Here is a 72,089-nt window from a genome sequence, read left to right as displayed (position 1 = left end):
TGTAACCTCGTACGCCGATTGCTGACAAGGTGAGCGGCGGCACTAAACACTCTTTCGGAGTACACACTTGTGGGAGGGCAACTTAGGTAGAATAAAGCCAGTTTGTGCAAGGGCCTCCAAATTGCCTCTTTTTCCTGCCAGTATAAGTACGGACTGTGTGACGTGCCTACTTGGATGCGGTCACTCATATAATCCTCCACCATTCTATCAATGTTGAGAGAATCATATGCAGTGACAGTAGACGACATGTCCGTAATCGTTGTCAGGTCCTTCAGTCCGGACCAGATGTCAGCATCAGCAGTCGCTCCAGACTGCCCTGCATCACCGCCAGCGGGTGGGCTCGGAATTCTGAGCCTTTTCCTCGCACCCCCAGTTGCGGGAGAATGTGAAGGAGGAGATGTTGACAGGTCGCGTTCCGCTTGACTTGACAATTTTGTCACCAGCAGGTCTTTCAACCCCAGCAGACCTGTGTCTGCCGGAAAGAGAGATCCAAGGTAGGCTTTAAATCTAGGATCGAGCACGGTGGCCAAAATGTAGTGCTCTGATTTCAACAGATTGACCACCCGTGAATCCTTGTTAAGCGAATTAAGGGCTGCATCCACAAGTCCCACATGCCTAGCGGAATCGCTCCGTGTTAGCTCCTTCTTCAATGCCTCCAGCTTCTTCTGCAAAAGCCTGATGAGGGGAATGACCTGACTCAGGCTGGCAGTGTCTGAACTGACTTCACGTGTGGCAAGTTCAAAGGGCATCAGAACCTTGCACAACGTTGAAATCATTCTCCACTGCACTTGAGACAGGTGCATTCCATCTCCTATATCGTGCTCAATTGTATAGGCTTGAATGGCCTTTTGCTGCTCCTCCAACCTCTGAAGCATATAGAGGGTTGAATTCCACCTCGTTACCACTTCTTGCTTCAGATGATGGCAGGGCAGGTTCAGTAGTTTTTGGTGGTGCTCCAGTCTTCTGTACGTGGTGCCTGTACGCCGAAAGTGTCCCGCAATTTTTCTGGCCACCGACAGCATCTCTTGCACGCCCCTGTCATTTTTTAAAAAATTCTGCACCACCAAATTCAAGGTATGTGCAAAACATGGGACGTGCTGGAATTTGCCCATATTTAATGCACACACAATATTGCTGGCGTTGTCCGATGCCACAAATCCACAGGAGAGTCCAATTGGGGTAAGCCATTCCGCGATGATCTTCCTCAGTTGCCGTAAGAGGTTTTCAGCTGTGTGCGTATTCTGGAAAGCGGTGATACAAAGCGTAGCCTGCCTAGGAAAGAGTTGGCGTTTGCGAGATGCTGCTACTAGTGCCGCCGCTGCTGTTCTTGCGGCGGGAGTCCATACATCTACCCAGTGGGCTGTCACAGTCATATAGTCCTGACCCTGCCCTGCTCCACTTGTCCACATGTCCGTGGTTAAGTGGACATTGGGTACAACTGCATTTTTTAGGACACTGGTGAGTCTTTTTCTGACGTCCGTGTACATTCTCGGTATCGCCTGCCTAGAGAAGTGGAACCTAGATGGTATTTGGTAACGGGGGCACACTGCCTCAATAAATTGTCTAGTTCCCTGTGAACTAACGGCGGATACCGGACGCACGTCTAACACCAACATAGTTGTCAAGGACTCAGTTATCCGCTTTGCAGTAGGATGACTGCTGTGATATTTCATCTTCCTCGCAAAGGACTGTTGAACAGTCAATTGCTTACTGGAAGTAGTACAAGTGGGCTTACGACTTCCCCTCTGGGATGACCATCGACTCCCAGCGGCAACAACAGCAGCGCCAGCAGCAGTAGGCGTTACACGCAAGGATGCATCGGAGGAATCCCAGGCAGGAAAGGACTCGTCAGACTTGCCAGTGACATGGCCTGCAGGACTATTGGCATTCCTGGGGAAGGAGGAAATTGACACTGAGGGAGTTGGTGGGGTGGTTTGCGTGAGCTTGGTTACAAGAGGAAGGGATTTACTGGTCAGTGGACTGCTTCCGCTGTCACCCAAAGTTTTTGAACTTGTCACTGACTTATTATGAATGCGCTGCAGGTGACGTATAAGGGAGGATGTTCCGAGGTGGTTAACGTCCTTACCCCTACTTATTACAGCTTGACAAAGGGAACACACGGCTTGACACCTGTTGTCCGCATTTCTGGTGAAATACCTCCACACCGAAGAGCTGATTTTTTTGGTATTTTCACCTGGCATGTCAACGGCCATATTCCTCCCACGGACAACAGGTGTCTCCCCGGGTGCCTGACTTAAACAAACCACCTCACCATCAGAATCCTCCTGGTCAATTTCCTCCCCAGCGCCAGCAACACCCATATCCTCCTCATCCTGGTGTACTTCAACACTGACATCTTCAATCTGACTATCAGGAACTGGACTGCGGGTGCTCCTTCCAGCACTTGCAGGGGGCATGCAAATAGTGGAAGGCGCATGCTCTTCACGTCCAGTGTTGGGAAGGTCAGGCATCGCAAACGACACAATTGGACTCTCCTTGTGGATTTGGGATTTCAAAGAACGCACAGTTCTTTGCGGTGCTTTTGCCAGCTTGAGTCTTTTCAGTTTTCTAGCGAGAGGCTGAGTGCTTCCATCCTCATGTGAAGCTGAACCACTAGCCATGAACATAGGCCAGGGCCTCAGCCGTTCCTTGCCACTCCGTGTGGTAAATGGCATATTGGCAAGTTTACGCTTCTCCTCCGACAATTTTATTTTAGGTTTTGGAGTCCTTTTTTTTCTGATATTTGGTGTTTTGGATTTGACATGCTCTGTACTATGACATTGGGCATCGGCCTTGGCAGACGACGTTGCTGGCATTTCATCGTCTCGGCCATGACTAGTGGCAGCAGCTTCAGCACGAGGTGGAAGTGGATCTTGATCTTTCCCTAATTTTGGAACCTCAACTTTTTTGTTCTCCATATTTTATAGGCAGAACTAAAAGGCACCTCAGGTAAACAATGGAGATGGATGGATTGGATACTAGTATACAATTATGGACGGACTGCCACGGTTAGGTGGTATAAAAAAACCACGGTTAGGTGGTATATATTATAATAATAATACAATTATGGATGGACGGACTGCCTGCCGACTGCCGACACAGAGGTAGCCACAGCCGTGAACTACCGCACTGTACACTGGTTGATAAAGAGATAGTAGTATACTCGTAACAACTAGTATGACACTATGACGACGGTATAAAGAATGAAAAAAAAACCACGGTTAGGTGGTATATATTATAATAATAATACAATTATGGATGGACGGACTGCCTGCCGACTGCCGACACAGAGGTAGCCACAGCCGTGAACTACCGCACTGTACACTGGTTGATAAAGAGATAGTAGTATACTCGTAACAACTAGTATGACACTATGACGACGGTATAAAGAATGCAAAAAAAACCACGGTTAGGTGGTATATATTATAATAATAATACAATTATGGATGGACGGACTGCCTGCCGACTGCCGACACAGAGGTAGCCACAGCCGTGAACTACCGCACTGTACACTGGTTGATAAAGAGATAGTAGTATACTCGTAACAACTAGTATGACACTATGACGGTATAAAGAATGAAAAAAAAACCACGGTTAGGTGGTATATATTATAATAATAATACAATTATGGATGGACGGACTGCCTGCCGACTGCCGACACAGAGGTAGCCACAGCCGTGAACTACCGCACTGTACACTGGTTGATAAAGAGATAGTAGTATACTCGTAACAATTAGGATGACACTATGACGGTATAAAGAATGAAAAAAAAACCACGGTTAGGTGGTAGGTATATAATAATAAATAATACAATTCTGGTCGGACGGACTGCCTGCCGTGTGCCGACACAGAGGTAGCCACAGCCGTGAACTACCGCACTGTACACTGGTTGATAAAGAGATAGTAGTATACTCGTAACAATTAGGATGACACTATGACGGTATAAAGAATGAAAAAAAAACCACGGTTAGGTGGTAGGTATATAATAATAAATAATACAATTCTGGTCGGACGGACTGCCTGCCGTGTGCCGACACAGAGGTAGCCACAGCCGTGAACTACCGCACTGTACACTGGTTGATAAAGAGATAGTAGTATACTCGTAACAATTAGGATGACACTATGACGGTATAAAGAATGAAAAAAAAACCACGGTTAGGTGGTAGGTATATAATAATAAATAATACAATTCTGGTCGGACGGACTGCCTGCCGTGTGCCGACACAGAGGTAGCCACAGCCGTGAACTACCGCACTGTACACTGGTTGATAAAGAGATAGTAGTATACTCGTAACAATTAGGATGACACTATGACGGTATAAAGAATGAAAAAAAAACCACGGTTAGGTGGTAGGTATATAATAATAAATAATACAATTCTGGTCGGACGGACTGCCTGCCGTGTGCCGACACAGAGGTAGCCACAGCCGTGAACTACCGCACTGTACTGTGTCTGCTGCTAATATAGACTGGTTGATATTTAAAGAGATATTAGTAGTATACAACAATACTATACTGGTGGTCAGGCACTGGTCACCACTCCTGCAGCAAAAGTGTGCACTGTTAATTAATATAATTGTACTCCTGGCTCCTGCTAACAACCTGCAGTGCTCCCCAGTCTCCCCCACAATTAATTATAAGCTTTTAATTTATACATTGATGACTGTGCAGCACACTGGGCTGAGCTGAGTGCACACAGACTGAGTCACACTGTGTGACTGACTGTGCTGTGTATCGTTTTTTTTTTCAGGCAGAGAACGGATATAGCAGAGAGAAGTGAACGGATATATTATATTAAATAAAAGTTAACTAGCAACTGCACTGGTCACTGACTGTGGTAAACTAACTCTGTCTGCGACTCTGCACAATCTCTCTCTATCTAATCTATCTATCTCTATTCTAATGGAGAGGACGCCAGACACGTCCTCTCCCTATCAATCTCAATGCACGAGTGAAAATGGCGGCGACGCGCGGCTCCTTATATAGAATCCGAGTCTCGCGATAGAATCCGAGCCTCGCGAGAATCCGACAGCGTCATGATGACGTTCGGGCGCGCTCGGGTTAACCGAGCAAGGCGGGAAGATCCGAGTCGCTCGGACCCGTGGAAAAAAAAGTGAAGTTCGTGCGGGTTCGGATTCAAAGAAACCGAACCCGCTCATCTCTAATATATATATTAGTGATGAGTGGATTCGGTTTTACTCGGTTCTCAAAACGGCATCTTATTGGCTATCCAAAACACGTGACATCCGTGAGCCAATAAGATGCCGTTTTGAGAACCGAGTAAAACCGAGTAAAACCGAATCCGCTCATCACTAATATAATTATATATGTATGTGTATATATAGATATATATGTGTGTGCGTGTATATATATGTATGTTGGGTCGCCATTTCAAATAAGTGCTCCACAGACCTGATGCTCCTGGAAGTAGAGGAATCTACCCGAGAATTGACACTCATTAAGGAGCAACTAACAGTCTTTGAGTCTGCACATAAAGCCACATTAGCAGCAGACAAAACTACCAATTGGGTTGATAAGATACAGGTCCAAATGGAGGAATATAGGAGCAATTTGATTAAATATAAATTAGAAAAACTTTATAAAGTGCAACAGGACTATCAACAACGAAAAGTTTATGCATGGCTCAGCAACACTACTTCCTCCGATGAACGTTCACAGCCGCATAGGAGTTACCGTCAACGGAGACAATGTTTTGATTACTCTGACTCTAGTACCTCTGTGACAGACAGCGAACAAGTCAGCACGCCGTCTACTTCCAATCAAGTGGCCTACCCTTTAGGGGTAGTGACTCGATCAGGCAATCGCCCCACTCCCGGACGAGGACGAGGCGGTCGGGGCAGAACAAGAGGCTACAGCACAAGGCAACCTCCACGCCGCTGACTGAGTTAGTAATAAATCTGTCTTCCACCCCCCTTACACAGGCAGAACTTAAGGTATTATCCAGAGGCTTGTCTTTCGTGCCAACAGTCAAACCGGATGCCTTTTCTTCACAGCTACAAAATTATAAATTTAACAGGACACTGCGCCTGACGGATCACTTTGGGATGAGTGAGGCCCCTAGACATGCATCCACCATCCCGGATAAATTAAAGCGAGTAGCACCATGCTCTTAATTTGATCCTAGTACTAATAATCCATCAATACGCACTTTCTCCAGGATGATGGAACAATCTTATCAACAAGCAACCAGCACCGTCAGTTACCCAAATCTTAGTCAACAAGAGAGGAACGCCTTGAAAGATTTGTCGACCAGGAATGATCTCATAATAAGGAATGCCGACAAAGGCGGAGCTGTCGTCATTCAGGATCTGACTGATTACTTGACAGAAAGTAATCGACAACTTACCGATGCCGCTACATATAAAGTACTGACCTTTGACCCTACAACACAGTACAAGAGGGAACTAGATGCATTTCTGACGCAAGCAACATTGAATGGCTCTTTGAGCCTAGAGCAAGCACAAGCTATGAAAGTTGATTACCCGACAGTGCCTTTATTTTACACTGTTCCTAAAGTGCACAAGTCATTGACCAATCCCCCAGGCCGACCTATTGTGTCAGCCAGAAATTCCTTGTATTACCCAGTGGCGATCTTTCTGGACGCATATTTAAACCCTTGTATTCAAGCGGTACCTTCGTATTTGAAGCATACGACTACTTTGTTGATACATCTACAACATATGGTGTTACCTACAGAGCAATTGATGTTATGCAGTGCAGATGTCACCAGCCTCTACACCTGCATCCCACATGATGCGGGTGTGGAGGCAGTAAGGGATCTCATTACTGACAATCCGCTATATACAGGTCCAGCAATAGAAGTTTTCTTTCAGTTGTTAAAATTAGTGTTGACCCGTAACTACTTTACATTCAATGGGCGCATATATTTACAACTTGCAGGTTGTGCGATGGGGTCCCCAGTGGCCCCATCGTACGCTAATGCATACATGTACTCTATAGAAATTACTCTGTTTTGCTCTCTTGATCAGTCGTCGCTGTACTTCTACAAGAGGTACATTTCGTTTGGAAAGTGAGTTGGGTACGCCTTGCTGACGGATGAATATAGCCCTTCCTGTGTTACATATCTTTGATATTCAAAGAGATTTATCCATTATTGAAACAATACTACACATGTATATATATACCATCTTTTGCATGTTAATATCGAGTTGAGGAGAAAGAATCGCTTCAGAGAAGGGGAATACGCCCGTAGACACGACAACTGGAAATTCCACCTTTCCTGCACATTCCAGGGATGTTTTACTAAGTATATTCCGTTGTTTTATCTGTTAAGCGCCTGTTATTCTGGTGTCCCACACATTTGTATTCACAAATTGTGGTTATTTGAACTTTTTGGTGAGGTTCAGGTGTGGTGAACCGGCCTACGGGCTGCTCTTTTTTTTGCGCCACTTGCCAGGGATTCACAACAACCTTTTCTTACATAGACGACTTATTGATTTTCTGGAGGGGTAGTGCTGAGTCCTTATCAGCATTACTAGATGAGCATAATGCATCAGATGGGGCAGTTAAACTTACTTACCAGATGTCTGAGCATGAGATTCACTTTCTAGATGTAGCGATTAAGGTAACAGCAGGAGTGATACATACCAATTTATATGTTAAACCAACTGACAGGAATTTGGTATTACATCATGCCAGCTTTCATCCGTATTCCACACGCAAGGGTTTAACATATTCCCAAATGCTGAGGACTAGGCGTATTATCTCTGACCCACAGCAATTAGTTGAGACACTAGACCAGATGGTGGATAAATTTCAGGCAAGAGGATACCCACGAGATGAATTGTTAGCCAGTAAGACCAAAGTTATGCGACACGCCAGGGAGTCCTTACTGACTTCCGCAGTAACTCCATTGGCAGCTTTGACACACGAGGCTCCTAGGATCCCGTGGGTCAACAGGTATACCACAGCCACCACCTCTATAGTTAGTCAGGCTAAGAGATTGTGGCCATTAGTCAATACAGACCACACATTACCAGCCCTACAAGGTACTAGGCTACTCCCCAGTTATACCAAAGGGCAAAGTATTGCTGATAAAGTGGTTAAATTGGATGTTTTCCCACTGACCAAACAAATACAATCTCACTTTTTGCGCCCTAAAGTAGGCTGTTTTTGCTGCCTTGGTTGCTCTACGTGTAACACACTTATGACAGGGTCCTCATTCAGTCACCCCATAACGGGGAAACAATATAAGATCCGCCACCGAGTCACTTGTACCACTACACATGTAATTTATATGTTAAAATGACCCTGTGGGCTAGCCTATGTTGGCAAGACACAGAGGCAATTCCGAGAAAGGATGGCACTGCATTGCAGCGCCATCAAGCAAGCAATAGAAAAGGGTGCTAGTGAACAGCCGATTGCTCGGCACTGCATGCAGGCGAGGCATACGGTAGCCAGCATGCGAGCTATCATTATTGACCATGTTCCTCTTTCCCATCGGGGCGGGGATCGGAACAAAGTCCTCATACAACGGGAAAGAAGGTGGATTTATGTCCTTGGCACCCTGTCACCGAGGGGGCTGAATGAGACATTAGGTCTACAGTGTTTTCTATAAATAGTAAACACAGTATAGTGCTCCATCTGACTGGTTCATTCACTAACTGTCAAGTATAACTTTAAGTTCCTTAAATTACTTTATAGTGCATAAACATACAATAGGACAGTGAAATGTATTAGTAACATCAATTAATTACTAGGTTATTAAGTCACCAATGCTCAGACTTAGGTACTAGTTGTGATGCCGGGAATTGCTTTGTTTTACTGGTCGCCCGTGTTTTTTAACTGATGTATTCATTCATTGTCTGGTGATGTGATGTCAGTGTTACATTTTTGTTTTGTTATGTTTTTATGACAGCACGCAAGACCAACCCTCGGGTCGGTTTGGTTACAGTGGTTACCTAGTAACGCAGACCTCACGCTTCCGGATTGGCTCCTTGCCCGGCGCTGTCTCCTGACGTCATCGCTCCGGGACGAGTACACACGCTCTGACGGACGGGACGCCGGCGACGGCGTGGGAAAGGTGAGTATAATCCTGGTACTGAGTACCTGTTTGGGAGGGTATATAAGTGTATTCTTTGTGGGTTGTATTTGTGTATGATTTGTCCCTGAAGACGGGGCGCAGTCCCCGAAACGGCGTAGGACCGGATTAAAGACTTTTTTACTCTATCACAAGTCTGCTGAGTGCCGCTGATTCTTTTGCTTCTATGTGTATATATATATATATATATATATATATATATATATCTATCTATCTATCTCAGACTGACACCATATCAGAGTCTTTGGTAGGACAGTAGAGAAGTTCATCATCAGCCTTATTAAGTTAGCACCTGGATCTCAAAAGGCCATACATTTGGAGGCAATTTGGGATTCATATCTGTCTTGTGACAGAGTTTGTGGGTATAACAGAAAGAGTTAGATGCCAGGGGTGTAGTTTATGTCCACAACTGCCTGATAAGAAAAACAGCACTCCTTTGTTTGATTAGAGAGTGACAAAAAAAAGAACACGAGAATCATGTGGCTACATTTTAAAACACAATGTTTTATTAGTGAAGCCCAGAAGTCATTATCAAACTTAATTTAGAGAGAATCCTGCCTAAGGATATACAGTAGCTATCATGATTTGACTCAGTATAGCCTGAAACAACGCTTATGATACTGTATGCATATTCCTTCATAGACTAATTACACATTAAGAGAGTGGCAGTGGTGGAAACTTAATTATACATTTTCCTTGTGCAGAAGTGGTCTCAGCAGAACATGTGTGCAGTTTATAAAATTCAAAACATTTGGAAATCTTGCAAGCCTATAGTTCATTATATTGATTGAATGCCACTGTAACACCTGACTGGGGAAGCAGTTATATGTAGGCACTAGTGATGTGCACCGTAAATTTTTCGGGATTTGTGTTTTGGTTTTGGGTTCGGTTCCGCGGCCGTGTTTTGGATTCGGACGCGTTTTGGCAAAACCTCACCGAAATTTTTTTGTCGGATTCGGGTGTGTTTTGGATTCGGGTGTTTTTTTCAAAAAACCCTAAAAAACAGCTTAAATCATAGAAGTTGGGGGTCATTTTGATCCCATAGTATTATTAACGTCAATAACCATAATTTCCACTCATTTCCAGTCTATTCTGAACACCTCACACCTCACAATATTATTTTTAGTCCTAAAATTTGCACCGAGGTCGCTGGATGGCTAAGCTAAGCGACACAAGTGGCCGACACAAACACCTGGCCCATCTAGGAGTGGCACTGCAGTGTCACGCAGGATGGCCCTTCAAAAAAATACTCCCCAAACAGCACATGACGCAAAGAAAAAAAGAGGCGCAATGAGGTAGCTGTGTGACTAAGATAAGCGACCCAAGTGGCCGACACAAACACCTGGCCCATCTAGGAGTGGCACTGCAGTGTCAGACAGGATGGCACTTCAAAAACATTGTCCCCAAACAGCACATGATGCAAAGAAAAATGAAAGAAAAAAGAGGTGCAAGATGGAATTGTCCCTGGGCCCTCCCACCCACCCTTATGTTGTATAAACAGGACATGCACACTTTAACGAACCCATCATTTTAGCGACAGGGTCTGCCACACGACTGTGACTGAAATGACTGGTTGGTTTGGGCCCCCACCAAAAAAGAAGCAATCAATCTCTCCTTGCACAAACTGGCTCTACAGAGGCAAGATGTCCACCTCATCATCATCGTCCGATTCATCACCCCTTTCACTGTGTACATCCCCCTCCTCACAGATTATTAATTCATCCCCACTGAAATCCACCATCTCAGGTCCCCATGCAATCTCTGGAGGCAATTGCTGCTGGTGAATGTCTCCACGGTGGAATTGATTATAATTCATTTTAATGAACATCATCTTCTCCACATTTTCTGGAAGTAACCTCGTACGCCGATTGCTGACAAGGTGAGCGGCGGCACTAAACACTCTTTCGGAGTACACACTGGAGGGAGGGCAACTTAGGTAGAATAAAGCCAGTTTCTGCAAGGGCCTCCAAATTGCCTCTTTTTCCTGCCAGTATACATACGGACTGTCTGACGTGCCTACTTAGATGCGGTCACTCATATAATCCTCCACCATTCTTTCAATGGTGAGAGAATCATATGCAGTGACAGTAGACGACATGTCAGTAATCGTTGGCAGGTCCTTCAGTCCGGACCAAATGTCAGCACTCGCTCCAGACTGCCCTGCATCACCGCCAGCGGGTGGGCTCGGAATTCTTAGCCTTTTCCTCGCACCCCCAGTTGCGGGAGAATGTGAAGGAGGAGCTGTTGACGGGTCACGTTCCGTTTGACTTGACAATTTTCTCACCAGCAGGTCTTTGAACCCCTGCAGACTTGTGTCTGCCGGAAAGAGAGATACAACGTAGGTTTTAAATCTAGGATCGAGCACGGTGGCCAAACTGTAGTGCTCTGATTTCAAAAGATTGACCACCCGTGAATCCTGGTTAAGCGAATGAAGGGCTCCATCCACAAGTCCCACATGCCTAGCGGAATCGCTCTGTTTTAGCTCCTCCTTCAATGTCTCCAGCTTCTTCTGCAAAAGCCTGATGAGGGGAATGACCTGACTCAGGCTGGCAGTGTCTGAACTGACTTCACGTGTGGCAAGTTCAAAGGGTTGCAGAACCTTGTACAACGTTGACATCATTCTCCACTGCGCTTGAGACAGGTGCATTCCACCTCCTTTGCCTATATCGTGGCCAGATGTATAGGCTTGAATGGCCTTTTGCTGTTCCTCCATCCTCTGAAGCATATAGAGGGTTGAATTCCACCTCGTTACCACCTCCTACTTCAGATGATGGCAGGGCAGGTTCAGGTGTGTTTGGTGGTGCTCCAGTCTTCTGTACGCGGTGCCTGAATGCCGAAAGTGGCCCACAATTCTTCGGGCCACCGACAGCATCTCTTGCACGCCCCTGTCGTTTTTTAAATAATTCTGCACCACCAAATTCAATGTATGTGCAAAACATGGGACGTGCTGGAATTTGCCCAGATGTAATGCACGCACAATATTGCTGGTGTTGTCCGATGTCACAAATCCCCAGGAGAATCCAATTGGGGTAAGCCATTCTGCGATGATCTTCCTCAGTTGCCGTAAGAGGTTTTCAGCTGTGTGCGTATTCTGGAAAGCGGTGATACAAAGCGTAGCCTGCCTAGGAACGAGTTGGCGTTTGCAAGATGCTGCTACTGGTGCCGCCGCTGCTGTTCTTGCAGCGGGAGGCAATACATCTACCCAGTGGGCTGTCACAGTCATATAGTCCTGAGTCTGCCCTGCTCCACTTGTCCACATGTCCGTGGTTAAGTGGACATTGGGTACAACTGCATTTTTTAGGACACTGGTGACTCTTTTTCTGAGGTCTGTGTACATTTTCGGTATCGCCTGCCTAGAGAAATGGAACCTAGATGGTATTTGGTACCGGGGACACAGTACCTCAATCAAGTCTATAGTTGGCTCTGAAGTAAAGATGGATACCGGAACCACGTTTCTCACCGCCCAGGCTGCCAAGGCCTCAGTTATCCGCTTTGCAGCAGGATGACTGCTGTGATATTTCATCTTCCTCGCAAAGGACTGTTGGACAGTCAATTGCTTACTGGAAGTAGTACAAGTGGTCTTCCGACTTCCCCTCTGGGATGCCGATCGACTCCCAGCAGCAACAACAGCAGCGCCAGCACCAGTAGGCGTTACACTCAAGGATGCATCGGAGGAATCCCAGGCAGGAGAGGACTCGTCAGACTTGCCAGTGACATGGCCTGCAGGACTATTGGCTTTCCTGGGTAAGGAGGAAATTGACACTGAGGGAGTTGGTGGTGTGGTTTGAGGGAGCTTGGTTACAAGAGGAAGGGATTTAGTTGTCAGTGGACTGCTTCCGCCCAAAGTTTTTGAACTTGTCACTGACTTATTATGAATGCGCTGCAGGTGACGTATAAGTGAGGATGTTCCGAGGTGGTTAACGTCCTTACCCCTACTTATTACAGCTTGACAAAGGCAACACACGGCTTGACACCTGTTGTCCGCATTTGTGTTGAAATAATTCGCCACCGAAGAGCTGATTTTTTGGTATTTTGACCAGGCATGTCAATGGCCATATTCGTCCCACGGACAACAGGTGTCTCCCCGGGTGCCTGACTTAAACAAACCACCTCACCATCAGAATCCTCCTTGTCAATTTCCTCCCCAGCGCCAGCAACACCCATATCCTCATCCTGGTGTACTTCAACACTGACATCTTCAATTTGACTATCAGGAACTGGACTGCGGGTGCTCCTTCCAGCACTTGCAGGGGGCGTGCAAATAGTGGAAGGCGCAAGCTCTTCCCGTCCAGTGTTGGGAAGGTCAGGCATCGCAACTGACACAATTGGACTCTCCTTGGGGATTTGTGATTTCGAAGAACGCACAGTTCTTTGCTGTGCTTTTGCCAGCTTAAGTCTTTTCTTTTTTCTAGCGAGAGGATGAGTGCTTCCATCCTCATGTGAAGCTGAACCACTAGCCATGAACATAGGCCAGGGCCTCAGCCGTTCCTTGCCACTCCGTGTCGTAAATGGCATATTGGCAAGTTTACGCTTCTCCTCAGACGCTTTTAATTTTGATTTTTGGGTCATTTTACTGATCTTTTGTGTTTTGGATTTTACATGCTCTGTACTATGACATTGGGCATCGGCCTTGGCAGACGACGTTGATGGCATTTCATCATCTCGGCCATGACTAGTGGCAGCAGCTTCAGCACAAGGTGGAAGTGGATCTTGATCTTTCCCTATTTTTTTAAACTCCACATTTTTGTTCTCCATATTTTAATGCGCACAACTAAAAGGCACCACAGGTATACAATGTAGATGGATGGATAGTATACTTTATGGACGACGAGTGACGACACAGAGGTAGGTAGAGCAGTGGCCTACCGTACTGCTATACACAGTATAATGGACCTGGTGGACACTGTCAGCAGACTGCGTTTATAGTATAAAAAAAAAAGACACCACAGGTATACAATGTTGATGGATGGATAGTATACTTATGGACGACGAGTGACGACACAGAGGTAGGTACAGCAGTGGCCTACCGTACTGCTATATACAGTATATTGGACCTGGTGAACACTGTCAGCAGACTGCGTTTATAGTATAAAAAAAAAAGACACCACAGGTATACAATGTAGATGGATGGATGGATAGTATACTTATGGACAACGAGTGATGACACAGAGGTAGGTACAGCATTGGCCTACCGTACTGCTATATACAGTATAATGGACCTGGTGGACACTGTCAGCAGACTGCATTTATAGTAAAAAGAAAAAAAGACACCACAGGTATACAATGTAGATGGATGGATAGTATACTTATGGACGACGAGTGACGACACAGAGGTAGGTACAGCAGTGGCCTACCGTACTGCTATATACAGTATAATGGACCTGGTGGACACTGTCAGCAGACTGCGTTTATAGTATAAAAAAAAAAGACACCACAGGTATACAATGTAGATGGATGGATAGTATACTTATGGACGACGATTGACGACATAGAGGTAGGTACAGCAGTGGCCTACCGTACTGCTATATACAGTATAATGGACCTGGTGGACACTGTCAGCAGACTGCGTTTATAGTATATAAAAAAAAGACACCACAGGTATACAATGTAGATGGATGGATAGTATACTTATGGACGACGAGTGACGACACAGAGGTAGGTACAGCAGTGGCCTACCGTACTGCTATATACAGTATAATGGACCTGGTGGACACTGTCAGCACACTGCGTTTATAGTATAAAAAAAAGACACCACAGGTATACAATGTAGATGGATGGATAGTATACTTATGGACGACGAGTGACGACACAGAGGTAGGTACAGCAGTGGCCTACCGTACTGCTATATACAGTATAATGGACCTGGTGGACACTGTCAGCAGACTGCGTTTATAGTATAAAAAAAAGACACCACAGGTATACAATGTAGATGGATGGATAGTATACTTATGGACGATGAGTGACGACACAGAGGTAGGTACAGCAGTGGCCTACCGTACTGCTATATACAGTATAATGGACCTGGTGGACACTGTCAGCAGACTGCGTTTATAGTATGAAAAAAAAAAAAGACACCACAGGTATACAATGTAGATGGATGGATAGTATACTTATGGATGACGAGTGATGACACAGAGGTAGGTACAGCAGTGGCCTACCGTACTGCTATATACAGTATAATGGACCTGGTGGACACTGTCAGCAGACTGCGTTTATAGTATAAAAAAAAAAAAGACACCACAGGTATACAATGTAGATGGATGGATAGTATACTTATGGATGACGAATGACGACACAGAGGTAGGTATAGCAGTGGCCTACCGTACTGCTATATACAGTATAATGGACCTGGTGGATACTGTCAGCAGACTGCGTTTATAGTATAAAGAAAAAAAGACACCACAGGTATACAATGTAGATGGATGGATAGTATACTTATGGACGACGAGTGACGACACAGAGGTAGGTACAGCAGTGGCCTACCATACTGCTATATACAGTATAATGAACCTGGTGGACACTGTCAGCAGGCTGCGTTTATAGTATAAAAAAAAAAAAGACACCACAGGAGTGTTTTTCAGGCAGACAAACGTATACTGGTGGTCACTGTCAGCAAAACTGTGCACTGTACTCCTGCTATAGCTGCTCCCCAGTCCCCACAATTAAGCAGTGTGAGCACTCAGCACAGATATATCATGCAGCACACTGAGCACAGATATGGTATGGAGCGTTTTTTTCAGGCAGAGAACGGATAAAAAAACTGGTGGTCACTATTAGCAAAACTCTGCACTGTACTCCTCCTAACAGCTGCTCCCCAATCCTCCCCACAATAAGCTAAGCAATCAGATCAACTGTGTAGTATATAACTATATAAACGGAGAGGACGCCAGCCACGTCCTCTTCCTATCAATCTCAATGCACGTGTGAAAATGGCGGCGACACGCGGCTACTTATATAGAATCCGAATCTCGCGAGAATCCGACAGCAGGATGATGACGTTCGGGCGCGCTCGGGTTAACCGAGCCATACGGGAGAATCCGAGTATGGCTCGGACCCGTCTAAAAAGGGTGAAGTTCGGGGGGGTTCGGTTTCTCTGAAACCGAACCCGCTCATCACTAGTAGGCACTAATATTTTAAGGGCAGTTATTTAAAAAGTCTGGAAAATATGGGCTTTATGATGCCAATTTACCTAAATAAGACAGATTGGAACGATCTAGTGGCCATGAAGTGTCAATTTGTGCAGATCAGATTAACTGCAGAAGTATTTAGGTCCAAAAGATCTTGTACTTTTTTATAAAATGCAAGGAGGTTGGTACATACAGTATGTGCTGGAATATCTTGTCAGGTTTAAATGTGTTTTAAACACACATGGCCACTGACAGCCCCTTGAGCTTTCTGGCTCCTCACTACTTTCCCTCTGGTGCATGCATACAGCTGCATACAGTTTGTAATCATAATTTGGTCAATTCACATTAAATGTTATCTTCCTACAGCCACATTCTGAAACTTGCTTTCAGTCCCTTTATATAGGAATCATAGTTAGCCCTACAGTAGTCTGAATCGACAGCAAACTTGCCTCTCAGAGACTCTTCTTTTGTTGTGCAGGTATTCCCAGCATCTTTTCATAACTGTTGCTTGATAAATCTGATGAGCTCTATTTTCTACTAATACAAAATATGTTTTACGATGGGTTCCAAACATTTAGATTTTCTGGCAGGTTAACAGATTATAGACATGGCATCTTGGTCAAACAGACTTTTAGTATATTTTTCTCCTGAGTATGAACAAACAGAGAGTTAAGAAGGCCTACTTGCATGCTTACAATCTATACAATTGATTGCGTAGTTGGCCAAAAATAATTGTAAGTCATAATTAAAAAATCCATGTTATTTTTATGAGAATGACTTTTAAAATCATATGAATTTGTAATAAATGTCAAACTTTTAAATTAAAGCACTATACAGTATGCAAAGAAAGGGATCTATAGCAGCCAATGTCAATCAAACAGCTCATTAAATATCGTACATTTTCATGAGCATATATATATATACATGAATAAATGCTAACAAAGAAAAACTCTACAAAGTGTAGGATGCTGTTTTTTTCATTTTCTGTTTACATGTGAAAATAATGGTCATAGAATTCTACTGCTCAGCATGTATGATAGATCGTTTGCTATTTTGGTGTATTCTGAATTTCAAATGAGTAAACAAAGTACTGAGAAGGTTTTAGATCATGAGCAAGGAGGTAACAGATCTTCAGCATGGAAATTCCTCAGCGTATCATGTTTACAGAACAAAATAATGTCATCAAGTAATGTTTTCAGACCTGAAAGAAATCATTGAAAAAGAAGGCTATGTGAATGGTCTATTGAGCAAAGAATGCTATTGTGAGTAAAGAACATTACTGTATTTAAAGGGACACAACTTAAAATACAGTATAAGACAAATTTATTTGAAAAGACTTTTACTCAATTCAAAAAAATATATGCTTAAACGTTCTCAAGTGTCAGCAAAATTTAAGATGTTTAAAATAGCATGCAAACTAATTTTCTAGCAAGATTAAGATAATAGCCCTGCACACCAAGTATAATGAGTACCTATGTGGTATAGGCAAGCTGCTGCACACTAGGGGGGTCATTCCGAGTTTGATCGTAGCTGTGCTAAATTTAGCACAGCTACAATCATCTTCCCTGACATGCGGGGGGATGCCCAGCACAAGGCTAGTCCACCCCACATGTCAATCCGCCCCCCCCCCCCCCGCACAGATACAAAAGTATCGCACAGCGGCGATGCTTTTGTATTTGTGGAGTAACTCCTGGCCAGCGCAGCTCCTGCGGCTGTCCAGGAGTTGATCACTGCTGCCACTGGCCACAACAGCTAACACTGATATCCAGCCCCCACCCGCCCTGCGACCGCCTCTGCCTGTCAATCAGGCAGAGATGATTGCTACTGAATGACGCCCTTTGTCAAGGTGTCTACACATCTTGACAAAGGCCCTCAAAGGGCAGAAACGCGTTGGTGACTGATTGGAGGTACCTGCAGAAGCCAGAGGGAATTCGCTGATTGTTGCTGCAAATCCTGCGGAGCAATATTCGAAGCGTTTTTGGGTGGACAATTGTGACACCCCATAAACTCTGAGGTGGAGAAATTTGGAGGAGACTTGCCGTGTATATCTGCAAACAGGGGGCCCAGCGGCCAGTGCACATTGACATCACTAGTTTTTCCTCTTAAGCTGCAGCAGAAACAGCAGCCAGAATGTGAGCAGGACAGTATGCAGTGCAGGCAGAGACACAGGAATATCATGTTTCTTGAGCTACCGACTGAGCTTTCTGACCAGAGGATAAATAGGAGGATGGAGAGAGCTGTAAGTGACACATGGATCCCAGCTTCTCCTTCTCCCCACCTGGGTGTCTGAGTCCTGTGTAAACTGTTAAGCAACTAATCCATTTGGGAATAGAGATAGAGAAATACACAGAGAGTCCTCCTGAGTCCTGTCCCAATGTGTACAGTAAGTTGTACAGAGGCTGCTGCTATTCTTGCATGTTACAAGCTAAATTATTTAATTTTTCGATGTGTATTTTAATGTTAAGTTGTCTTTGTTCCACTACAAGAAAAATTTATAAAATAGTTGACTTTCAATCAGGTGGAGCTAAAAACAGTACCCATGCATGAATAAGCTATTAGTTAAAACTAATATACACCATTGGTTTGAATTTAATTAGAGATGAGCGGGTTCGGTTCTCCGAGATCCAAACCCCCCCGAACTTCACCTATTTTACACGGTTCCGAGGCAGCCTTGGATCTTCCCGCCTTGCTCGGTTAACCCGTACATCATCATCCCGCTGTCGGATTCTCGCGAGATTCGTATTCTATATAAAGATCCGCTCGTCGCCTCCATTTTCACTTGTGCATTGAAGATAGAACGGAGAGGACGTGGCTGCATTCTCTCCCTGAAAAGCTCCGTAATCTGTGCTCAGTGTGCTGCAAATATCTGTGCTCAGTGTGCTGCAAATATCTGTGCTCAGTGTGCTGAAAATATCTTTGTTCTCTGACTGAAAACGCCCCATATCTGTGCTCAGTGTGCTGCAAATATCTGTGCTCAGTGTGCTGCATTGTGGGGACTGGGGACCACCAGTATATAATTATAGTAGTACAGTACAGTAGGCCATTGCTCTATCTTGCAGTTCTGTGTCAAGTATACTATCTCTGTGCTGCATTATTGTGATCAGTATATAGTAGGACAATGCAGCATTTTGGTGACCAGCAGTATACATATTGGGGGTGATTCCGAGTTGTTCGCTCGCTAGCTGCTTTTAGCAGCATTGCAAACACTAAGCAGCCGCCTACTGGGAGTGTATCTTAGCATAGCAGAATTGCTAACGAAAGCTTCGCTAATTTTCTCGTAACGATTACCCCGCAGTTTCTGAGTAGCTCCAGACTTACTCAGCCATTGCGACCAGTTCAGTCCTTTTCGCTCCTGGTTTGACGTCACAAACACACCCAGCGTTTGCCCAACCACTCACCCATTTCTCCAGCCACTCCTGCGTTTTGCAACTCGAATGCCTGCGTTATTCCGCACACTCCCATAAAACGGCCAGTTTCCACCCAGAAACACCCACTTCCTGTTAATCACACTACGATCAGCACAGCGATGAAAAAGCTTTGTTATGCCGTGAATAAAATATCTAACTTTTGTGTAAAATAACTAAGTGCATGCGCTCTGCGAACCTTGCGCATGCGCAGTAAGCGACTAATCGCAGTATAGCGAAAATCGGCAATGAGCGAACAACTCGGAATGACCCCCATAGTACAGTACAGTAGGCCATTGCCGTATCTTGCAGCTCTGTGTCAAGTATACTATCTCTGTGCTGCATTATTGTGAGCAGTATATAGTAGGATAGTGCAGCATTTTGGTGATCAGCAGTATACATATAGTAAAGTACATTAGGCCATTGCTGTATCTTGCAGCTCTGTGTCAAGTATACTATCTCTGTGCTGCATTATTGTGAGCAGTATATAGTAGGACAGTGCAGCATTTTGGTGACCAGCAGTATACATATAGTACAGTACAGTAGACCATTGCTGTATCTTGCAGCTCTGTGTCAAGTATACTATCTCTATGCTGCATTATTGTGAGCAGTATATAGTAGGACAGTGCAGCATTTTGGTGACCAGCAGTATACATATAGTACAGTACAGTAGCCATTGCTGTATCTTGCAGCTCTGTGTCACTTCTAGTATCCTGATCAGTGCTCAATATCTGCTGCATTGTTGTGACCAGTATGTATGCTGTACTGTGCGACGTGTGTTATACACCTGGTGATTTTATACATCCTGTAATCTGTACTAGGCAATGTGTGAGATACACCTGGGGATTATACACCCTATATACTGTACTGTGTGATGTGTGAGATACACCTGGGGATTGTACACCCTATATACTGTACTGTGTGATGTGTGAGATACACCTGGGGATTGTACACTTTATATACTGTACTGAGTGATGTGTGAGATACACCTGGGGATTATACACCCTATATACTGTACTGCGCGATGTGTGCTATACACCTGGTGATTATACATCCTGTAATCTGTACTGAGTGATGTGTGAGCTAAACCTGGGGATTATACACCCTATATTATTATTATTATTATTATTATTATTATCCTTTATTTAAATGGGCCACAAGGGTTCCACAGTGCCCAATTACAGAGTACATAAATAATCAAACAGGAAAACAGCAACTTACAGTTGATGACAGTATAGGACAAGTACAGGGTAAATAAACATAGTTACATCAGCAGATGACACTGGAATAAGTATCAGGTGGCAGAAGACTGCTGGATGTGGTACAGTTGAAGATTATTAAAGTAAGACAAAGGATAAGCACATGAGGGAAGAGGGCCCTGCTCGTGAGAGCTTACAATCTAAAGGGGAGGGGTAGACAGACATGGGTGACACAGATGGGGTACATAGAGAACGTGGAACAGATTGTTAGGATGAGATTTGGCTGGGTTTGGTGAAGAAGTGGACCCCCAGAAGGCACAAGTCAGTACTTAACATTGCAACATTTTACTGGGCTATGCAGGAGAAAATTAAAAATACGGGAAAATAAAAAAATAAAAAAAGAATCGATAACTTCTACCGCTTTCAAAAAGGTCAATGGAAGCTGAAATAATTGACAACTACCTCATGGAAGCCAGATAGAGTATACCAAACAGTACTTAGCAGAGTTAGGAATGAGTGCTTATGAAATACAGTAACATTTTGTCAAAATATTTCAGAAACTTCACTCTTTTGCTCTAATACACCACCTGCTTTAAGATTTATGTTCAAAAACATTATGTCTCCATAATCCCAAAAACGTCAGTCTTCTTGGAAAGTGGTATGTTCCTTTGTAAGGGAAAGATAACAAACGTTCTCAAACAACGGTTTCTCAATTTCTTTTTCCTCTGGGAAGGGATTGTGGATTCGCAGGAATATCTGAGCATTTCTGTAATCAGAAAGCAGCGACTTTCTACAAATGTTTACGAATAATTCCAGTGATTTTGTAATTTTCTTCGAGTGATTTGGACTAATAATACCATTGATTAGAATAAATAATTCCAGTGATTTTGTCATTTTCTTCCAGTGATTTGGACCAATAATACCATTGATTAGAGCAAATAATTCCAGTGATTTTGTAATTTTCTTCCAGTGATTTGGACCACTAATACCATTGATTAGAATGAATAATTCCAGTGATTTTGTCATTTTCTTCCAGTGATTTGGACCAATAATACCATTGATTAGAACAAATAATTCCAGTGATTTTGTAATTTTCTTCCAGTGATTTGGACCAATAATACCACTGATTAGAACGAATAATTCCTGTGATTTTGTCATTTTTTTCCAGTGATTTGGACCAATAATACCATTGATTAGAACAAATAATTCCAGTGGTTTTGTCATTTCCTTCCAGGGATTTGGACCAATAATACCATTGATTAGAACAAATAATTCCTGTGATATTGAGGTGTTTGTGTCGCTTATCTTAGCTGTCCAGCGACCACAGTGCACCTCTTTTTCTCTTTTCTTTGCCTCATGTGCTGTTTGGGGCCAATTTTTTTAAGTGCCATCCTGTCTGACACTGCAGTGCCACTCCTAGATGGGCCAGGTGTTTGTGCCGCCCTCTTGGGTCGCTTTGCTTAGTCATCCAGCGACCTCGGTGCAAATTTTAGGACTAAAAATAATATTGTGAGGTGTTCAGAATAGACTGGAAATGAGTGAAAATTGTGGTTATTGAGGTTAATAATACTATAGGAACAAAATTACCCCCAAATTCTATGATTTAAGCTGTTTTTGAAGGTTTTTTGAAAAAAAACACCCGAATCCGACAAAAAAAATTTCAGGGAGGTTTTACCAAAACGCGTCCGAATCCAAAACACGGCCGCGGAACCGATTCCAAAACCAAAACACAAAACCCAAAAAATTTTCGGTGCACATCTCACACCCATTCCAGGAGGGATAAAATGCTCTCTTCCTGAACTTCCTTCATAATTTATGATTGCAATCACCTGTGTTGAAACACCTTTCTTATCAATTATATAGTTCAACACAAGTGAAGTCAGTCATATACAGAATTAAGTGGGAAAACCAGGTAAAGAGCATTTTGTCCCTCCTGGAATGGGACATGTTAGGTGGAATGCACAATCTAATATATATCCCCCACCTTCCATCGGGGCCCCCCTGTCTCAAGTGCCCTGGGCACTCTCAAGGCTTAATCCGGCCCTGCATAGTCATGGCACATTTGCCATGCTACAGCCATCAATATGCACTGAGTTCGATGGCTGCAATCCGGCTGTGGCTACTTCAGTGGTGGCTGTAGCTGCTGTTGCTGCGCATGCCAGATCCTTCAGCACGGCACAATACCATTCCCTGTGAAAACTGGCCAATGTGAAATAGCCCTTAGGCATTGAAGCAACTAAAGGGTGTGATACGTTATCCCGCTAACAGGATGCCGGCTATTAGGATCCTGAAACCAGCATCCCGCCAGCCATAATACTAGCAGCAAGCGCAGCGAGTCCCCTCGCGGGCTCGCTGTGCTCACCGTGCTCGCCATGCATCGGGTCCAGTGGTGAGCTTAGCTTGGCACAGGTTCTATTCTCCCTTGGGTGGTGGTGTGGACCCACCACCTGAGTGGGAAAACCGGAGGGGGAGGCCGGTATTCCGACCAGCAGCATTTTACCGACTGATGGGATTCCGGCGTTGAAATCCTGAATGCCGGGATCCCGGCAGCCGCTATATTAAATACATCCCTTACTCAGCATGAACTAAGTTAGAAAACAATTTATACCTTTCTAATAATAAATATGTGACATTCTTCCCAGCAATGTTTTACTTTTATGACTCGCTATCCTTTTCACAGAATAAAAGAGAAACAATAGGTCTATTTTACTAACATTACATTCACTAAATTGTAATAACCAGACATTGTCTTCATTATCTCATTTGTACTAGATAGATAAAATCTAATTGCTGAATGGTTTCCTTTGTTAATATTTTGTAACGTGATGCAACATTTTCAAAACTATTCCAAAGAATATATTAATTTGGCTGTGAAATGTTAAATCTGTGAAATTTGACTATAAACATTTCCAGGACTGAATATTTATTACCACTTTTAAAAACACTGACTGCCTGTCGTATGTATATGATATTTCATTAAACTATTATATTGTATACAACTGGTATGTATGCTACACTTATAGACAGTGGTTCCGAGAGAGGGGGGAGAGGGTACAAATTACCCAGGACCAGGTCTGATGGAGGGGCCCAGTGGGGGCCCAGGCCCCCTCCCCCTCCCCCTTGCCTGGCAGCAGCAGCTCTTCTTTTCAGCCCAGCAAATGCTGTTATGTGCTGGGTTGCAGTGTGGTGATGGAGTCGCTTATAATACAATTTTTTGAGTATTTTTATCTAAGGGTGCATGACCATACCTCCTTGATAATGCCACGCCCCCTGAAAGTACCTGGGTCCATCCAGGCTCTCTACTGCCCTGCTTATAGAACTAGACTGATTATGAGATGCATTTAAGTCAGCACTCTGTGCAAAATGCATGGTATTATTATGGAATATTATAATCCTTTTTGGCACAAAATACGTCCAACTCTATCATAACACTACAGTGGGATTTCAGAAAAAAATATGACTCAAGAGGATACAGTATATTTACTAAGATGCTGGGGTTTTATGTGTGTTTGCTGCATTTTACCAATGGGAGTGCATCCTAGAGCCAAAATCACTGCAATCATGCCAAGAAACCACACTTTAGAAAACAATTGATAATCAAAGCACAATCAATAATTTTTCGATTAGAGGTAAAGAAACCCCAGATTTTCTAAGCAGTAAAGGGCTCCATACACTAGAACGATAATGCCCGATTTCATCCGATTTCAGGCATTCTGCCTAATATATCAGATGAAATTGGGCATTTTGGAGGTGTTTCCGATCTGATCTGATGCGAGTTCCTGTAAGCATTGGATCGGCTCCTCCAGACTGAATGTGCTGCACATTCAATCACGTCTGACCCCGCAGGCATGGCTGGGATCGCCCAGGATCGCCCAAGATACATCGTATGCAAAAAGACAGCATACAATTATCTTGGGCGATCCTGACCCCCGGGAGGCTGCCGGGGTGATTGCCGATGACATGTCAGGCGGACATGTCGCGTTAGTGTATGGGGCCCTTAGTTTAGAACTCGTAAACAACCCTCCAACAACTCCACTCAAATAAAATGACCTGCCTCTACCTCCTCATGGCAGAATCTTTACCTGAGACTCAAGTCATGTCCAACTATACTAGTAAAAACCTGGAATGTTGTTTTATTCAAATTACACGCTGGAGCAGAGTATTTTTTCATTAAAAATGGCAGCTTAAGGGGGAGATGTACTAAGCAGTGAGAAAAGTGTAGAAGTGAGCCAGTGGAGAAGTTGCCCATGGCAACCAATCAGCTGCTCTGCATACTTTTATAGTATGAAAATTATAAATGTTACGTCAATGCTGATTGGTTGCCATGGGCAACTTCTCCACTGGCTCATTTCTCTACTTTTAAAACAGCTTAGTACATCTCCCCCTTAGACTCTATATTGACAGAGGTTTGAATGCTATAACTATCAACCATGACCTGTCATTCCAGAATTACACTATGTAAACAAAAGTGATTGGACACCCCAGCACAAGTGAAATGGTGTGCTCCTGCAGCAGACATGTGTTCGTGAAGGTATAAAATGATTAGATCATTTGCTAATAAAATGACTTGCTGGACGGAGCTAACCGAGTGTGAAAAGGGGATCATTGTAGGCATCATCGTAGGCTGGTAGATCGGAGGTACAGTATGAGTGTGAAAAGCATTGCAGATGTTAGGAAGGTTCCTAAATCCACTGTGTCTTTTGTCATTAATGTGTGGAAGAATAATAATCATTGCAGGAATGCATCTCACCCTAGAAGGGAAACTACAACCCAGGGACCTGAAAGTGCTAACCAGGGAGCAGGGAATGAATATTGTCCCATGCATACCATTGCACATGAGTTCCAAATGGCCACTAATGTACCGGTTTTGACAACACTTTGTAGGGAGGCCTATGCACTTGTATATTATGTGTGAGCAGTTGCTTATAAACCACTAATCACAAAGAAGAATGCAGCCTAGTGCTTACAATTGTGTAAAGAACGCAAAAACTGGACAATGGAACAATAATAGCAAATGTTACGGAGTGAAGAATCATGATTTAAACTTTACAGATCAGATGGACGTGTTTGTGTTTGCCGATTGCCAGGAGAAAGTCTGATGCCAGAGATGTTCTCAATAACTCTGTGCTCCCTACACTGTGGCAGTTCTACGGCAGCAAAAAATGTTTTTTTTTTTTTTTCTTTATCAGGACAGCAATGCCACCTCTCATGCTACCAGGGCGACTCTGAACTGGTGTACAGAAAATTCGGTAACCTTAATGGACTGGCCAGCTCAGTGTCCCTTTCTCAACCCAATTGCGAACCTCTGGTATGAATTGGAGTGACAGGTGTATTTTAGGCCAACTCAACCTTCTTCAGCATTGCAGTTGGTCACTGTACTTAAGGAGGAATGGCAAAACATATCACCTGTTGTTGTCCAGGAACTCGTGGACAGTCTGCCAAGAAGGGTGTCTGCAGTAATCACTGCATGCTGTGATCTACAAAGTACTAATGTCAATAAAATCTTGTTGATCTATTTGCTCTCAGTGTCCAATCATTATTGTCTACATAGGGTATTTGAAATGTTGAATTATACTCGCCAACTTGAATAATAGGGGAGTATTTAACACTAGAAATAGGTATTATGGATATTTGGTCATGCCCTTTGGCCTCAGCAATGCACTTGTAATATTGTAACATTTGTGAACTTAATTTTACAAGACATGTTACATCAATTTGTAGTAATCTATTTAGATGCCACTTTTATTTTTTTTAAAGACTATTTTTTCTAAAATATGTTGCTGATATGCTCATCAGTTAGTTGGATACCAACCTGTTTTTCAAGTTTGAAAGATGTCTCTTTAAACAAACTCAGTTCCTTTTTTTGTGTAGATTGTATTAGGATCTGATCTTCTAATTGAATCAGAGGAATTGCAAGCGATTGGCCTTAGTTGTCAGTCTCAAAGTCACACAAAGATTTCTTGGATTTTTACAATCAATTCATTAAAAAATATTCCACAATGGTGGCACCCAATACAGCTATGGCCTGAAGATTTTTCTATTCCAGTGTATGGAAAACTAAAGCAGTAGAAGTTTTCAAAAATCAACCAAACTTCTTGTGGCCTTTTATTAAGTGGATGCTTCTACTATACAAATAGGGGGTGTCTCATCACAGAAACATTATTTTAGGAAGTTACATCTACAGTATGTGGTTTATTTTTCAGAAAATTCTTGCCTGTTGAAAAAATGTATGCAATTGGAGATAGAGTTACTGACCATTAAGTTGGTATAAAAAAGTGGATACATTTACTGAATGTAGCGAATCATCCAGTGATGGCCTACACAGATCAAAAATACAGCTTTTATTTTCAAAATGCTCAGGAAAGCAGCACTGATAGTGACTGCAACCACACCTGAAGGACCCCTAGTGTACCAACTCCATCTTGACTGATTATGCTATCTTCCTATACTCAGTATCTTATGAATATACCAAACCCTTGCTATCAAACATGTGGCCAGTGCAGAGGACTGCAACCTTCTCACCAGTTGCAGCAATATCAAACCTCCCTGCAGGGGCTTTTGCAGTTTGTTGTAAAAGGTGACAATATTTAAAAACTAGTGCAATCATTAATATAACTGGACATAACTCTGATGAGGAGAAGTGCGGCAGTTTAACTTAAATGAACACGTTACAAGTTTACTGCGCTCCAACCCGCAAACATTTAATAATGTGAAAAGGGAAAAACAGATACAGATCGCAGTAACAATTTATCAAACAATAAACACAAATATGCAGAGAAATGCAAGTACAGTATAATACACCAATAAGGGCTTACAGGTAACAGACCAAATACATACGGTGGCGCCACTGGATCCAGATCTCAGTCGTCTAACAAGATGACCTCTGAGAAAGGGTGACTCCAACCTGGGCCAGGTGCGTGTCCTTTTATACAATGTTTCAAAAACAGTACAATGGGGAATGTAAGATTTTCTTCCATTAGTCCAGGGGCGAGACATATTCAGTACACCGTGGGTCGTTGGTCAGTTCGAACACTGGGCGATGCCTAATCTTGGGATGTGATTACAGTTATTTACCTCTGAGCTCCCGCCTAAAGACCAGTTCAAACTGAACACAGTATCATACAAGAATATACATGAATCTGGTATCGCTAATAACTTGTTGCTGCAATATGTAATAATATCCTCACAAACACCGGATAATTACTTATGTGACCCTGAACATTTTGATCCCACACACAGTGTCCTTATGCAGTCCCATCTCTGTACCACACATATGGATGGATATCTAATGAAACAATATCTATCTATCTATCTATCTATCTATCTATCTATCTATCTATCTATCTATCTATCTATCTATCTATCTATATACAGTGGGGATTGAAAGTTTGGGCACCCCAGGCAAAAATTCATTTTAATGTGCAAAAAGAAGCCAAGGAAAAATGGAAAAATCTCCAAAAGGCATCAAATTACAGATTAGACATTCTTATAACATGTCAAAAAAAGTTTGATTTTATTTCCATCATTTACACTTTCAAAAGAACAGAAAACAAAAAAGGGCATCTGCAAAATTTGGGCACCATGCAGAGTGAATACCTTGTACTGCCCCCTTTGGCAAGTATCACAGCTTGTAAACGCTTTTTGTAGCCAGCCAAGAGTCTTTCAATTCTTGTTTGAGGTATCTTCGCCCAATCTTCCTTACAAAAGTCTTCCAGTTCTTTGAGATTCCTGGGCTGTCTGTGACGCACTGCTCTTTTAAGGTCTATCCATAGATTTTCAATTTTGTTGAGGTCAGGAGATTGTGAAGGCCATGGCAAAACCTTCAGTTTACGCCTCTTGATGTAATCCACCGTGGATTTTGAAGTGTATTTAGGATCATTATCCATTTGTAGAAGCCAGCCTCTCTTTAACTTCAGCTTTTTCACAGATGGCATCAAGTTAGCGTCCAAAATTTGCTGGGATCTTATTGAATCCATGTTTCCTTCTACTCGTGAAATGTTCCCTGTGCCATTGGCTGCAATACAACCCCAAAGCATGATTGATCCACCCCCATGCTTAACAGTTGGACAGAAGTTCTTTTCATTAAATTCTGTGCCCCTCCTTCTCCAAACGTACCTTTGCTCATTCTGGCCAAAAAGTTCGATTTTAACCTCATCAGTCCACAGAACTTTATTCCAAAATGCATCAGGCTTGTCTATATGTTCATTTGCAAACTTCAAATGCTGATTTTTGTGGTGAGGACGTAGAAGAGGTTTTCTTCTGATGTCTCTTCCATGAAGACCATATTTGTACAAGTATCTCTTTATAGTGGAATAGTATACCACAACTCCAGTGTCTGCCAGATCTTCCTGGAGGGATCGTGCAGTCAAACGTGGATTTTGACTTGCTTTTCTCACAATCCTGCGAGCTGTTCTGTCTGATATTTTTCTTGGTCTTCCAGATCTTGCTTTAACTTCCACTGTTACTGATGACTGCCATTTCTTAATTACATTCCGAACAGAGGATATGGGCATCTGATAACGCTTTGGTATCTTCTTATAGCCTTCTCCTGCTTTGTGAGCGTCAACTATTCTCAGTTTCAGTGTTCTGCACAACTGCTTAGAGGAACCCATGGTGCTGATTGTTGGAGCAAGGTCAGATGAGTCTGGGCTTTTAAAACCTTTGAGATTGACATCAACTGGTCTTTACAGATGATGATTGAGAACAATCCATGACACTGCCAGGTCTCAGCTGTCCAAAGGGGGCAGTACAAGGTATTCACTCTGCAGGGTGCCCAAACTTTTGCAGACGCCATTTTTTGTTTTCTGTTCTTTTGAAAGTATAAATGATGGAAATAAAATGAAACTTTTTTTGACATGTTATAAGAATGTCTAATCTGTAAATTGATGCCTTTTGGAGATTTTTCCATCTTTCCTTGGCTTCTTTTTGCACATTAAAATGAATTTTTGCCTGGGGTGCCCAGACTTTCAATCCCCACTGTATATATATATATATATATACACACACTAGACCAGCTGTGTAAGGACTATGTGTAACTCATTGTGTAGGGGACAGGTCAGTACTGTGTAAACCATAAATCCAGAAAACATAATACATAAAACATATCACTATTAATTCAAATGTCAATGTCTGGTTTATATTGAATATCACTTAAGATACATACAAAAATTCTGGTATGTGCAGGGGTGTGTTTAAGAATGCAAAATTAGGGTACACAATAAGGAATCTGCATATCTTTAGCATTTGTATGGTATCTGGCATCTTGTTCGTTATAATGCAGCTCAGAGATAATGACAGCACGGGATCAATGGGATCATCACCAAGTTCCAATTGTTCATGCTAACAGTTGGGGCAAACAACGGTATTTACACATTCAATCAGTCAAAGGTCTATCTTCCATGGACACAATGCCTGTTTGGACAGAGCAATCTGATATGTTTTAGGACACTATAAGAATTTGTATTTCTGGCTGTAACACATTTGAGTGTATATTTTCTGTAAGTAAGAAATATTTGCTATTGTGTTACAGTATGATATTTATTAACAAATGCATCTTCTACCGTATTACTTATAGCATGCGTATTTGACGCATGCGTCGTAGACGCATCCATTAGTAAATGCCATACTGTATTCTAAATATCAAAATATGCAATTTGACTTTGACAGATCACCCTTTGATAGTAACCAAAACTATCACATAAATTTAATAATTCATATTTCACAACATTTGAGTAAGTACTTTAGAAGAAGAAGATGAAGAAGAAGAAGAAGAAGAAGAAAGATTGTAGATGGGAATATATCTATTATTGTATGACCTAGTGGGATAGGTAAAGTGTGTATGTATGGGTGTGGGTTTGAGGGGAATGTATCATCATGCCATAATAAGTCCTAGTTCTACAAAAAGCTTCAAGGTCTGCAAAGTATTCATTTAGTCCTTCTCATCCCATATTAAGGGTCTGTAAATGTTCAAACACACAGAGCTTTTTTCAAAACTGCTTTTCTAACTGCCCTCATAATAAATGGGGAAACACATTTACCCGATGATACATTTGGGGAGACGTATGTGTATGCCATTATGTGTGGATAATGTTCCTGCATCAGCTATGTATATTATTAACTGGAGATTGCAGAAAGGCGGGTAAGACAACCTATATATCTATATACACTCAGTGGGTATGTAAGGCCCATGGGTAAGACGTGGATGTACATCCAACCTATAAAGAATGTTTAGGATGTCCAAATCCAGGTGTTGTTGAGAAAACAATCAATGGCACAGAGAGGGGGAAGAAAACAGTGCATACAAATAATGGCATTTACATGGTATCCCTTATCTGATCACCGCTTCCACTTAAGGGTTATAGATATTTGTGCTAACATCTTCCGGTATCTCACGCCTACTTTTTCTCTGTTTTATCACCCGAACACATTTTATCACAAAACTAATAATAATGATGACACCACAGAGGCACAGGAGCAGCTTCCCTATGCTGGATGTGAGTAGGTCATTGTCTGATTGTTCCATATTATCTCCCAATTTCCTGGTTTTTGGGAATTGGTGAAATCTAAACATAGCAGGGATTTATCTACATGGTACTGGTGGGGTCTTAGGCTAGGGGATCTAGATATATTATATTTCCTGTCCACTGGTATATCCCATGTAACTCAAGTACCTCATCTAACGTTAATGGGTATGGCACTAAGACTACATTATTTTGTCCTTGAGGTACCTGTGAGCACACCCAACATTCTGTTTGATTTAAGACCTTAGACACTAGTGAGTGTTAATCACTCAAGAGATGTCTGTGAAATTCTGGCTTATTGCTAGACTGACATCTTTGGATGCACTCATCTTCAATTATAGGGTCATAATACTTACAAATACAGTATTCCTCAGACAATAACCCCTCACATTGTCTCCGAACTCCATACTCTCCAGACCAATTACTCACTCCTGCTTTGAGCAAAGTATCAGACTGTGCCTGGGATTCTATCAAGTCATCGCCATATCCTGAAAAGCCTGTCCCAGGCCCCCACTCAATTCTTTCCAAACCTTCACAAAAATAAACAGTCCTGAGAAAAATGAAGGCAAAAAGGGAAAAAAGGAAAAGGAAAAACATTGATTGAAGACGATCTTCCATCTCTCAACCAAAAGTCCTGTGTGACCACTTAATATGTTCGGGGGGGGGGGGGGGGGTGTCCACTGTTATAACCTCTCAGTTCTCCCGGAATAGGTTCTCTAGTGATATCTCCTCCATTTCACTTCTTTCCCAAGCTTCTTCTGGGTATCTGGCTTTCTTGCAATGCAACGAATAGACCCAAGTCTCTATCTCTGCTACCTTCAATGAAGTGGTGCTGGTCAACAAAACTTGGTATGGTCCCACATAATGGTCTATCAAACAACGAGTCATAACATAGTCCCCTGGTTCAATATTATGGCAGTTTGAACTTGTCATATCTGAATCAACAGTTTTAAGTTCTTTTGCTGTTCTCTTAAGTGCTCATTCATTTTTTTATGAGTTATTGAACTGTCACCTCATTGTGGCATTTCAAATCTATACACCACCAGTGGCAGCGCCTCTGGCCACAGTAGTCCAGTTTCAGTCATCACTTTGCTCAATTTTCTCTTTAGAGTATTATTCACTCTCTCCACCTTTACACTGGCTATTAATCCCCAGGCGTTTGCTCATGGCCTGATAGACCTCCCCCGTGGAGTGGGTACCCTTATCATTTTCAATAATCCTAGGGATACCACATCTACATACAACTTCTTGAACTATTTTCTTGGCAGTGAAGACAGCAGTGTTAGAGGCAGCTGGGAATGTCTCTACCTAATTGGAAAACATATCAATACAAACACATATTTCACATTTCTACAGGGTGGTAGCTGTATAAAATCAATATGTATTACCTGAAAATGACCGTCTGTAGGAGGGATATGGGATGGCTCTGTTGGTACTGCCTTACCAATGTTGTTCCTCAGGCAAGTAAGACATGGCATGGCTTTCCTGCTCACTTGAAAAGAGAATCCTGGTGCACTCCAGTAAGCTGTCACTAGTCTCCACATTCCTTCCTTGCCCAGGTGAGTCAGACCATGTGCTGCTTCATCTAGGCTGGAGAGATATGCTTTGGGAGCCACTGGCTTACCTTGTCCATCTCTCCAGAGTCCGGATGACTCTTGACCATATCCCTTCACCTTCCAGACCACCTTTTACTGTGGAGAACACAAATTTTGCATTTCAATTAATTTATAGGTGTTTGAAGGTGGGTCCAGGTATACTGTACACCTCTATAGGAGAAGGCAAACAGATACTGGCTGTCAGGGTGAAGTGGGACAGAAAAGAAAGCAGAACAGAGGTCAATTACAGTAAAGTGGGTAGAATGAGGAGGAATTTGCATTAAGATGACGGATTAGGCACTACGGGGAATTGCAGAACAGAAAGCAGTACAGAGGTCAATTACAGTAAAGTGGGTAGAATGAGGAGGAATTTGCATTAGGATGATGGATTAGGCACTATGGGGAATTGGCTCTCAACTACTTTGTTTGCCCCTCTTAAATCCTGCACTAGCCTGAAGCCCCTCCCCACAGTTTTCTTTACTGGAAAGATGGGACTATAGGTTGTGCTGGAAGTTCTGATTAGAATCCCATGTTGGAGCAGCCTTTCAATTACAGGATACACCCCTAATTCCACTTCTTGCTTCAGGGGGTACTGTGGTATCCTTGGAGCTTTCCTACCATCTTTTAATTGCATTACTATGGGTGCTACATTCACCATTAATCCAGCATCCTGTCCATCTTTGGTCCAAAGGGAACACGGTATTTGCAAGATAGTTTCCTCTACCTGAGATGGATGTGAATCTAGAATAGGAGAATGCAACATTAGTCTTTGGGGAGTGTCCAACATGTACTGTACTTCCTGAGTGAAGTTTCCTGGGGTGCCAAAAAATACACCTTCAGGGGTACAATAAATCACACATCCCATTTTACAAAGCAATTCTCTTCCCAGTAATTGAATTATTGTGAACCAAGCGCTGTGTATGTTGGTGGGTGCAAAAAAAAAAAAAAATAAGGAAAAAATAAAATAAAAATAAAAATAAAAAATAGATAAATAATAAATAGTTAATTAAAATGAAATAGAATTAAATAAAAATAAGATAAAAATGAAAATAAAAATAGTTGAGGGAAAGGGGGTTAAGGGTAATGCAATGTTTACAGCTCCTCTATGGATATGTGGAGCCAGATGACACTTTCCCAGCAGGGAAAAGTATTGAAAAGTACTCAGTTTTTTAAATTCAAACTGTCCCTATCTTACCCTGAATTTAAAAAACTGAGTACTTTTCAATACTTTTCCCTGCTGAGAAAGTGTCATCTGGCTCCACATATCCATAGAGGAGCTGTAAACATTGCATTACCCTTAACCCCCTTTCCCTCAACTATTTTTATTTTCATTTTTATCTTATTTTTATTTTATTCTATTTCATTTTAATTAACTATTTATTATTTATCTATTTTTTATTTTTATTTTTATTTTTATTTTATTTTTTCCTTTTTTTTTTTTTTTTTTTTGCACCCACCAACATACACAGCGCTTGGTTCACAATAATTCAATTTCTAACCTCCAACAACCTGAGCAGCTTTTCATAGCGCAGCAACCTATAGAATTCATTTTCTCTTCCCAGTAAGTTCGTAGGGACCGCTGCAGCCAGGAGAAAAGAGTGTTTGGTGTGCAGCGGACCAATAGTAGCCTCTGCTTGCTTAGCTAAAGGGTAATGTTGCACAGTTCCCTTTACCCCCATTCCCGAAATATTTTCCCAGTCATTTCTTTGTACTTACCTATGTTCCTATCGTGTTATAGTGCAGATTCCCTGAGGGCATATTCAGTTATCCCACGCCAGTTTGGTAAGGATGTCTGCACTCTTACTTTTAAACTTTCCTTTAGGCCATCCATAAGCACTGAGACAGCCACCTCCCTATGGTGTGCGTCGTCTTTGATATCAGTAATTCCTATGTATTTAGACATTGCTAGCAAACTTCTAGCAAAATAATCTGTGGCCGTTTCATTGTCCTTTTGTTTTATGGAAAGAAAAAAAATTCTTTCTCCAGTCCACTACTACTGGAAAGTATATTCCTCATTGGGTAATTATATGGGTCACATTTAATTGGTTGTTGGCATCCGATAAGGTCTTATCTTCCTCCAATTGACAATCTTTAATAAATTTCAAGGTATCAATATAAGGAGGAAAACATGACCTCAATACTACCCGCCAGTATTTATTTGTGAGTTCATTAGCATTGCGCAAGTCCCTAATGAATTTCTGACTAAAACCTTTTTAGGATCTGGAAATTCAGTCATAATGGACCTTAATTCAGCTATGGTCCATGGACAGTGCATGGCAATATTATTAATGGGAATTATTCCTTCTCTGTTTGCTTTCCCACTAGGGACAGCCAGAGCACGTATGGGGTACATTCATGTCACTGCATTACTTACTGATTCGATTACAGGAAGTATTGTTTCAGTGCAATGAACGGCCTCATACTCACCATGTCCACTGATCTCAGCTGTCTTCTCATCCTGAGGAGCAGCCCCTCCTTTTCCTTGTTGGGTCTGCCCATCCTGCTCGCTAATACTAATGGCATGTGAAATAGCCAAAATCAGTGCAGCTTCATCCACCACTTCTGCTCCGTTACCGTGGAACATATTTAAGACAGGATATAAATGGCAAGGGTTAGTCTTATCACTTTTTGTATTAGCTGTTACCTTTTCCCCATCCACATGTGGTGGTGGTGAAGTTGCCCTTATTGGTGTTATACTTGCATTTGCGGCATACCCCATTTCTCTCTGTGTTTCACCTTCATGCTGCCACAAATTTAAACAATCATTATGTCTTATCCTCAGTTTATGGGATTTTATAAGACATATTCTATTTTTTTACAGTATTTAATACCTCAGAGTCAAAACTACCAATAATAGGAAATTATGTTTTACCATTCTCATTCATACGTATTCATTCATTCATGAAAGCATGTATCTACCTACCATATTTCTGCATCATTATATATATCGCTGACCCTTTTGGCCTGATATCTCCAGCAACCTGAACCTGAGTTGCAACAACGTCCATTCCACGTGAACCTTTAGCTCCCATTGCGGCTTTCTGCAATCCTCAAAGGTTTCCCCGAGAAATGCCAGTGAGGGATTTCTGAGCTGCCCTCACACACTCCCTCCAACATTAGAAACAACTAACAAACAAGTAAGAAGTTAGCGCAACCAGCGGAGTCGCCTATGTCGGCCACTTGTTACTAGGACGCTGGAGATAGATTGTGCGTTACAGTGTCTCACACCAGCGGAGCCGTTTGCATGACTCGGCTGATTCTTTTGACCTGTTACAGTGTCTCACACCAGCTGAGCCGTTTGCATGACTGGTCTGATTCTTTTGACCTGTTACAGTGTCTCACACCAGCAGAGCCGTTTGCATGACTGGTCTGATTCTTTTGACCTGTTACAGTGTCTCACACCAGCGGAGCCCGTTTGCACGACTGGTCTGTTTCTTTTGACCTGTTTCAGTGTCTCACACCAGTGGAGCCGTTTGCACGACTGGTCTGGTTCTTTTGACCTGCTTTCTTTACACAAATTATCTCCCCCTTAGTAGAAGCTATAACTTAGAAGAAGTTATGCGGCCTGTACTCTCTGTTGTGAGAGGACAGCAGATTTACTCACAGTATCTCACACCAGCGGAGCCATTTATATGACTGGTCTGGTTCTTTTGACCTGTTTTCTTGACACAAATCATGTTTACGTTTAATACACAATGCAAATGACAATGTCTCACACCAGCGGAGTCGTTTGCACGACTGGTCTGGTTCTTTTGACCTGACACAATGTGGATTGACACACAGACGCATGGTCCGGCTATAAAACACACAGGTACTTGTTATCTGTATGTCTTGTGGCCATGGAGATGTTTGGTGATGGTACGCCTCTCCTATCCCTGCCTATCAGTCCTTCGTATTGTCGCTAATCATACCTTCTACGAATTTACCTCATCCGTAGGCTATGCACAAATCAATTTTAACATACGGTATAAAGCCTGTATGCCGCTGGGTCTCTCTACCCTGGGGTCACCTCGGTATACCCTTTTCCGGGTTCACTCCACACACACTTTACTTTCAACCCACACAAATTCACGATATTTTTCTGTACAGAAAAGAATCACTTCTCAAAACTGGTAATGTCCCAGAGGTCTGACTATACTCTAATAAGGTGTACACTAGTAATGGCCCCTTTCAGGTTGGATTGTTATATTGCACCCTATACACTTCACACTAAAATACTTATTTTCCCACCCGGGTTCTGATTTCCCAAAACAATTTACATAATGCGTTGCTTATACGCTTACTTAACTGTATTACTCAGTACAACTACTTGCGTTCTTTTACTTAAAGCAACTTATATCTGTTATTTGTCATTTAAACCCTGTTTCCTATAGTGTGCATCAGAGGCTTGAGCTGCAAAGGCGCTCCAAATATGGCGTGACCACACAGCATATTTTAGCACTCACCAGAGTGTACTTTAGCCTCGCCAAATAATACTTTAGCACTCACCAAAGCATACCCTAGCACTTGTCAAAGCATATTCTAGTGCTCACCAAAGCATACCTTACACTCACCAAGGGTTACCTTAGTGCTTGCAAAAGCATACCTTAGCACTCACCAAGAATTACTTTAACACTCACCAAGGATTACCTTAGTGCTTGCAAAAGCATACCTTGGCACTCACCAAAGACTACTTTAGCACTCACCAAGGATTACCTTAGCGCTTGCAACAGCATACTATGGCGCTCCTTGCAGTCACTGAGTGTCTTATTGTAAAAACACTCGCTGTTTGCAGATGAATCTCCGCTCAGCCACGTTTTAACTGCGACCAAGTTTTGATTACAGGCTTATGAATTTACTATAGGAGAATATACGCATGGTTTTAAACTTTTAGCAAACAAATAATCCAACTTGAATTAAATCCTAAATGATTTGTGTAAGCCTGTGGCAACTATACAGCAACCCACAAAAGAGAGAAGACAATAGTAGATATTTAACACAGATAATACAGTACAGATTAAGAAATAAATGTTCCTTATCATCCCTGGATTTACTTTAGTACTTTGCAGACTTACATAAAACAGCAGACGTGGTTTGTCAGCATTGGATGAAAAAGAGATTTTTTTTTTAACTATTTTGTTCACCTCAAATGATGCGTCTCCACCCTTTGGTGACAAACCAAAGTCTTACGCTGTTTCTGCGCAAAATCAGCAAAAATATTAAGCCACGGAACAAGCCCCTAAACTATAAAAGTTGACAATATTTAAAAACTAGTGCAATCGTTAATGTAACCGGACATAACTCTGATGAGGAGAAGTACGGCAGTTTACCTTAAATTACCAAGTTACAAGTTTACTGCGCTTCAACCCACAAATATTTAACAATGTGAAAAGGGAAAAACAGATACAGATCGCAGTAACAATTTATCAAACAATAAACACAGATATGCAGAGAAATGCAAGTACAGTATAATACACCAATAAGGGTTTACAGGTAACAGACCAAATACATACGCTTGCCTTGAACACACCTGCAGATCAGCAAAAGATATATTGGACAACCAACTGATTGGCCAATATATCTGCCAGTGTGTACCCAGCATAAGATCTTCTTCCATTAGTCCAGGGGCAAGACATATTCAGTACACCGTGGGTCACTGGTCAGTTTGAACACTGGGCAATGCCTAATCTTGGGATGTGATTACAGTTGTTTACCTCTGAGCTCCTGCCTAAAGACCAGTTCAAACCGAACACAGTATCATACAAGAATATTTATTATTTTATTTATTTATTTGCAGTTTCTTATATAGCGCAGCATATTCCGTTGCACTTTACAATTAGAACAACAATTATAGAACAAAACTGGGCAAAGAAAGACAGACAGAGGTAGGAAGGCCCTGCTCGCAAGCTTACAATCTATAGGGAAATAGGCATTGATACACAAGGATGGATGCTACCTGTTACATAATGGTTCCCCAGGTTGCTAGGTTCTTAATGGGTTGTATGTGATATGATCACCCAGCAAAGTTGGAAGACAACATGTGAGTTTATGTGGACTGTACAGAGGGGATGTAACTTGATAGGGAAGCTGTGAAGGTTATGTGTGTGGGTCTGAAATTTGGTAGGCTTGTCTGAAGAGATGAGTTTTCAGAGAACGTTTAAAGGTTTGGAGACTAGAGGAGAGTCTTATTGTGCGTGGGAGTGCATTCCACAGAGTGGGTGAAGCCCGGGTAAAATCCTGTAATTTTGAGTGGGAACAGGTAATACATGTGGATGAGAGACGCAGATCTTGTGCAGAGCGGAGAGGTCTGGTAGGGAAATATTTTGAGATGAGTGAGGAGATGTATGATGGTGCAGTTTGGTTAATAGCCTTGTATGTAAGTAAAAGTATTTTATATTTGACACGGTAGAAAACCGGTAACCAATGGAGGGACTGACAGAGCGGATTAGCAGATGAAGAACGTCTGGCGAGGAAGATTAGCCTCACAGCTGCATTTAAAATGGATTGAAGTGGTGATAGCCTATGTTTGGGAAGACCAGTAAGAAGACTATTACAATAATCAATGCGGGAGATGATGAGTGCATGGATTAGAGTTTTTGCAGTGTCTTGTGTAAGATAAGGGTGTATTTTGGATATGTTTTTAAGGTGCATGTAACATGATTTAGAGACAGATTGAATGTGTGGAACAAAGGACAGTTCAGAGTCAAGGGTGACACCTAGGCAACGAGCTTGTGGGGTGGGGTGGATAGTTGCATTGTCAACAGTTATAGAGATATCAGGTTGGTAACTACTCTTAGCTGGTGGGAAAATAATTAATTCGGTTTTGGAAATGTTGAGTTTGTGGTGGCGAGATGACATCCAATATGAAATGGCAGACAGGCATCCAGTGACACGAGCCAATACTGGTGGTGACAAATCTGGGGAGGATAGGTAGATTTGAGTATCATCAGCATACAAATGATACTGAAATCCAAAGGAGCTGATTAGTTTACCAAGAGAGGAGGTATAGATTGAGAAAAGCAGAGGACCTAAGACTGAGCCTTGCGGTACTCCAATTGATAGAGGTAGAGAAGAGGAGGTAGAATCAGAGAAGTGAACACTGAAAGAGCGATTAGATAGGTAGGATGAGAACCAAGAAAGGGCTGTGTCCTGAAGACCTAGGGATTGTAGTGTTTGTATGAGAAGAGAGTGGTCAACAGTGTCAAAAGCAGCAGAGAGATCTAGAAGAATAAGTAGTGTGTAATGGCCTTTTGATCTAGCAGTAACTAGATCATTCACTACTTTGGTCAGTGCCGTCTCTGTGGAGTGTTGGGCATGAAAGCCTGACTGAAGTGGATCCAATAAGTTGTGCGAGTTAAGAAAGTGTGTAAGGCGAGTGTAGGCAAGCCTCTCAAGTAGCTTGGAGGGACTGGGTAGCTGAGAAATGGGACGGTAGTTAGAGAGTGTGTTTGGGTCAGAGTTGTGTTTTTTTAGAATGGGAGTAATGACTGCATGTTTAAACAGAGAGGGAAAGATACCAGTAGAGAGAGAGAGATTACAGATTTTAGTTAAGGTTGGGATAAACACAGGAGACAAAGTTTTACTGACCTGTGAGGATATAGGATCAAGAGGAGAGGTAGTGGAGTAGGAGGATGAAAAGAGTGTTGATACTTCATCTTCACTTGTGGGATCAAATGAAGAGAAAGTGCCAGAGGGTTCAGGTAGGGAATTGAGCAGGTCACTGGCTGAGTTAGAGCATACCATTTCATCTCGGATTTTATCAATCTTATCCTTGAAGTAGGAAGCAAGTTCTTGTGCACGGATATTAGCTAGTGGGGGAGGTGAGGGAGGGTAAAGAAGTGATTTAAATGTATTAAAAAGTCGCTTGGGGTTGTTGGCATGATAAGAGATGAGAGATTGGAAATATGTTTGTTTGGCAGTGTCCAGGGCCTGACGATAGGAGTGGTAAGTAGTCTTATATGTGAGAAAGTCACTTGGATTCTGAGATTTCCGCCACTGACGTTCTACTTTACGTGACAGTTTTTGTAGGTGCCTTGTTGATTTAGAGTGCCATGGTTGGCATCTAAGCCTACGTGGAGTGTGATGGGTAGCTGGAGCCACTTCATCAAGGGCACTCTCTAGGGTCTAGTGCAGGTGTGACACAGCAGTGTCAGGTGTAGTAAATGTAGAGATTGGTGAGAGCAGTTGTTGCAGAGAAGTGGAAAGTTGTTGCAAATGTATTTTGTTAGTATTTCTGCGGGTTAGAGGAGGCTTGCTTGGTTTTAGTGTCCTAGAATTTAAAGTAATAGAAGAGATTGTGAAGGTGATCAGGTTGTGATCAGAGAGAGGGAAAGGAGTGTTAGTGAATTCCGAAACTGAGCAGAGCCTGGTGAACACAAGATCAAGGCAGAATATACATAAATCCGGTTTTGCTAATAACTTGTTGCTGCAATATGTAATAATATCCTCACAAACACCGGATTATTACTTATGTGACCCTTAACAATTTGATCCCACACACAGAGTCATTATGCAGTCCCATCTCTGTACTACACATATGGATGGATATCTAATGAAACAATACCTTTATATATATATATATATATATATATATATATATACATACACACCCACACACTTGACCATAAATCCAGAAAACATAATACATAAAACATATCACTATTAATTCAAATGTCAATGTCTGGTTTGTATTGAATATCACTTAAGATGCATACCAAAATTCTGGCATGTGCAAGGGGGTGTCTAAGAGTGCAAAATTAGGGCACACAATCAAGAATCTGCATATATTTAGCATTTGTATGGTATCTGGCCTCTTGTTCGTTATAATGCAGCTCAGAGATAATGACAGCACGGGATCAATGGGATCATCACCAAGTTCCAATTGTTCATACTAACAGTTGGAGCAAACAATGATATTTACACATTCAATCAGTCAAAGGTCTATCTTCCATTGACACAATGCCTGTTTGGACAGAGCAATCTGATATGTTTTAGGACACTATAAGAATTTGTATTTCTGGCTGTAACACATTTGAGTGTATATTTTCTGTAAGTAAGAAATATTTGCTATTGTGTTACAGTATGATATTTATTAATAAATGCATCTTCTACCGTATTACTTATAGCATGCGTATTTGATGCATGTGTCGTAGATGCATCCACTAGTAAATGCCATAGTGTAGTCTAAATATAGAAATATGCAAATTGACTTTGACTTTGTCCAAGACAGACATATCTGCAAAACAGTCAGTTGCAAAATGTGATTCATACGCAGTTTCACTACAGCTTCACTCATTTCTAATTGGAAGTGAGCCCTAGTATATAAAAGCACAATAATACATATACCTATGTTTTGCTATTTAGGTTGCTAAGCCAAATTCTGGCTGAAATTATAAGAGCAATCCATAATAGTCAAGTTCTTGCTGAACTCATATTATTTCATAAAACTGCGATTGGCAATAGTTGATTTCAGTAATTGTTAAAGAGAAAATATTTCAATATTATGTGATAAATGCTAGGGTCAGATACTGTATACTGTAGATATTTTGTAAAATGCTTCTTAATCTGAAAAGAGAAATCTATTTTATGATTTTTTTGCTAGAATTTGTACATGTATCCCTGGAAACAAGTAACCAGATTAAGGATCCAATCAAACATCTCTTACGCACTTGATCACGCAATATGCAGTAGCTTAATGTTTTTACCCATAAATAAGTTTCTTCATATTCTCAAGTACTGTTCTTCTGCCACTTAAAACCTTTATACACCTTCTCTGTAGTGCGTTAGTAAGACTTTACTGTAGTTATCAAATTAGAAAATTCATTATTACTGGTCAAAGAAGAGCTTTAAGTTCTTTGCCACATGATCCCCTGGAGACAAAACATGCTATTTTTTATTTAAATATAAAATAGAAATAGTATTTTAATGATTGTAAAATTAATTTAGAAATGTAAATACAACTTCTTAATGGCCAAGTATTGTAAAATAACTTTCTATATTTTCTCATAGGTTATAACCACTATTTACATAAAGATTGTGTCTTATTATTAACTCTTGCTTTGCTGCATCTAGGGTAAACCAGGCTATAGCTTAAGCTGTGTACACAGGGTGAGATTTATTCTTTTGATTTTGACTATATAGTCAAAATTGCAAGGAAAGTTAGTGCAATTCACACTGTGTTTAACCAGCTGTGATACCGATGCGCACTCCCGCGGGGTCGGTATCTCAAGGAAAAATAGCCTGTGCAGGCAAGTCAATCTTGGCTATATTGTGTACAATGTAGTACAAAGGATAGTCAAAATTGGCAGTTAGTCAAAATCGCACACAGTCAAAATTGAAAGTGCAGATAGTCAGAATCGGTGATTCATGGTTCTGGGGGAGATCAAGGGAAATTGGATAGCCAAAAATGGAGATATGCAATATCTCACCATGTGTATGCACCTTAAGTTTTTCTTTGACATGCAGCTTTAGTAAAAGTTAATCTGGTAAGCAGACATAACAGTTTATAGATGTAAGTGATTAAATGTATGTGTGTCAGGCCATCTTATTTAGACTAAGTAATTACTTAATATGCAGTCACTTATTTGCATCTTACACACTTAGTTACATATAATCAATTGGCATAAGAAAAAAATTGGATAACCTTCAGCACTCAATGAAAATTCAAATCTAATTTTATAATTACCCTAAAGGGGTTTGTATCAATATACAGTATAACTCAGCAGATGCTAATCCATGACTGTTGTAAGAGAAAACTTAATAAAAGTGAAACAAAGCAAAATGCAAGCATCTAAACAACTGCAAATCCATTAGGCAAGTAATTTTGTTTAATGTATATAAAATATACTGCAATTAAAATAAAATTACAATGATAAAACACAGGATGAAGGCATTACTATTGAACAATCTCTAATAGAATGACAACACATAAGTGGCAAATAAACCTTGATAGATAGTAAAGTCAGTTCCTAAATATAGGCAAACAGCCACTTAAATCTGAATATATATACAGTATATATATATATATATATATATATATATATATATATATATATAAAAAAGGAGATTTATGGTAAGAACTTACTGTTGTTAAATTTCTTTCTGCGAGGTACACTGGATTCCACAGGGAATAACATCGGGTGTACAGTTGAATCTTGATCCGGGCGCCAACAGGCTAAAGCTTTGACTGTTCCCAGGATGCCTTGCACTGCCTCCTCTATATCCCTGCCTCCAGACACTGGAGCTCAGTTTTGTTAACCAGTCCAATGCAGTAGCAGGTAAAGGAGACGACAATAGTTAGTAGCCACAGACAACCACATTCTCATGACAGGAGAACGTACCAGCAGCTAATGCCATATAAACCCAAAGAAGCTAAGTGAGTCAGAGTGGGTGCCCTGTGGAATCCAGTGTACCTTGCAGAAAGAGATTTAACAACAGTAAGTTCTTACCATAAATCTCCTTTTCTGCAGCGGGGTACACTGGTTTTCCACAGGCAATAACATCAGGGATGTCCTAAAGCAGTTCGTCATGGGAGGGGACACACTGTAGCAGGCACAAGAACCCAGCATCCAAAGGAAGCATCTCGGGACGTGGAAGTTTCAAAGGCATAGAACCTGATGAACATGTTCACTGAGGACCATGTAGCCACCTTGCACATTCTAATCCATCTGGCCAAGGTCTGCTTATACGCAGGCCAGCCATGTTTGTGAATTCCAAAAAGAAAAAAGAGAGAAACAGATCTCCTAAGAGAGGCGGTTCTCTTCACATATATACGGAGAGCCTGTACCACATCCAAAGACCGTTCTTTGGAGGACAAACCAGGAGAGATAAAGGTCGGAACCACAGTCTCTTGGTTAAGGTGGAAAGATGACACCACCTTAGGCAGATAACCAGGGCAAGTTCTAAGAACCGCACGGTCATGGTGAAAAATCAGAAAGGGTGACCGACAGGATGAGGCAACAAAGTCTGAAACCCTTCTAGCAGGGGCAATAGACATCGAAAATAAGACCTTAAGCGTAAGCTATTTAAGGTCAAAAGACTCAAGAGGTTCAAATGGAGACTCTTGTAGGGCATCCAGAACAACCGACAAATCCCAAGGAGCCACAGGAGGAACATAGGGAGGTTGAATCCATAAAACACCCTGAGTGAAAGTATGAACATCAGGCAGAGTCACAATTTTTCTCTGAAATCATACTGACAAGGCTGAAATATGAACTTTGAGGGAGGCCAATTGGAGGCCTAAGTCCAGGCCCTGTTGCAAAAAACAAACAAAAGTTTCACAGTACTGAACTTGTATGCATCATAATTCTTAGTCACACACCAGGTGAAGTAAGAACTCCAGACCTATAATAAATCCGAGCCGAAGCCGGTTTACGGGCTTTCAACATAGTTTGAATGACCACCCCAGAAAATCCTTTGGCCCTGAGAACTGATGCTTTAAGAGTCACGCCGTCAAAGCCAGTCGGGCCAGATCCTGGTAGACACAGGGGCCCTGAACGAGGAGATCTGGGCATTGCGAAAGTAGAAGAGGATGCTCTATCGAGAGACCCTGCAGGTCTGAGAACCAATGGCGCCTGGGCCATGCTGGAGCAATTAGAAGTAGTAATCCTCCTTCTTAATTGAACTTCCTTATTACCCTGGGCAGGAGTGACACTGGAGGGAAAACATATGGCAGCTGAAAGTTCCATGGTATTGCCAGCATGTCCATGAACGCTGCTAGAGGATCCCTTGTCCTTGCTCCAAAGACCGGAACCTTGAGATTGTGTCGAGACCCCATCAGGTCCACATCTGGTAGGCCCCACTTGTCCACTAGAAGTTGAAAGACTTCTGGATGAAGGCTCCACTCTCTGGCGTGTACATCCTGACAACTGAAGAAGTCCGCTTCCAAGTTGAGGACACCTGGAATGAACACTGCCAATATGGCTGGCAGATGGCATTCCACCCATAGAAGTATCTTTGACACTTCCATCATTGCCATGCAACCTCGAGTGCCGCCTTGATGATTTATGTATGCCACTGTGGTGGCATTGTCCAACTGTTCTGTAATAGAGGCAGGGCCAGATTCAGACCATTGAACACTGCCCGCAGAATGTTTATTGGAAGGAGAGATTCCTCCCTGGTCCACCGACCCTGAAGAGAGTGTTGCTCCAACACCGCGTCCCAACCCCGCAGACTGGCATCTGTCGTTAGGAGTACCCAGTTGGAGATCCAGAAGGGATGACCCCTGCTCAATTGTTGGTCCTGTAGCCACCAGGTCAGTGACAGGCAAACCTCTGGAGTGAAGGAGATCATGTGGGTCCTGATCCGGTAAGGCAGGCCATTCCTCTTGGAAAGGATTAACCTCTGCAGATGGCGGGAATGAATTTGAGCGTACTCTACCATGTCAAAAGCCGACACCATGAGGCCTAGTACTTGCATCACCAAGTATATTAACATACGTGGGTGGTATAGGAAGCATCTTATCTTGTCCTGAAGTTTCAGTACCTTCTCCGGAGACAAGAACAACCATTGGTTGTGTGTGTCCAATTATGCCCCCAGGTGCACCCCTCTGAGCAGGGACCAGTGAGTATTTCTTCCAGTTGATGAGCCACCCGTGGGCTTGCAGGAATTGGACCGTCAGTTCCAGATGACAGAGGAGAACCTCCGGGGAGTTTGCCATGATCAACAAGTAATCCAGATACGTCAGGATCCTGATGGCGGAGCAGGGCTGTCATGACCGCCATGACCTTGGTGAAGATTTGCGGAGCTGTGGTCAGTCCAAAAGGCAAGGCCTGGAATTGTAATGTAGGTTGCCAATAGCAAACAGCAGATATTGCTGGTGCGACATGGCAATAGGTATATGTAGGTAAGCATCCTGTATGTCCAAGGATACCATATAGTCCTTTGGCTCCAAGGCCAGAACAATAGAGTGAAGAGTTTCCATACGAAACTTGTATACCTTCACAAATTTGTTCAAAGACTTGAGGTTGAGAATGGGCCGGGAGGAACCATTCGGTTTCGGAACTAGGAACAACGTTGAATAGTACCCCCTGCCTCTTTAAGCCAGAGGCACCGGCACTTTCACTCCTGTGTCCAGGAGGGATTGTATCACCAAATGGAGAATTTTTGCTTTCAATGGATCCAAAGGGATATTTGTCAAGCAAAACTGGCGAGGGGGACGTTTCTTGAAACAGATGGCGTATCCGTGAGTGACTTCCTCACCCAGGCGTCTGATGTGGTCTGTAACCATAACTGGGTGAACCGTAGAAGTCGGCCTCCCACCCTGTGGTCCCCCAGGGGGAGGCCGCCCCATCATGCAGCAGGCTTGTCTGGTTTGGAAGCAAGCTGACGGACAGCCTAGGAACGTTTAGGTTTGGGCTTAGAGGTTTTGGAAGTGTGAGCTTGTTTTGGGTACGCCTGACCCTTTGCTTTACTTGGAGGTTGAAAGGAACAAAAGGTGGTACTTTTAGCCTTTGGATCTGAAGGATTAGTACTCAGCAGACATGCAGTTTTAGCAGACGCTAAGTCAGCAACAATCTTGTTTAGATCTTCCCCTAACAGGATGTTACCCTTAAAAGGGATCACCTCCAAGGTCATTCTAGAGTCCAGATCCACAGACCAGGACCACAACCACAGAATCCGGTGAGCCAAAATGGACGTAGTAGATGCCTTGGCCACCAGGACACCAGCATTAGAGGCCGCCTCCTGAATGTAATGAGAGGCTTGTGGTAATATATGAGAGACACTGTCTGATATTATCAGAAAAAGTAGAAGGTAGCTCTGCTTCAACTTCTTAAACCTAGGCTTGAATAGCTTTTGCACCCAAGAAGCCGCTATAGTAGGTCTATGCACAGCACCCGCAAGAGTGTAAATATACTTCAAGCAACCCTCTATACGCTTATCTGTCAATTCCTTCATAGAGGTGACGGTGGTGACAGGCAGAGTAGATGACACCACCAGACGTGCGACATGTGAGGTGGTGTTTCAAAATTCTTACTTAACTCTGCAGCGAGGGGATAATGAGCTAGCAACTTTTTAGACAGGGAGAATTTCTTTCCTGGAGACTTCCAGGATTCCTGACGTATGTCAACTAAATGGTCAGAATGAGGCAAAACTAATTTAGTGACCTTCTGACATTATTTATTATTTATTTATTACCAGTTATTTATATAGCGCACACATATTCCGCAGCGCTTTACAGAGAATATTCGGTCATTCACATCAGTCCCTGCCCCAGTGGAGCTTACAATCTATATTCCCTATCACATGTACACGCACACACATTCATGCTATGGTTAATTTTGTTGGGAGCCAATTAACCTACCAGTATATTTTTGGATTGTGGGAGGAAACCGGAGTATCCGGAGGAAACCCACGCAAGTACGGGGAGAATATACAAACTCCCCACAGTTAGGGCCATGGTGGGAATTGAACCCATGACCTCAGTGCTGTGAGGCAGTAATGCTAACCATAACACCATCCGTACTGCCCACATTTGAAATTATCAGGTTTCTTAGATGTATGTGGAGGTTCAGATTCATCATCGATCTGAAGAATCAGTTTGATAGCCTCCAAGAGGTCAAGAACATCCACCTGTGTAATAGATTTCCCATCAGAAGCATCTGCATCAGTGTCTGAGGGGTCAGTATACATGCCATCCTCATCGGATGAAGTATCCGAAACATGCGTGGATTATGAGGAAGAAATGTCCCTCTTAGGTGACCCTTTGGTCCTAGGGAGGCAAGGGTCAGGCTTTTGTTTAACCAAAGACTGATTTAACTGCTGTAACTGGGTCGACAAAGAATACACCCATGGTGGATTTACAACAGGGATAACATGTTATTGTACAGGCACAGGAGGTCCCACAGGGGGTGCATGCCTCATTACTAGCATAGTCAGTAAATTAGAAAAAGCAGCCCAAGGTGGGTCTTGGCATGCCACTGTTGCTGCTGGCTGACCAAGGGGTACAGAACCCCCAATACCTGGACCCTCAGCTGGAATATTTTCTGCAGGTAAATCTGCGGCATCAGCACTGCATGATGCAGGATCAGCCATGGATCTCCCGCCCTGTGATGCAGACATTATTGGAGAATGTAGCTCTAGGGCATAAAAGTACAATATAGACAGACACAGTACGAGACAAAAAAAAACCTGTGGAGTGCGATTGCAAATGCAGATCACAAACAGAGGATTTAAGTGGTATATGGTGACTGAAATACACAGAGAGAAATACCAGACAGTATATCCTGTAAAACTCTATATACAGTATATAGGACCCTGATGCACTTAGCCCCCTTCAGGGTACAAAATATAGGGATAGCAATATGTGTGAGATACACGGAATAGGAACGACACAGCAGCTATTGGCGCACATAGTCACATGTACAATGCAGAAATTATTACAAACAACAATAAAACTGCACTGGACTAACAATAATACTAAGTAAAGCTATGTATGTATACAGATATACAATGTACAGTAAATACTGGATGAATATCACAGAATACTTGTACTAAATATCCCTGTAGTTATGCACTTGTTATTAACTAACACTGTCTAAACGACAAGTAGAATACTTAAGTGTCCTCTATATGCACAGCGCTGATGAGGCAGGTGGCTTTACAGAGGAGACAGTGCCCAGCAGTCCCAGAATCAGCACAGCTCTGTGTAATAGCGCCAAAATGCTGACAGGGAATGAGGGAGAGAGAGAGAGATGCAGCTCCAGGGCGGGAACATCTGCTGTAGATGGCGCCGGGGCTGGGGGAGGGCCTACAGGTCAGAGCCTTATTCCCTCTGCTGGACCTCCCCACCGGGTACTGCAGGGCCTATACTAAATGGATTTTAGTAAATCCGACCTGTGCCCCTTGCCTTGGTTGATATAGTGGAGTCCCTGTACAGCCATAGTGTCCATGCCAGCGACACGGTCCGTCTCGCGATTTCGGTGGGTCCCATCTGAGTAGCCCAGGACTTACTCAGCTGCTGCAAACACTTGCCTGTCCAGGACTGGAATTGATGTCAGGAACCCTCCCTGCAAATGCTTGAACGTTTTTCCATCACTCCCAGAAAACGGTCAGTTGCCACCCACAAATGCCTTCTTCCTGTCAATCTCCTTGCGAACACCTGTGCGAATGGATCCTTCACACAAACTAATCACAGAGCGGTGATCCGCTTTGTTCCCGCGCGATGCGCCTGTGCATTGTGGTGCATACGTATGCGCAGTTTAGACCTTATCACCTGCTGTATGAAAACACAGCCTAGCAATCAGGTCTGAATTACCCCCTTAATGTCATCACTAAGTCAATGTTGCTTTGCTTGTAGCCAGGATAAGGAGGTTGGTGGCTCATGGGGCCATCCCACTTGTAGTAAAACATTAACAATAAGATTTAACCATATGGAATTAACAGACCATGAGGCAGATTTATTAGCTTGGTGAAGTAATAAAGTGGAAGGTGATAACACACCAGCCAGTCAGCTCCTAACTGTAATTTTTCAAACTCAGCCTTTGAAGGTGGGAGCTGATTGGCTGGTGCTTTATCACCTTCCACTTTAACACTTCACCAGGCTTAATAAATCTGCCTCTATATGAGCAGTGTGGTCTGCAGCTTCCCTATGACTGCAAATGTCAGATATTTTGTTATGTTTGTGGTGTGGTTTCCTAGTCTTGGTTTTGTTAGCATCAGGATAGCAATCTATATACTACTGCTTTCTCTCCATCACTAAAGAATTCTCATAATGCATTAGCACAAGCTGCTTAATGTCTGCTACGAATACCCTCAAAAAAAACTAATTTTCTAATGATTATTAGCTCATTTGCCTCCTCACAACCAGCATTTTGATCCTTCTCTGTACCTGGAGGCAAAATCTTTCTGCTGAGAACAGAATGCTCATCTCTATTACCAGACGTTTTTCCTGCAACAGCAAACTCTGGCTTTTTGTTTTTCTCCATAAAACAGATTACCAATACAACTTTTTCCAACAAGTTATGTCTCCCTCTTACCTGAGGAAAGGAAGCTGGCAGAACATGCTTTGCTCTTGAAAGCGGTTACTGTAATGCAGACTTCAAGCAACTGCCTTCGTCCATGAAGGACATCTGTAAAGCTAAAAAGGTAAAATAAAAAAAATACACTGTATATTTTCCCCTATTTAATGTAGATGCCATGGAAATTTGTTGACTCCCAGAACCAAAGTTTATCTCCTCTGCTAATTATTAGAGATGAGCGCCGAAAATTTTTCGGGTTTTGTGTTTTGGTTTTGGGTTCGGTTCCGCGGCCGTGTTTTGGGTTCGACCGCGTTTTGGCAAAACCTAACCGAATTTTTTTTGTCGGATTCGGGTGTGTTTTGGATTCGGGTGTTTTTTTCCAAAAAACCTAAAAAACAGCTTAAATCATAGAATTTGGGGGTCATTTTGATCCCAAAGTATTATTAACCTCAAAAACCATCATTTCCACTCATTTTCAGTCTATTCTGAATACCTCACACCTCACAATATTATTTTTAGTCCTAAAATTTGCACCGAGGTCGCTGGATGACTAAGCTAAGCGACCCTAGTGGCCGACACAAACACCTGGCCCATCTAGGAGTGGCACTGCAGTGTCACGCAGGATGTCCCTTCCAAAAAACCCTCCCCAAACAGCACATGACGCAAAGAAAAAAAGAGGCACAATGAGGTAGCTGTGTGAGTAAGATAAGCGACCCTAGTGGCCGACACAAACACCGGGCCCATCTAGGAGTGTCACTGCAGTGTCACGCAGGATGTCCCTTCCAAAAAACCCTCCCCAAACAGCACATGACGCAAAGAAAAAAAGAGGCGCAATGAGGTAGCTGTGTGAGTAAGATAAGCGACCCTAGTGGCCGACACAAACACCGGGCCCATCTAGGAGTGGCACTGCAGTGTCACGCAGGATGTCCCTTCCAAAAAACCCTCCCCAAACAGCACATGACGCAAAGAAAAAAAGAGGCGCAATGAGGTAGCTGTGTGAGTAAGATAAGCGACCCTAGTGGCCGACACAAACACCGGGCCCATCTAGGAGTGTCACTGCAGTGTCACGCAGGATGTCCCTTCCAAAAAACCCTCCCCAAACAGCACATGACGCAAAGAAAAAAAGAGGCGCAATGAGGTAGCTGTGTGAGTAAGATAAGCGGCCCTAGTGGCCGACACAAACACCGGGCCCATCTAGGAGTGGCACTGCAGTATCACGCAGGATGTCCCTTCCAAAAAACCCTCCCCAAACAGCACATGACGCAAAGAAAAAAAGAGGCGCAATGAGGTAGCTGTGTGAGTAAGATAAGCGACCCTAGTGGCCGACACAAACACCGGGCCCATCTAGGAGTGGCACTGCAGTGTCACGCAGGATGTCCCTTCCAAAAAACCCTCCCCAAACAGCACATGACGCAAAGAAAAAAAGAGGCGCAATGAGGTAGCTGTGTGAGTAAGATAAGCGACCCTAGTGGCCGACACAAACACCGGGCCCATCTAGGAGTGGCACTGCAGTGTCACGCAGGATGTCCCTTCCAAAAAACCCTCCCCAAACAGCACATGACGCAAAGAAAAAAAGAGGCGCAATGAGGTAGCTGTGTGAGTAAGATAAGCGACCCTAGTGGCCGACACAAACACCGGGCCCATCTAGGAGTGGCACTGCAGTGTCACGCAGGATGTCCCTTCCAAAAAACCCTCCCCAAACAGCACATGACGCAAAGAAAAAAAGAGGCGCAATGAGGTAGCTGTGTGAGTAAGATAAGCGACCCTAGTGGCCGACACAAACACCGGGCCCATCTAGGAGTGGCACTGCAGTGTCACGCAGGATGTCCCTTCCAAAAAACCCTCCCCAAACAGCACATGATGCAAAGAAAAAAAGAGGCGCAATGAGGTAGCTGTGTGAGTAAGATAAGCGACCCTAGTGGCCGACACAAACACCGGGCCCATCTAGGAGTGGCACTGCAGTGTCACGCAGGATGTCCCTTCCAAAAAACCCTCCCCAAACAGCACATGACGCAAAGAAAAAAAGAGGCGCAATGAGGTAGCTGTGTGAGTAAGATAAGCGACCCTAGTGGCCGACACAAACACCGGGCCCATCTAGGAGTGGCACTGCAGTGTCACGCAGGATGTCCCTTCCAAAAAACCCTCCCCAAACAGCACATGACGCAAAGAAAAAAAGAGGCGCAATGAGGTAGCTGTGTGAGTAAGATAAGATACCCTAGTGGCCGACACAAACACCGGGCCCATCTAGGAGTGTCACTGCAGTGTCACGCAGGATGTCCCTTCCAAAAAACCCTCCCCAAACAGCACATGACGCAAAGAAAAAAAGAGGCGCAATGAGGTAGCTGTGTGAGTAAGATAAGCGACCCTAGTGGCCGACACAAACACCGGGCCCATCTAGGAGTGGCACTGCAGTGTCACGCAGGATGTCCCTTCCAAAAAACCCTCCCCAAACAGCACATGACGCAAAGAAAAAAAGAGGCGCAATGAGGTAGCTGTGTGAGTAAGATAAGCGACCCTAGTGGCCGACACAAACACCGGGCCCATCTAGGAATGGCACTGCAGTGTCACGCAGGATGTCCCTTCCAAAAAACCCTCCCCAAACAGCACATGACGCAAAGAAAAAAAGAGGCGCAATGAGGTAGCTGTGTGAGTAAGATAAGCGACCCTAGTGGCCGACACAAACACCGGGCCCATCTAGGAGTGGCACTGCAGTGTCACGCAGGATGTCCCTTCCAAAAAACCCTCCCCAAACAGCACATGACGCAAAGAAAAAAAGAGGCGCAATGAGGTAGCTGTGTGAGTAAGATAAGCGACCCTAGTGGCCGACACAAACACCGGGCCCATCTAGGAGTGGCACTGCAGTGTCACGCAGGATGTCCCTTCCAAAAAACCCTCCCCAAACAGCACATGACGCAAAGAAAAAAAGAGGCGCAATGAGGTAGCTGTGTGAGTAAGATAAGCGACCCTAGTGGCCGACACAAACACCGGGCCCATCTAGGAATGGCACTGCAGTGTCACGCAGGATGTCCCTTCCAAAAAACCCTCCCCAAACAGCACATGACGCAAAGAAAAAAAGAGGCGCAATGAGGTAGCTGTGTGAGTAAGATAAGCGACCCTAGTGGCCGACACAAACACCGGGCCCATCTAGGAGTGGCACTGCAGTGTCACGCAGGATGTCCCTTCCAAAAAACCCTCCCCAAACAGCACATGACGCAAAGAAAAAAAGAGGCGCAATGAGGTAGCTGTGTGAGTAAGATAAGCGACCCTAGTGGCCGACACAAACACCGGGCCCATCTAGGAGTGGCACTGCAGTGTCACGCAGGATGTCCCTTCCAAAAAACCCTCCCCAAACAGCACATGACGCAAAGAAAAAAAGAGGCGCAATGAGGTAGCTGTGTGAGTAAGATAAGCGACCCTAGTGGCCGACACAAACACCGGGCCCATCTAGGAGTGGCACTGCAGTGTCACGCAGGATGTCCCTTCCAAAAAACCCTCCCCAAACAGCACATGACGCAAAGAAAAAAAGAGGCGCAATGAGGTAGCTGTGTGAGTAAGATAAGCGACCCTAGTGGCCGACACAAACACCGGGCCCATCTAGGAGTGGCACTGCAGTGTCACGCAGGATGTCCCTTCCAAAAAACCCTCCCCAAACAGCACATGACGCAAAGAAAAAAAGAGGCGCAATGAGGTAGCTGTGTGAGTAAGATAAGCGACCCTAGTGGCCGACACAAACACCGGGCCCATCTAGGAGTGGCACTGCAGTGTCACGCAGGATGTCCCTTCCAAAAAACCCTCCCCAAACAGCACATGACGCAAAGAAAAAAAGAGGCGCAATGAGGTAGCTGTGTGAGTAAGATAAGCGACCCTAGTGGCCGACACAAACACCGGGCCCATCTAGGAGTGGCACTGCAGTGTCACGCAGGATGTCCCTTCCAAAAAACCCTCCCCAAACAGCACATGACGCAAAGAAAAAAAGAGGCGCAATGAGGTAGCTGTGTGAGTAAGATAAGCGACCCTAGTGGCCGACACAAACACCGGGCCCATCTAGGAGTGGCACTGCAGTGTCACGCAGGATGTCCCTTCCAAAAAACCCTCCCCAAACAGCACATGACGCAAAGAAAAAAAGAGGCGCAATGAGGTAGCTGTGTGAGTAAGATAAGCGACCCTAGTGGCCGACACAAACACCGGGCCCATCTAGGAGTGGCACTGCAGTGTCACGCAGGATGTCCCTTCCAAAAAACCCTCCCCAAACAGCACATGACGCAAAGAAAAAAAGAGGCGCAATGAGGTAGCTGTGTGAGTAAGATAAGATACCCTAGTGGCCGACACAAACACCGGGCCCATCTAGGAGTGTCACTGCAGTGTCACGCAGGATGTCCCTTCCAAAAAACCCTCCCCAAACAGCACATGACGCAAAGAAAAAAAGAGGCGCAATGAGGTAGCTGTGTGAGTAAGATAAGCGACCCTAGTGGCCGACACAAACACCGGGCCCATCTAGGAGTGGCACTGCAGTGTGACGCAGGATGTCCCTTCCAAAAAACCCTCCCCAAACAGCACTTGACGCAAAGAAAAAAAGAGGCGCAATGAGGTAGCTGTGTGAGTAAGATAAGCGACCCTAGTGGCCGACACAAACACCGGGCCCATCTAGGAGTGGCACTGCAGTGTCACGCAGGATGTCCCTTCCAAAAAACCCTCCCCAAACAGCACATGACGCAAAGAAAAAAAGAGGCGCAATGAGGTAGCTGTGTGAGTAAGATAAGCGACCCTAGTGGCCGACACAAACACCGGGCCCATCTAGGAGTGGCACTGCAGTGTCACGCAGGATGTCCCTTCCAAAAAACCCTCCCCAAACAGCACATGACGCAAAGAAAAAAAGAGGCGCAATGAGGTAGCTGTGTGAGTAAGATAAGCGACCCTAGTGGCCGACACAAACACCGGGCCCATCTAGGAGTGGCACTGCAGTGTCACGCAGGATGTCCCTTCCAAAAAACCCTCCCCAAACAGCACATGACGCAAAGAAAAAAAGAGGCGCAATGAGGTAGCTGTGTGAGTAAGATAAGATACCCTAGTGGCCGACACAAACACCGGGCCCATCTAGGAGTGTCACTGCAGTGTCACGCAGGATGTCCCTTCCAAAAAACCCTCCCCAAACAGCACATGACGCAAAGAAAAAAAGGCGCAATGAGGTAGCTGTGTGAGTAAGATAAGCGACCCTAGTGGCCGACACAAACACCGGGCCCATCTAGGAGTGGCACTGCAGTGTCACGCAGGATGTCCCTTCCAAAAAACCCTCCCCAAACAGCACATGACGCAAAGAAAAAAAGAGGCGCAATGAGGTAGCTGTGTGAGTAAGATAAGCGACCCTAGTGGCCGACACAAACACCGGGCCCATCTAGGAGTGGCACTGCAGTGTCACGCAGGATGGCCCTTCCAAAAAACACTCCCCAAACAGCACATGACGCAAAGAAGAAAAAAAGAGGCGCAATGAGGTAGCTGTGTGAGTAAGATAAGCGACCCTAGTGGCCGACACAAACACCGGGCCCATCTAGGAGTGTCACTGCAGTGTCACGCAGGATGTCCCTTCCAAAAAACCCTCCCCAAACAGCACATGACGCAAAGAAAAATAGAGGCGCAATGAGTTAGCTGTGTGAGTAAGATAAGCGACCCTAGTGGCCGACACAAACACCGGGCCCATCTAGGAGTGGCACTGCAGTGTCACGCAGGATGTCCCTTCCAAAAAACCCTCCCCAAACAGCACATGACGCAAAGAAAAAAAGAGGCGCAATAAGGTAGCTGTGTGAGTAAGATAAGCGACCCTAGTGGCCGACACAAACACCGGGCCCATCTAGGAGTGTCACTGCAGTGTCACGCAGGATGTCCCTTCCAAAAAACCCTCCCCAAACAGCACATGACGCAAAGAAAAATTAAAGAAAAAAGAGGTGCAAGATGGAATTGTCCTTGGACCCTCCCACCCACCCTTATGTTGTATAAACAGGACATGCACACTTTAACCAACCCATCATTTCAGTGACAGGGTCTGCCACACGACTGTGACTGATATGACGGGTTGGTTTGGACCCCCACCAAAAAAGAAGCAATTAATCTCTCCTTGCACAAACTGGCTCTACAGAGGCAAGATGTCCACCTCATCATCATCCTCCGATATATCACCGTGTACATCCCCCTCCTCACAGATTATCAATTCGTCCCCACTGGAATCCACCATCTCAGCTCCCTGTGTACTTTGTGGAGGCAATTGCTGCTGGTCAATGTCTCCGCGGAGGAATTGATTATAATTCATTTTAATGAACATCATCTTCTCCACATTTTCTGGATGTAACCTCGTACGCCGATTGCTGACAAGGTGAGCGGCGGCACTAAACACTCTTTCGGAGTACACACTTGTGGGAGGGCAACTTAGGTAGAATAAAGCCAGTTTGTGCAAGGGCCTCCAAATTGCCTCTTTTTCCTGCCAGTATAAGTACGGACTGTGTGACGTGCCTACTTGGATGCAGTCACTCATATAATCCTCCACCATTCTTTCAATGTTGAGAGAATCATATGCAGTGACAGTAGAAGACATGTCCGTAATCGTTGTCAGGTCCTTCAGTCCGGACCAGATGTCAGCATCAGCAGTCGCTCCAGACTGCCCTGCATCACCGCCAGCGGGTGGGCTCGGAATTCTGAGCCTTTTCCTCGCACCCCCAGTTGCGGGAGAATGTGAAGGAGGAGATGTTGACAGGTCGCGTTCCGCTTGACTTGACAATTTTCTCACCAGCAGGTCTTTCAACCCCAGCAGACTTGTGTCTGCCGGAAAGAGAGATCCAAGGTAGGCTTTAAATCTAGGATCGAGCACGGTGGCCAAAATGTAGTGCTCTGATTTCAACAGATTGACCACCCGTGAATCCTTGTTAAGCGAATTAAGGGCTCCATCCACAAGTCCCACATGCCTAGCGGAATCGCTCCGTGTTAGCTCCTCCTTCAATGTCTCCAGCTTCTTCTGCAAAAGCCTGATGAGGGGAATGACCTGACTCAGGCTGGCAGTGTCTGAACTGACTTCACGTGTGGCAAGTTCAAAGGGCATCAGAACCTTGCACAACGTTGAAATCATTCTCCACTGCGCTTGAGACAGGTGCATTCCACCTCCTATATCGTGCTCAATTGTATAGGCTTGAATGGCCTTTTGCTGCTCCTCCAACCTCTGAAGCATATAGAGGGTTGAATTCCACCTCGTTACCACTTCTTGCTTCAGATGATGGCAGGGCAGTTTCAGTAGTTTTTGGTGGTGCTCCAGTCTTCTGTACGTGGTGCCTGTACGCCGAAAGTGTCCCGCAATTCTTCTGGCCACCGACAGCATCTCTTGCACGCCCCTGTCGTTTTTAAAAAAAATTCTGCACCACCAAATTCAAGGTATGTGCAAAACATGGGACGTGCTGGAATTTGCCCATATTTAATGCACACACAATATTGCTGGCGTTGTCCGATGCCACAAATCCACAGGAGAGTCCAATTGGGGTAAGCCATTCCGCGATGATCTTCCTCAGTTGCCGTAAGAGGTTTTCAGCTGTGTGCGTATTCTGGAAACCGGTGATACAAAGCGTAGCCTGCCTAGGAAAGAGTTGGCGTTTGCGAGATGCTGCTACTGGTGCCGCCGCTGCTGTTCTTGCGGCGGGAGTCCATACATCTACCCAGTGGGCTGTCACAGTCATATAGTCCTGACCCTGCCCTGCTCCACTTGTCCACATGTCCGTGGTTAAGTGGACATTGGGTACAACTGCATTTTTTAGGACACTGGTGAGTCTTTTTCTGACGTCCGTGTACATTCTCGGTATCGCCTGCCTAGAGAAGTGGAACCTAGATGGTATTTGGTAACGGGGGCACACTGCCTCAATAAATTGTCTAGTTCCCTGTGAACTAACGGCGGATACCGGACGCACGTCTAACACCAACATAGTTGTCAAGGCCTCAGTTATCCGCTTTGCAGCAGGATGACTGCTGTGATATTTCATCTTCCTCGCAAAGGACTGTTGAACAGTCAATTGCTTACTGGAAGTAGTACAAGTGGGCTTACGACTTCCCCTCTGGGATGACCATCGATTCCCAGCAGCAACAACAGCAGCGCCAGCAGCAGTAGGCGTTACACGCAAGGATGCATCGGAGGAATCCCAGGCAGGAGAGGACTCGTCAGAATTGCCAGTGACATGGCCTGCAGGACTATTGGCATTCCTGGGGAAGGAGGAAATTGACACTGAGGGAGTTGGTGGGGTGGTTTGCGTGAGCTTGGTTACAAGAGGAAGGGATTTACTGGTCAGTGGACTGCTTCCGCTGTCGCCCAAAGTTTTTGAACTTGTCACTGACTTATTATGAATGCACTGCAGGTGACGTATAAGGGAGGATGTTCCGAGGTGGTTAACGTCCTTACCCCTACTTATTACAGCTTGACAAAGGCAACACACGGCTTGACACCTGTTGTCCGCATTTCTGTTGAAATACTTCCACACCGAAGAGCTGATTTTTTTGGTATTTTCACCAGGCATGTCAGTGGCCATATTCCTCCCACGGACAACAGGTGTCTCCCCGGGTGCCTGACTTAAACAATCCACCTCACCATCAGAATCCTCCTGGTCAATTTCCTCCCCAGCGCCAGCAACACCCATATCCTCCTCATCCTGGTGTACTTCAACACTGACATCTTCAATCTGACTATCAGGAACTGGACTGCGGGTGCTCCTTCCAGCACTTGCAGGGGGCGTGCAAATGGTGGAAGGCGCATGCTCTTCACGTCCAGTGTTGGGAAGGTCAGGCATCGCAACCGACACAATTGGACTCTCCTTGTGGATTTGGGATTTCGAAGAACGCACAGTTCTTTGCGGTGCTTTTGCCAGCTTGAGTCTTTTCAGTTTTCTAGCGAGAGGCTGAGTGCTTCCATCCTCATGTGAAGCTGAACCACTAGCCATGAACATAGGCCAGGGCCTCAGCCGTTCCTTGCCACTCCGTGTGGTAAATGGCATATTGGCAAGTTTACGCTTCTCCTCCGACAATTTTATTTTAGGTTTTGGAGTCCTTTTTTTACTGATATTTGGTGTTTTGGATTTGACATGCTCTGTACTATGACATTGGGCATCGGCCTTGGCAGACGACGTTGCTGGCATTTCATCGTCTCGGCCATGACTAGTGGCAGCAGCTTCAGCACGAGGTGGAAGTGGATCTTGATCTTTCCCTAATTTTGGAACCTCAACATTTTTGTTCTCCATATTTTAATAGGCACAACTAAAAGGCACCTCAGGTAAACAATGGAGATGGATGGATACTAGTATACAATTATGGATGGACTGCCGAGTGCCGACACAGAGGTAGCTACAGCCGTGGACTACCGTACTGTACTGTGTCTGCTGCTAATATAGACTGGTTGATAATGAGATGTAGTATGTATAAAGAAGAAAGAAAAAAAAAACCACGGGTAGGTGGTATACAATTATGGATGGACTGCCGAGTGCCGACACAGAGGTAGCTACAGCCGTGGACTACCGTACTGTACTGTGTCTGCTGCTAATATAGACTGGTTGATAATGAGATGTAGTATGTATAAAGAAGAAAGAAAAAAAAAAACCACGGGTAGGTGGTATACAATTATGGATGGACTGCCGAGTGCCGACACAGAGATAGCTACAGCCGTGGACTACCGTACTGTACTGTGTCTGCTGCTAATATAGACTGGATGATAATGAGATGTAGTATGTATAAAGAAGAAAGAAAAAAAAACCACGGGTAGGTGGTATACAATTATGGATGGACTGCCGAGTGCCGACACAGAGGTAGCTACAGCCGTGGACTACCGTACTGTACTGTGTCTGCTGCTAATATAGACTGGATGATAATGAGATGTAGTATGTATAAAGAAGAAAGAAAAAAAAAAACACGGGTAGGTGGTATACAATTATGGATGGACTGCCGAGTGCCGACACAGAGGTAGCTACAGCCGTGGACTACCGTACTGTACTGTGTCTGCTGCTAATATAGACTGGTTGATAATGAGATGTAGTATGTATAAAGAAGAAAGAAAAAAAAATCCACGGGTAGGTGGTATACAATTATGGATGGACTGCCGAGTGCCGACACAGAGGTAGCTACAGCCATGGACTACCGTACTGTACTGTGTCTGCTGCTAATATAGACTGGATGATAATGAGATGTAGTATGTATAAAGAAGAAAGAAAAAAAAAACCACGGGTAGGTGGTATACAATTATGGATGGACTGCCGAGTGCCGACACAGAGGTAGCTACAGCCGTGGACTACCGTACTGTACTGTGTCTGCTGCTAATATAGACTAGTTGATAATGAGATGTAGTATGTATAAAGATGAAAGAAAAAAAAAACCACGGGTAGGTGGTATACAATTATGGATGGACTGCCGAGTGCCGACACAGAGGTAGCTACAGCCGTGAACTACCGTACTGTGTCTGCTGCTAATATAGACTGGTTGATAATGAAATGTAGTATGTATAAAGAAGAAAGAAAAAAAAAACCACGGGTAGGTGGTATACAATTATGGATGGACTGCCGAGTGCCGACACAGAGGTAGCTACAGCCGTGGACTACCGTACTGTACTGTGTCTGCTGCTAATATAGACTGGTTGATAATGAGATGTAGTATGTATAAAGAAGAAAGAAAAAAAAAACCACGGGTAGGTGGTATACAATTATGGATGGACTGCCGAGTGCCGACACAGAGATAGCTACAGCCATGGACTACCATACTGTACTGTGTCTGCTGCTAATATAGACTGGATGATAATGAGATGTAGTGTGTATAAAGAAGAAAGAAAAAAAAAACCACGGGTAGGTGGTATACAATTATGGATGGACTGCCGAGTGCCGACACAGAGGTAGCTACAGCCGTGGACTACCGTACTGTACTGTGTCTGCTGCTAATATAGACTGGATGATAATGAGATGTAGTATGTATAAAGAAGAAAGAAAAAAAAAACCACGGGTAGGTGGTATACAATTATGGATGGACTGCCGAGTGCCGACACAGAGGTAGCTACAGCCGTGAACTACCGTACTGTGTCTGCTGCTAATATAGACTGGTTGATAATGAGATGTAGTATGTATAAAGAAGAAAGAAAAAAAAAACACGGGTAGGTGGTATACAATTATGGATGGACTGCCGAGTGCCGACACAGAGGTAGCTACAGCCGTGGACTACCGTACTGTACTGTGTCTGCTGCTAATATAGACTGGTTGATAATGAGATGTAGTATGTATAAAGAAGAAAGAAAAAAAAACCACGGGTAGGTGGTATACAATTATGGATGGACTGCCGAGTGCCGACACAGAGATAGCTACAGCCGTGGACTACCGTACTGTACTGTGTCTGCTGCTAATATAGACTGGATGATAATGAGATGTAGTATGTATAAAGAAGAAAGAAAAAAAAAACCACGGGTAGGTGGTATACAATTATGGATGGACTGCCGAGTGCCGACACAGAGGTAGCTACAGCCGTGGACTACCGTACTGTACTGTGTCTGCTGCTAATATAGACTGGATGATAATGAGATGTAGTATGTATAAAGAAGAAAGAAAAAAAAAACCACGGGTAGGTGGTATACAATTATGGGTGGACTGCCGAGTGCCGACACAGAGGTAGCTACAGCCGTGAAATACCGTACTGTGTCTGCTGCTAGTATAGACTGGATGATAAATAATGATATAAAATATATATATATATCACTACTGCAGCCGGACAGGTATATATTATATAATGACGGACCTGCTGGACACTGTCTGTCAGCAGAATGAGTTTTTTAATTTTTATAGAATAAAAAAACACCACACAAGTCACACGACGAGTGTACTTTTTCAGGCAGACATTCAATCACAATATACTATACTGGTGGTCAGTGTGGTCAGGTCACTGGTCACAGTGGTCAGTGGTCAGTCACACGGGCAGTGGCACTCTGGCAGCAAAAGTGTGCACTGTTTAATATGTACTCCTGGCTCCTGCTATAACCTATAACTGCTCCCCAGTCTCCCCCACAATTAAGCTGTGTGAGCACAGTCAGATATTATACATAGATGATGCAGCACACTGGGCTGAGCACAGATATGGTATGTGAGTGTGACTGAGTCACTGTGTATCGTTTTTTTTCAGGCAGAGAACAAGAACAGAACGGATTATTAAATAATAATAAATTATAAAACTGCACTGGTGGTCAGGTCACTGGTCATTAGTCACTAGTATAACTCCTCCTAAGCTCCAGTAAGTAAATGAAGTGTCTCACTCTCACTCTCCTATCTATTTTAATTTCTAAACGGAGAGGACGCCAGCCACGTCCTCTCCCTATCAATCTAAATGCACGTGTGAAAATGGCCGCGACGCGCGGCTCCTTATATAGAATCCGAGTCTCGCGATAGAATCCGAGCCTCGCGAGAATCCGACAGCGTGATGATGACGTTCGGGCGCGCTCGGGTTAACCGAGCAAGGCGGGAAGATCCGAGTCGCTCGGACCCGTGTAAAAAAACATGAAGTTCGGGCGGGTTCGGATTCAGAGGAACCGAACCCGCTCATCTCTACTAATTATACCTTGAATTTATATATTTACTATTGTAAATTGTTGTAATTATTGTAATATACCATAACAAATTCATATTTTTTACCATCGGGGTTATGCTGGTAGGGTTATGCTGTGGCTGAGGTTAGGGTTAGACACTAGGATCAGGGTTATGTTAGGCATTAGGGATAAGGGGAGAAATACTCACTGCACTGCTGTAGCAGCACAGGACTGCATCGGAAGTGACTGTCACATCACCGCCGGGACCCAGAAAAAGATGATGGAGCAGCTACTGCCACTTTTCTACTAGATGTATGTTGTGTGTCATTATGACTTTATTTTTTTAAATATATCATTAAAAGTTCCTAGGTTTAATTCCCAACATGGGCCTTACTGTGTGGAGTTTGTATATTCTCCCTGTGCTTGTAAGGGTTTCCACCGTTACTCTAGTTTCCTCCCACAATCCAAAAATGGACTGCCAGTTTAATTAGCTCCTGATAAAATTAACCCTAATGTGTGTGTTTGCATGTGGTAGGGAACACAGATTGTACTGGGACAAGGACTGAAGTGAATTGGAAAATATATTCTATCAAGCGCTGTGGAATATGTGTGCACTTTATAAATAAATAGTGATAAATACTGATAATTTTAATAATACAATCAATTATACAAGAATGACCCAAAAAAGAGTATATTTCTTCTTTACGTACAGATATTCTTATGTCTACATGATGACCTGAAGTCATACCATACCCCATGTAACTACAGTAAGGTAAGGGCACACTAAATTAGGCTGGCTTCTATATGCAGTGGCTTTAAAAAGTATTTACAACTGGCATTACTCACATTTTCTTTTCTTTACATCATGAAATAAAGCATTAAACTTGCCTTAAAACTGAAAACACACATTTGTAAGATGTTGTACAGCTGGTTAGTCCATCCCCCCACCCCCCACCCCCCCCAAAAAAATCTAAATCAAGTTGAAAGCACATTTAACGCAAATCTAAAAATAAAAATAAAAAATAACCTGCAATCAGGAAAAGTCTATCACAAAGTAATGGGAAGATAAACACAATTCTAACTTTCTTTAGAAGGCTCCAAAGCTTTCTTTATTTTACAGAGAAATGTGGATGCCCCTTATAGCAGATTAAGGAAGATTCTACAGTTTACTTAAACATCAATCCAGTATTAGGTTTATCAACATCCAGATCTTTACTTTATGGGGAATATTTACTAAAGTGTGGGTTTTTAGAAGTGAAGATGTTGCCCTTAGCAACCAGTCAGATTCCACTTATCATTTACAGTATCTACCACCTTCTAGAACTTAATATCTAGAATCTGATCTCCACTTCTAAAAACCTGCACTTTAGTAAATATACCACTATGCATCATCCATAAACTATAATCCTTATAACAAACATGGTGGTGGGGGCATTATGCTAGGGGGTTGATTCTTTGCTTTATGATTGGAAAATGTTTTGAGGGTAGCATGTATGAAGAAATTTGCTGACAATCTTGATGGAATACCATCTCCATCTACAATCATACTTGGACTTGAGACATATTTCATGCAGCTGCTGAATGACCTGCTCCCATCTCTGAATCAGACTTTTTGTAAAGTTATTGTTCTGTCCTGCCTTTTATTATCTTACTGCATCTTACTAGAGATGAGCGGGTTCGGTTCCTCGGAATCCGAACCCGCCCGAACTTCATGTTTTTTTACACGGGTCCGAGCGACTCGGATCTTTCTGCCTTGCTCGGTTAACCCGAGCGCGCCCGAACGTCATCATCACGCTGTCGGATTCTCGCGAGGCTCGGATTCTATCGCGAGACTCGGATTCTATATAAGGAGCCGCGCGTCGCCGCCATTTTTCACACGTGCATTGAGATTCATAGGGAGAGGACGTGTCTGGCGTCCTCTCCGTTTATAGAGATTCGAGAAGAGAGTGAGACAGAGAGAGACACAGTAGTAATTTGGGGAGCATTAGGAGGAGTACTACTACTACTAGTACTTGCTGAAGTGATAGAGAGAGATAGTGTGACTGTATTATCTGACTTGTGGGGGAGACACTGACAGTGGGGAGCAGTTAGAGTCTGAGAGCAGGACTCAGGACTCAGGAGTACATATAACGTACAGTGCACACTTTTGCTGCCAGAGTGCCAGCCATACTGCCATTGTTTGTGACCACACTGACCACCAGTATAATATATATTGTGATTGTCTGCTTAGGACTCAGGAGTACTACTTGCAAGTTGCTGATAGTGTGACCAGTGACCTGACCACCAGTTTAATAAATCACCACCAGTTTATGAGTTTAATATATATTATATATATATATATATAATTGTATATAATATATATATAATATTGTATACCACCTAGCACCTACCCGTGTTTTTTTTTTTCTTTCTTCTTTGTACATACTACTATAGTAGCTTACTGTAGCAGTCTGCGGTGCTGCTGAGCTGACAGTGTCCAGCAGGTCCGTCATCAGTCATTACATAATAAATATATAATATATACCTGTCCGGCTGCAGTACTAGTGATATTATATATACATATATATTGATTTCATCTCATTATCATCTAGTCTATATTAGCAGCAGACACAGTACGTTAGTCCACGGCTGTAGCTACCTCTGTGTCGGCATTCGGCAGTCCATCCATAATTGTATACCACCTACCCGTGGTTGTTGTTTTTTTCTTTCTTCTTTATACATACTACTATAGTAGCTTACTGTAGCAGTCTGCGGTGCTGCTGAGCTGACAGTGTCCAGCAGGTCCGTCATCAGTCATTACATAATAAATATATAATATATACCTGTCCAGCTGTAGTACTAGTGATATTATATATACATATATATTGATTTCATCTCATTATCATCCAGTCTATATTATCAGCAGACACAGTACGTTAGTCCACGGCTGTAGCTACCTCTGTGTCGGCACTCGGCAGTCCATCCATAATTGTATACCACCTACCCGTGGTTGTTGTTTTTTTCTTTCTTCTTTATACATACTACTATAGTAGCTTACTGTAGCAGTCTGCGGTGCTGCTGAGCTGACAGTGTCCAGCAGGTCCGTCATCAGTCATTACATAATAAATATATAATATATACCTGTCCGGCTGCAGTACTAGTGATATTATATATACATATATATTGATTTCATCTCATTATCATCCAGTCTATATTAGCAGCAGACACAGTACGTTAGTCCACGGCTGTAGCTACCTCTGTGTCGGCACTCGGCAGTCCATCCATAATTGTATACCACCTACCCGTGGTTGTTGTTTTTTTCTTTCTTCTTTATACATACTACTATAGTAGCTTACTGTAGCAGTCTGCGGTGCTGCTGAGCTGACAGTGTCCAGCAGGTCCGTCATCAGTCATTACATAATAAATATATAATATATACCTGTCCGGCTGCAGTACTAGTGATATTATATATACATATATATTGATTTCATCTCATTATCATCCAGTCTATATTATCAGCAGACACAGTACGTTAGTCCACGGCTGTAGCTACCTCTGTGTCGGCACTCGGCAGTCCATCCATAATTGTATACCACCTACCCGTGGTTGTTGTTTTTTTCTTTCTTCTTTATACATACTACTATAGTAGCTTACTGTAGCAGTCTGCGGTGCTGCTGAGCTGACAGTGTCCAACAGGTCCGTCATCAGTCATTACATAATAAATATATAATATATACCTGTCCGGCTGCAGTACTAGTGATATTATATATACATATATATTGATTTCATCTCATTATCATCCAGTCTATATTAGCAGCAGACACAGTACGTTAGTCCACGGCTGTAGCTACCTCTGTGTCGGCACTTGGCAGTCCATCCATAATTGTTTACCACCTACCCGTGGTTGTTGTTTTTTTCTTTCTTCTTTATACATACTACTATAGTAGCTTACTGTAGCAGTCTGCGGTGCTGCTGAGCTGACAGTGTCCAGCAGGTCCGTCATCAGTCATTACATAATAAATATATAATATATACCTGTCCGGCTGCAGTACTAGTGATATTATATATACATATATATTGATTTCATCTCATTATCATCCAGTCTATATTATCAGCAGACACAGTACGTTAGTCCACGGCTGTAGCTACCTCTGTGTCGGCACTCGGCAGTCCATCCATAATTGTATACCACCTACCCGTGGTTGTTGTTTTTTTCTTTCTTCTTTATACATACTACTATAGTAGCTTCCTGTAGCAGTCTGCGGTGCTGCTGAGCTGACAGTGTCCAGCAGGTCCGTCATCAGTCATTACATAATAAATATATAATATATACCTGTCCGGCTGCAGTACTAGTGATATTATATATACATATATATTGATTTCATCTCATTATCATCCAGTCTATATTAGCAGCAGACACAGTACGTTAGTCCACGGCTGTAGCTACCTCTGTGTCGGCACTCGGCAGTCCATCCATAATTGTATACCACCTACCCGTGGTTGTTGTTTTTTTCTTTCTTCTTTATACATACTACTATAGTAGCTTACTGTAGCAGTCTGCGGTGCTGCTGAGCTGACAGTGTCCAGCAGGTCCGTCATCAGTCATTACATAATAAATATATAATATATACCTGTCCGGCTGCAGTACTAGTGATATTATATATACATATATATTGATTTCATCTCATTATCATCCAGTCTATATTATCAGCAGACACAGTACGTTAGTCCACGGCTGTAGCTACCTCTGTGTCGGCACTCGGCAGTCCATCCATAATTGTATACCACCTACCCGTGGTTGTTGTTTTTTTCTTTCTTCTTTATACATACTACTATAGTAGCTTACTGTAGCAGTCTGCGGTGCTGCTGAGCTGACAGTGTCCAGCAGGTCCGTCATCAGTCATTACATAATAAATATATAATATATACCTGTCCGGCTGCAGTACTAGTGATATTATATATACATATATATTGATTTCATCTCATTATCATCCAGTCTATATTAGCAGCAGACACAGTACGTTAGTCCACGGCTGTAGCTACCTCTGTGTCGGCACTCGGCAGTCCATCCATAATTGTATACCACCTACCCGTGGTTGTTGTTTTTTTCTTTCTTCTTTATACATACTACTATAGTAGCTTACTGCAGCAGTCTGCGGTGCTGCTGAGCTGACAGTGTCCAGCAGGTCCGTCATCAGTCATTATATAATAAATATATAATATATACCTGTCCGGCTGCAGTACTAGTGATATTATATATACATATATATTGATTTCATCTCATTATCATCCAGTCTATATTATCAGCAGACACAGTACGTTAGTCCACGGCTGTAGCTACCTCTGTGTCGGCACTCGGCAGTCCATCCATAATTGTATACCACCTACCCGTGGTTGTTGTTTTTTTCTTTCTTCTTTATACATACTACTATAGTAGCTTACTGTAGCAGTCTGCGGTGCTGCTGAGCTGACAGTGTCCAACAGGTCCGTCATCAGTCATTACATAATAAATATATAATATATACCTGTCCGGCTGCAGTACTAGTGATATTATATATACATATATATTGATTTCATCTCATTATCATCCAGTCTATATTAGCAGCAGACACAGTACGTTAGTCCACGGCTGTAGCTACCTCTGTGTCGGCACTTGGCAGTCCATCCATAATTGTTTACCACCTACCCGTGGTTGTTGTTTTTTTCTTTCTTCTTTATACATACTACTATAGTAGCTTACTGTAGCAGTCTGCGGTGCTGCTGAGCTGACAGTGTCCAGCAGGTCCGTCATCAGTCATTACATAATAAATATATAATATATACCTGTCCGGCTGCAGTACTAGTGATATTATATATACATATATATTGATTTCATCTCATTATCATCCAGTCTATATTATCAGCAGACACAGTACGTTAGTCCACGGCTGTAGCTACCTCTGTGTCGGCACTCGGCAGTCCATCCATAATTGTATACCACCTACCCGTGGTTGTTGTTTTTTTCTTTCTTCTTTATACATACTACTATAGTAGCTTACTGTAGCAGTCTGCGGTGCTGCTGAGCTGACAGTGTCCAACAGGTCCGTCATCAGTCATTACATAATAAATATATAATATATACCTGTCCGGCTGCAGTACTAGTGATATTATATATACATATTTATTGATTTCATCTCATTATCATCCAGTCTATATTATCAGCAGACACAGTACGGTAGTCCACGGCTGTAGCTACCTCTGTGTCGGCACTCGGCAGTCCATCCTTAAGTATACTAGTATCCATCCATCTCCATTGTTTACCTGAGGTGCCTTTTAGTTGTCCCTATTAAAATATGGAGAACAAAAATGTTGAGGTTCCAAAATTAGGGAAAGATCAAGATCCACTTCCACCTCGTGCTGAAGCTGCTGCCACTAGTCATGGCCGAGACGATGAAATGCCAGCAACGTCGTCTGCCAAGGCCGATGCCCAATGTCATAGTACAGAGCATGTAAAATCCAAAACACCAAATATCAGTAAAAAAAGGACTCCAAAACCTAAAATAAAATTGTCGGAGGAGAAGCGTAAACTTGCCAATATGCCATTTACCACACGGAGTGGCAAGGAACGGCTGAGGCCCTGGCCTATGTTCATGGCTAGTGGTTCAGTTTAACATGAGGATGGAAGCACTCAGCCTCTCGCTAGAAAAATGAAAAGACTCAAGCTGGCAAAAGCACCGCAAAGAACTGTGCGTTCTTCGAAATCCCAAATCCACAAGGAGAGTCCAATTGTGTCGGTTGCGATGCCTGACCTTCCCAACACTGGACGTGAAGAGCATGCGCCTTCCACCATTTGCACGCCCCCTGCAAGTGCTGGAAGGAGCACCCGCAGTCCAGTTCCTGATAGTCAGATTGAAGATGTCAGTGTTGAAGTACACCAGGATGAGGAGGATATGGGTGTTGCTGGCGCTGGGGAGGAAATTGACCAGGAGGATTCTGATGGTGAGGTGGTTTGTTTAAGTCAGGCACCCGGGGAGACACCTGTTGTCCGTGGGAGGAATATGGCCATTGACATGCCTGGTGAAAATACCAAAAAAATCAGCTCTTCGGTGTGGAAGTATTTCAACAGAAATGCGGACAACAGGTGTCAAGCCGTGTGTTGCCTTTGTCAAGCTGTAATAAGTAGGGGTAAGGACGTTAACCACCTCGGAACATCCTCCCTTATACGTCACCTGCAGCGCATTCATAATAAGTCAGTGACAAGTTCAAAAACTTTGGGTGACAGCGGAAGCAGTCCACTGACCAGTAAATCCCTTCCTCTTGTAACCAAGCTCACGCAAACCACCCCACCAACTCCCTCAGTGTCAATTTCCTCCTTACCCAGGAATGCCAATAGTCCTGCAGGCCATGTCACTGGCAATTCTGACGAGTCCTCTCCTGCCTGGGATTCCTCCGATGCATCCTTGAGTGTAATGCCTACTGCTGCTGGCGCTGCTGTTGTTGCTGCTGGGAGTCGATCGTCATCCCAGAGGGGAAGTCGTAAGCCCACTTGTACTACTTCCAGTAAGCAATTGACTGTCCAACAGTCCTTTGCGAGGAAGATGAAATATCACAGCAGTCATCCTGCTGCAAAGCGGATAACTGAGGCGTTGACAACTATGTTGGTGTTAGACGTGCGTCCGGTATCCGCCGTTAGTTCACAGGGAACTAGACAATTTATTGAGGCAGTGTGCCCCCGTTACCAAATACCATCTAGGTTCCACTTCTCTAGGCAGGCGATACCGAGAATGTACACGGACGTCAGAAAAAGACTCACCAGTGTCCTAAAAAATGCAGTTGTACCCAATGTCCACTTAACCACGGACATGTGGACAAGTGGAGCAGGGCAGGGTCAGGACTATATGACTGTGACAGCCCACTGGGTAGATGTATGGACTCCCGCCGCAAGAACAGCAGCGGCGGCACCAGTAGCAGCATCTCGCAAACGCCAACTCTTTCCTAGGCAGGCTACGCTTTGTATCACCGCTTTCCAGAATACGCACACAGCTGAAAACCTCTTACGGCAACTGAGGAAGATCATCGCGGAATGGCTTACCCCAATTGGACTCTCCTGTGGATTTGTGGCATCGGACAACGCCAGCAATATTGTGTGTGCATTAAATATGGGCAAATTCCAGCACGTCCCATGTTTTGCACATACCTTGAATTTGGTGGTGCAGAATTTTTAAAAAAACGACAGGGGTGTGCAAGAGATGCTGTCGGTGGCCAGAAGAATTGCGGGACACTTTCGGCGTACAGGCACCACGTACAGAAGACTGGAGCACCACCAAAAACAACTGAACCTGCCCTGCCATCATCTGAAGCAAGAAGTGGTAACGAGGTGGAATTCAACCCTCTATATGCTTCAGAGGTTGGAGGAGCAGCAAAAGGCCATTCAAGCCTATACAATTCAGCACGATATAGGAGGTGGAATGCACCTGTCTCAAGCGCAGTGGAGAATGATTTCAACGTTGTGCAAGGTTCTGATGCCCTTTGAACTTGCCACACGTGAAGTCAGTTCAGACACTGCCAGCCTGAGTCAGGTCATTCCCCTCATCAGGCTTTTGCAGAAGAAGCTGGAGGCATTGAAGAAGGAGCTAAAAGGGAGCGATTCCGCTAGGCATGTGGGACTTGTGGATGCAGCCGTTAATTCGCTTAACAAGGATTCACGGG

The sequence above is a fragment of the Pseudophryne corroboree genome, chromosome 2 (genome assembly GCF_028390025.1).
Source record: "Pseudophryne corroboree isolate aPseCor3 chromosome 2, aPseCor3.hap2, whole genome shotgun sequence".
In the NCBI taxonomy this organism is placed as follows: domain Eukaryota; kingdom Metazoa; phylum Chordata; class Amphibia; order Anura; family Myobatrachidae; genus Pseudophryne; species Pseudophryne corroboree.
This window is presented reverse-complemented; position numbering follows the sequence as displayed.